This window comes from Abramis brama (genome assembly GCF_963993115.1).
Source record: "Abramis brama genome assembly, chromosome: 11".
In the NCBI taxonomy this organism is placed as follows: Eukaryota; Metazoa; Chordata; class Actinopteri; order Cypriniformes; family Leuciscidae; genus Abramis; species Abramis brama.
Window position 1 is genome coordinate 4,649,994 of NC_139973.1, and position 63,004 is coordinate 4,712,997.

Genomic DNA, 63,004 nt, shown 5'->3' on the forward strand with positions numbered 1-63,004 from the left:
TACATACAACAATGCAACAATAATAAAACAATGCATTGACATTTACTTTTTACTTTTGATACTTAAGTACTTTTAAAAACAAGTTCTTCTGTACTTTTACTTAAGTAAAAATCGGCCTTTGTAACTTTTACTTGTAACGGAGTAATATTTGACCAGTAGTATCTGTACTTTCACTCAAGTAAGGAAGTTGTGTACTTTGTCCACCTCTGGTAAAGATATTAAAATGAATGTGGATATCAGCGCAGATAATTTAGTCTTGGAAGAATTTGACGAGAAATGTTTGAGTTTTCGGACTTCTGATTGTAGACTTGGTCTGATCATTTCTGGGAAGTGTCCAAATACATTTAGGGGCTACTCTATCTGGCAGAAACTAGATGTTAGATGCCATTTGTGATTTTCCTTTCCTGTGGGTTGAAATGAGATTTCAAGGGAGAAACATCTATAAGTCCAGAGCAGAACCTCATCTCTCAGCATGGCTCTCCTTTCCTTGTACCTCCTCTTTGCGGCAGTATGCTGGTATTCCTGTGGGAATCTCTTTCCTCTCAGAAAGCAGGTTTCCTTTCAGAGTCAATAAGCCTTTCTGCTCAGACCCCAGCCCAGCGTGTGCACTCACATGTACAGCAGTGTGTACGCGTAGGTCTGACCGGCAGCTGTGGGTGTGTGGGCTCTTAGGAGCCACTTGTTTGAAGGGTTGGAGGACATTCCACCATCAACTGCTTTGTTCACTAGCACAGAATAGTGAAAATACTCCATTATTTAAACTATAGATTAATGTAGCCATCAAACATAAAGCAAGCATCTATTGCTCCTACAAAAGATAGGGTTTGATATTTTGTCTGTTTTTTGTTATTGTAGTAATATAAAACTACTACTGCTTCTGTCTTGATAATAGCACATAACTTTGATTTTATCAAATGCAGCAAAATATTAAACTAGTATGATTTAAACTTGTTGCAGCAAGACACATAAAACCCAATTATTGACGGCAAGCACTACATTTTAAATGTTTTTTATAGCTATTGCATAGGGCAAGATTTTCGGTTAATAATGAATTATTGTCTTTTTGCTTAAACAAGAGGACGCAGACACAACATTACAACATCAAGACAAAAAAAAAACACACATGGAGGATAATAAAATAATAAATACTGCTGTCAAACTGATTAATCGTGATTAATCACATAACAAAAGTTTGTAAATATAATATATGTGTTTATAGAAATATAAATATATGCATATTTACATCCATACATACACACACACATTATACAGTCTTTTATGTTAGAGGCGATTAATTGATTTGACAGCACTAATAAATACATAAACAGGGTGGTTAATTATATATGTATACACAGTATATATATGTATATATACACACACACACATGGATTGGCGACTCTCAGAAATGCATAAAGCAACTTTTTCCACGAACCACCGTAGGCCACAATATGGATCTCAAGCTTCAGAGGATGGACCAAGAGTGAATATTTTCCCATTCCTGTTATCTGAAAAGCATGACCATCAATATTATTCACTTTGGAACCAAGAATAAAGAGTCACAAATGAATTGTGACTATGCCCAGGACATGCTTGTAAAACGTAATCTTTCATTTATTGTTTATTTGCCATACTCCCTTATAGCCCAAAATAATATGACTGAATATTCCAGCTAGTGCAGAACGTTTGCACTGAAATTGTCCATTTAAGGCAGTTAAGTCGCAATTTTACTTTGGTGTTTTCTTAGTAACCTTCCTCAGCTATTATTCTAAAATTATTCTAGCTATTATTTAGGTATGCAGAAACTGAGAATCATCAGACACCCAGATAAAAGATGGAAACCTCATACTAACCCAGTGTCTGGGGGTTACATTTCATTTCATTAGTGGTGCTTGCTAAAGCAAACATCACTATACTGTTGCTCATACGTAAGCTTAGGGAACTTGGCACATTGGAATTGAATGATATTGTTGAAGGAGAGGTGTGCTACTTTTTTGATTGTTTTACTTTTACAAACAATCAAAATTATGTTTTTCTACTGTCAGTCAGACAAAAAAAAAAAAAAAAAAACAGGTGAAAAATGTAGACTTACAATGAAGGAGGGACATGAGCTCTATGAAATGGGCTTGAAGTTCGGTTCTTTTGACAACCACTCAGAATACCCTATACCCATACCACCCAATCACCTAGCAACGTCGTGACAAATCCCCAGAACACTCTAGAAACACCCTAGCAACCACCCAGAACACCTTAGCAATTACCCCACAGCAAGACTCTTAAAGGGATAGTTCAGCCAAAAACGAAAAAATTTGGTCATTAATTACTTACTCTCACGTTGTTCCAAACCCATAAGACTTTCAATCATTATTGGAATACAAATGAAGATCTTTTTGATGAAATCTGGTTAATTCTCGTGTGTTACGCAGCACATTTGAGCTTCCACAAGAACCAATGAGGTTCATTCTCGTGTTACGCAGCACGTTTGAGCTTCTGCAAGAACCAATGAGGTTCATTCTCGTGTTACGCAGCACGTTTGAGCTTCAGCAAGAACCAATGAGGTTTGTTCTCACGAGTCAAGCAGGTTTGGTTGAGCTTCTGTTTGTTCGCTGATCAATGTTTAAATGTAAATGATGAACAGATTTAATTTAGGGTTTTATTCAAAGTGATTGAGTCTCTAAACCGCTCAATTCATATGGATTAGTTTTACGATCTCTTCATGAACTTTTTGAAGAGTCAAAGTGGTAGTCGCATAGCTGTCAACGGAGTGACAGAAAGCTCTCAGATTTCATCAAAAAGATTTTCATTTGTGTTTCTAAGATGAACGAAAGTCATACAGGTTTGGAACAACATGATTGTTGAGTGAGTAATTAATGACAGAATTTTCATTTGAACTATTGAACTATCTCTAAAAGTCTTTAAGCAGCACAACAATCTCAAATCTACAGTATGTGGGCAGGAAAGCCTTTACGTTCAGCACACAACCTCAACATCCATAAAAACCTCATGAGGGAGCTGAAATCTGATGATTTTAAAAAAAGCGGCGTAAAATCCCTCCTCCATTGCAAGCCCATCACACGGGCGCCAGAGTGAAAGCGCTGGAAGAAAAGGCTGCCATTGTGTTAATGAATAGAGGCCTGTAATATGCACCATGCTTTGACATTTCTATAAATTGAGAAATGATGGTTTATAAAGCTTATACGTTTGTTTTCACAAGCATCTGGTTTAGAATGAAGGCTCCTCCGAGAACCTCAAGAGCTCAACAATGCAGCGTTTGTCTTTGCCTGGCCTAGTGGAAATGACTAAACAGAAAGATAACCTCTAAACACTTCATTATTACCCATCACTGTGCTTTCAGTGCTACCGTTTGGGCTTCAATCTTTCAAGCTAGGATAAACTGTCCTCCATCAGCTGTAATTGTGAAGCTCAGAATTCCTCTTTGTATTTAACAGTGTAATGTGATATATGGGGTAAAATTCAATAAGATGAGGAATATTTTTTTTTTTTTTTTTTTTTTTTGATTGGGAGGAACCTCATTCCTGATCACTGCAGAGAACAGATAATCTTTTCAACACATGACAGATTGCCCTTTATTTAAACATTGCTCTTCACAAGCACAAACATGCACTACAGCACCACCTGCAGGCGATAGCCAGAAACTGCAACATTGTCCAAAATCCAAATGGACAAGGCCATTATATTAATGGCAGAGTCAACAAGAAAGCAAATAATCATATTGTATCAATCACGGCTGCGTTTCTCAAAAGCATATTGAGCTAAGTTGAGACCATAGAGACCATTGGAGCCAGTGGTTCTACAATCTACTTAGGCTTACATGCTTTTGAGAAACGCAGTCCAGTTCTTTCAAAGTCTAGCACTAATATTAACCATAGTGTTGGGTAAGTTACTCTAAAAAAGTCATTAATTACTAGCTACTACTTACATCTTCAACCGTGTAATTAGACACTTGTATAAATCCCATATCAACCTCCACCAGTTGAACAATAGAAGCATAGACATTAACCTGGTCTTTAAATGCTTTCAAATAAACAATATAAAATTGCACCCTCTTTTTTATGACATGTTTATAAAAGCTTCTGAAATGTCCTAATTGTACTACAGTAAGTAGTAATCCTGGCTTAAGACCTGTCTGTGAAACCATGCCTAAAAGTCTTGGCATTTCCCAGAATTACAATTTAAATGCTTAAACATGCTGGGAATTTCACAGCTCATTTCCCTTCAGATTTTATGTTTTCTGCAAGATCAAACCCAATCATGAATAGAAGGATGAGGAAAGTGGACGATAAAATGCTTTTTTTTTTTTTTTACGTAAAGTATTTGTGCCACAAGCGCAACAGTTGGTCTGCATGTGAGATCCTGCCCACACCCGACACGTTTAGCAGACATTGGGGTTTTAGGGCTTCCTATGGCTTTCTCCGAACATAAACTCATGCACATGTGTGGAAAAGAGTAAACAAGAGATCACCAAACTTTTTCCATTCCCCAGGGATCTGGCTTTAATGTGCTTTGCATCTGTTAATGTTTTTTTTTTTTTTTTTTGTACAGTAGTACAAGTGGTTCTTCCATGGCAGCCTTGCTATAAATTCCAGCTTCATGATACACTTTGTGTCTGGCTTATTTACAACTCAAAGCTTCCTGTTTTCAACTGCAAGCAGGCTTTGCAAGGAGCGCATAGGCCTTGAGACAATTCACTTGATCACCACAAGAGGACACCAGTCAGCAATGCGCACTGCTTCTGATTATAGAAACACAATAATGGCTGAGATAGCAGTGTGGCTAGCTTTATAAAAAATATCTTTATATTATTGCACAAATATATTTTATTATTGCACGTTATATATTCTATATATTATTGCATCCTTCAAAAAAAAAATTAAAAAAAATTACAAATTAAAAGGCACAACCCGAGAAGCTTCTATGAGCATTTTCGTAATCTGCTGACGTTTGTGCGTACGTGTACTACGTCATCAAGATCTGCGTTGTTGCAGAGTCACTCTTGAGTGGTTGAGTGTAAACAAGAGACTAGCGAGAGAAAAATCTAGAATATTGTGTATGCTTTATTGATTACTTCTAATAATTGTGAGTAGTTACTACATTTACGTAGTATCTAGGTCAAGTTATGCCCGACGACAGCCTGTTATCGGTCGATTTAAAGCGAGTTTTTTTCACAGATATCGTTTGTGCATGCTAACTGGCTAACGTTAGCTTTGCGAGCACACAGACCCTCATAACAGGAGAAACAAGCTCCTATATGTCTAGGCTTTACACGGGGTTTGGTCCTTTGGCCGTGAGTATATTTCTCTAATGGTCCATTGTTGTTGATGTATTTTGGTCAAGCAAAATTGACAATGTAAACCGCGCCACCTTGATGGACTCGATGCTAAGCTAAACGTCATTATGCGAATTGTGTATGTGATCAGAGTTTCATAACATGAGACAAAACTTGTCAACTACTGCAGTGTGATAAAAAATATTAGTGTTAAAGGAAATTACAATGTTGGAGTGTATTTGAAAAAAGCATTTAAACAAGTCAATATTTTATAATATAGTTTTTTATAACCTTCAGGGGGAAATTACAATATGTCTGTTATTTTGAGTATATATTCCGCCATTGCAGTCTTTCTTCTTTTACTAGGCTATATTCTCCTGATTGTTTGAAACCTTTGTTAATGGTTAAAAGTAACTGAGTGCGTTAAAATAGGGAGTTAATGTTATTGAGATCTGTAGTTAGTAACTTGCTATAAATATATGGGTTTGTCATAACTGCTCACTTGTATTATTCTCTATGGTTTTGGTTTCAGTTTTAAGGCTGTCTAACGTTATGGCTGCTGTGGAGAAAGTAGAAAAGGAGTGTGAGGAGGAGACCCTGCAGACCGCTTTTAAGAAACTGCGTGTGGATGCTGAAAGGTTTGTTGCCTTTTCATTTGATTCAGCTCCAGATTGTCCGACAAGTGAAGTGGATGCTCACTATTTTGGCAGAGAGGGTTTTTGTACTCTGCGAATAATTGCACGTTTTTCTTTCCAGTTCCACAAACACAGTCCGCGTCTCTGAGTCTTTGGCTTCCAGATTGGTTGTTCGAGGCAGTCCGGAGGGAGCCAAATCCAAGATGACCTCCTCGAAAGATAACTGGCTTGGGTAGGAACCTCTTTAAGATTCCCTACTTAACCCTAAAAAGCCTGATATATGAATGATCAGTTTGAATTTAAAAAAAAAAAATAGAGATTATTGAACCTCAAATCTAAAGAAAAAGGTTTGGGTATCATATTTGATACTTCAGGCATTTATATGTCTCATATATAGTATTATATACTGAGAATACTGAACTCGTATTCAAGGCAGAAAAAACATAAATTTTACTGCGCATGCATATGCAATTTGGTGCAGATGTTATTAATATGTCCAAAAGTAAGATGAAATTCTGATAGCTTGTAATGTAGATCAATAAGATTTTTATAACTGCATTACAAATTACTTGCATAAAAAACATGCAAATATCCATTGTCTCTCTATATCTCCCAATAAAATGTCTTGGTAAGATGATATTTAAATGCTTAGTTTTATAATCAGAGCTCTGTAATTTTAATTGTGAACATATGTGGATATGTAGTGCAGTACAATGACGATTGAGAAATGAATGAAGAAACGTTCCTCAAATGTTTCATTCATTTTAAAATGATTTTTTTAATGATTTATGGATAATTATGTAAATCTACATAAGTGTTTATCTTGAAATATTGCTAACAATATAATAGGGTATTCTTGTGCTTACTTTATGAGAATATGTAAAGATTTCACAGCAGAAAGTCAAGTGAAACACGACCTTGAAGGATTTTTACAATTATACTAAAAGGCCTTTTACTTGCAAACAATAAACTATTAATCAAAGGGCGGAAGGCATGTAGTAGATCATGTGCAACAGTTTTTCAGCAATGTTATGATCATGATAATTATATAGACCTTAGAAATTAATGTATCGAATATGATACAGTAGGCTTTACACGGTTAAAGCAAAAAATATATCAGTAAATATATATGTTTTCACCTTTGTTTTTTGCTATAGATGCACGAGAAAGTCATCCAGAGGAATTGTGAGAAGCCAGCGACGCCGACGATCAAAATCTCCGATCCTTCATCCTCCGAAGTTTACCTACTGCAGCAAAATGTCTCCTCCTCCCGGACACCTGAAACACAAGACCCCGCCAGAGCCCGACGACACCAGCGGCGTCAAGAAAGAAGTGGCGTTCTCTGCCCCGTGCTCCACTGTATTTGGGGTCGTTGGGTATGAAACCCATCTCCCTTATCCTAAGGGTCAGGAATCGCCCCTCAGTCCGAGAAAGCCGTCGGGTGACGAGAGCGCTCCCGAAAACAGGCCCGCTTTAGGATGTGGGCCGGGATCTCAGGAGGCGGGCGAAGGTAAGGCTGTTCCGCCTGACTTTAAAACTCTGTCCAAGTTGCAGGAAGCCGGTCAGTGCCCGTGTGGGCAACGAGAATGCCAGTGTCCCGGTTGGCAGGGGGTCGAGGTTTACTCATTCACCGGCCTTCGTGACGTGATCTCCGAATGTGAACTTCCGAACAGCAGAACTTCCATTGGGAATAATAACGGAACTTCCAGCTCCCCTCGTTCTTGTTCCGAACAGGCCCGCGCCTACGTGGATGACATCACGATAGAGGACCTTTCCGGATACATGGAATATTACCTTTACATCCCCAAGAAGATGTCGCACATGGCCGAGATGATGTACACCTGAAAAATTTAATTTAACGAAGCAAATTGAAGCATTATTAAAGATGGAAAATGGGTACATGTAAGAAAAAACCATTGATTTATTTAAAAAGAATAATAAAAAATTGTAATGAAGATGTTATCTAAAAGCAGTTCTACTTGTATTGAGGATTTATGATGTTTGTTCTTTCTCCAGAACATGTGCTGACTAAGAATCATGGGAGCATGACTCATTCTGTGATTTACTGCTAACTTTCATTTGTTTTTTGTTTGATTTTTCTTGATAACTGTTATGTTTGGTTTACATTTTAAAGTTGCCAAAGGTCTATCCCAGAGACTGCAGGTTTGATTTCACTGATATATGCAAACTTCCACAATGCCATGTAATAATTCTGTTCACCATGACCGAGGCTGTGATGTCATCTTAACTCTCAATAAAACGGCATTTTGGGGATTGTTCATGACTTTGTTGTCTTGGACATCTTGCTTTGTATCTTACTGCTGCTTTTGTGACTGAGCTGATGAGATGTTTTATTTCTGTAGGAAAGAAATCAGTTATATTGCTGTATGTATTTTAAGTAATAAATTGCTTTTTAAAAAGTAAAAAATCTAATTTTAGTCAAAACAGTTTTAAGCCTTGGCACTACTTTGCTGTCTTCACACATAAATGACTTTAATTTTAAAAAGAATAAAAGTTCATCATAAAAATAACACGATGCATTATAAAAATTGAAAGGATATAATGTAGAAGTAGTTATACTTGCATGGGTTCATTATGCAAATAACCTTACGTTTTTATTTTTTACTATATATAGCTGTTACATGGAGAGGAGCTTCCTCTTTAAAACAAGTAAAGTTCTGAAGTAAACTGGAATGAAACGAAAACAAACAGCACTGCATTGAAATATAACATAAAAGGAAAAGGGAGAAAGAAAAAAACAATAGCGCCTCAATCAGAAAGAAAAAATATGATAATTTTTAAGAAACTTGTTATTCAATGGAGCTAGTTCTCCATGGTTGTGTAATCCTCAAAAAACAAGTCCTTTTCTGACGTAATTTTAATCATGTTCCTGTAATGGACACTAGGGGGAGACACTGGACCATTCATTCACTTTCACTCCACACACACAGGCTCTGCTTAACACGGTGAGTAAAGTAGGCCTAGTTGTTTTTAAACTTTATTTTGTGAGCCATTTGAGACCATACAGTGATTCCAAATATCAACAACATGCATATTAATAATGTATAATATGAAATGGCCTGTTTAGCAGCTGATATGAGCTCATTGTTTTACTCTTTGCCTTTTTGACACAAAATAAAATTGAAATAGCCTAGTTAATAGATATCTCATTTAATCACGTAAAGAAATCTCAAACATCACACAAACCACAACATCTGCATAACATTCCATGAACCGATTTTATTTATTTTTTTCTATTTTCTTAGTGTGGAGTTGCATGGAGTCTTGATCTTAAGACCACATAAATGTGCTTTTGTGCATGGAGTCTCGATCTGGATCTCAGCTTCTCCGTAGTCAATTTCAATTTGATTTGAAATTCTGCAATAAATGGAGCATTTTCTCTATTTTAGGTCTTTCTGGTTTTTGAATCGACAGGATTTGGTCTAGATGGGCCTTAAGTTTCGATGTAATCATATACTCAAGGATGGGCAGACCAAAGGTAGGGTAATTATATTAATATTCAACCATTCAAACCCCCTGTACAGTCACCTTTATTTCAGCAGAAGTCAGCTCAGTGTTGATTCAGTTCCATTGAAGATCATCAATTATTAAATTATGAAGCAGCAGAACTATAAAGCAGTTCTTCAGAAAACAGTGTCATAGTTCAGTTCAGTTCTCATCCAATAGTGTCAGTGCAGTCAAATCAGCAATAGCCTATTGTTGAATTATTAAGTGTCAAATTCTCAATTAAAGTCAAGTAATAATCTGCATATTCACTGTTTATGGTGGTTACGGGGTCACCAACTCAGATTTACACAATCTCCTTCTTTCTCTCATATGTAAACGTACAGAAAGCACAAGAGCGAGGGAATATAAATATCCATGTAAATAGATTGACTTGTTCCAGAATGGTCCCAGTGTTTACTTCCCCTAGCCCTGCACATGTGCCGGTCAGGTGACTCTGTCCCTGTCAGAGGGTGAGACACCCTAAAGGACATTCCAGTGAAGCATACCTTGTGTTTACAACCACGTCACAGATACTCCATATCATCACATGTGCTCAGTGTCACGGCAGAAGTCATCTCTCACTTATCTGTAATGTTTGCTTTGTATGTAGATGCAAGTCTAAATCTTATTCAACAATCCACATTTTTCTGCTTTACTGGTTTCAATTCTGTCTCTCTGCTCCTGTGAGAATGACTTGTAAGGTTGTATGGATTTTTACAAAGGGGAACCTCATCAAAGCATACCAAGAAAAGCTATGGAAACACACAAAAGAGTCTGTTGGATGTTGCCAGTCAACAAAAGCTGCCCAGCTAACCAGTTTGCCTAATAATCAAGCCTTTTGTGAACCAGATTGAAGAAACACAGGGAATTGTGCTGGGAGAACATGTGCCACTGCTTGTGTTGTGGTGTGGTGTGCTTGTTGTTGGTTTGTCTGGAATTGCTTGAGGTTGTCTCATTCAGAGCTCATCAACTTTGTCTCAGATGTTTCTATTAAAATGCTTAAAGAGAAATTAAAATAGAGACGAATGAAACGCTTGTTATTAAGAGTCCAGAGCTATAAAATGAGTGTGGATAGCAGCTCAGAGGATTTGGGAGAAATGTTTGAGTTCATTCTGTGGTCTCTGACTTTTGAGTCTCGGTAAAATAAAATTTGAGACAATTTTAGGCTCTGAAACGAACCTAATTTTTCGTTATTATTTTCATTATTATTATTTACACCAATTATTCTCATACTTATTTGAGGTCATTTTCTAAGGAAAACGTCTAAAAATCAGGTGGCTTTAACAAAGATTTCTGTATTTGCTCTCCATTCAATCTCATTGCTGTCTAGAAGAAACAAATTAGATATTATAGAGAGATTTCATTTCTTGTTCCTCGTTTACACAATAACATTTTTGTGGTTTGTTGGTGGACATTTCTGGCTCACACATCATGTATTTCAGTTATGCATGTTTTAACCCCGCAAAGTCTGACATTAAATAATAATCAGAATTTTTTTTAATGGAACAGTTTATTAAACCTTTAGAAAAAAAATATATAGGGGAAAAAAAAGCTTTGCATATATGTGTTTTTTTTTTTTTTTTTTTTGAGAAAATGGCTCATTCACTCCAAATAAATCTAAGCTTTTTTTTTTCTTTTTTTTTCATATTTAGGCATTTCAATTAATAGTAAAATCTATCAAATTGAATGGAATAATCCTTGCATATTATTCATATTAAGAATTTTAAATGAGTAAAAAAAAAACTAGAGTGTAATAAAACATTTTGTAACTTGGATTTAAACATATTTTTCATTTTATGAATACAAATCACATAAACTAAATGATTCATATTATGTAAGGATTATTCAATACAATTTGATGGAATTTTACTATTAATTGTAATGCGTAGATCTTAAATAATGGCGTAACATTTTTTTGAGTGAAGCAAGAATATGGAGCACAAACAAGCAAAAATATGCAATTTGGTGCAGATATTATTTATGAGATCTTTTATTCTCATTATTATTAATGAGATCTGTATAACATACTTTTATAAAATGCGTATAAACATCAGTTGTCACTCTATATCTCTCAATATGTCTTAGTAAGTCTTACTAACCATGACCTGAAGGTGGACATTTTTACAAAAGGCTTTATGAACTATCAGTCAGACGACAGAAAGCATGTAGTAGATTGTGTGCAACAGGTTTTCAGCAAAGTTTTGATCATGTTGATAATTTAGACCTTTGCGTATCAGATCTGATAGAGTAAGCTTTACGGGTTGAAAGTGCTGCTGTGCACGGACTGGTTCCTGCTGTGCTACTGTGCTGGTTTTGTCGAGACTTGTCTCCTCACCTGCGGTCCCTCATTCCCGGCCCTCCCGGCTCTGCTCCTTTTGTACGCTGGAATGTTTGTACTTGAATCCTCGGCTCATTCAATCACGGGCTCAGGAGAGGGAACGCCATTGTTCATCCTGGTGGGGTTGCGTCCCCTCGGGAGACTTATTTCATGTAATACAATATGTTCTTTTTTTTTAAGGTGGCTGCATAGATTGCCCGATGATGAGATTCTCACTATCTTCTAACTAACACATGCAGGCTAATTTTCAGACTTCCACTTTTATATATGGCAATGCTATGGAAACAGTTGATTGAAGTGTAGGGGAAAATATATGTCCGTGTGGAAAAGATTATGCACCAAAATTGAATACTTAGGGGTTTTGAATGAACTATGTAAGCACTAGTAACAGTGATGCTTTTCTTAGCAAGACCTACTAATAATATAAAGAGACATTTTACAATGTTTAGATGGACTTTTTGACCCGAGCTACTTTTTCCCATGGTGTAGGATGAACGGTCATATGGAAGTGTTTAGAACGGCACAGCTATAGCGCGGTTCTGTCGCCACTCAACCCACAGCCACCCTCACAGGGGCATGATCCTAGCAACTGGGGGTCAAAGGTCAGCAGAGTTGAGTGAGACTGGAAAGATCCAGATCTCACCCCTTCTAGATCGCTCTGATGAGTTGGTATGTGTTTCTGAAGGGTTCAACCACTTAGTTCTCATTTCTCTTCAGCTGGATCTTGGGAAATGTTCAATTTTAAAAAAAAATATATTTTTTAAGATGGATCACATGGCTTTTATATTTCTATGTATATAAAACACTCTACCCTGGCATGTTCATAATAATGTCATCGACAAATCTCATGATATTGCATAGATCTAAAATAACGTGTTAGATATTAACCATTTGCATTACAGCTGTTATGAAATGAAAATTCACATCTATTTTGTAAATGCAGCATGCATTGCATGATAGATCTTATTGATGAACAATTCATCTTTGCAAAAGATTCTTATTTTTACCTCATAATGTTTAATCGAAATAGACCTTTTGATGAAAATGACACTCTTCCTGTTTTATCACTGATTAAAGCAACAATTTGAGTATTTGAGTACTTCAAGTGTTTGAGTACTGTAAAAAAAAAAAAAAAAAAAATCTTAATCAGTAATTTTGTCTTTGAAATAAAATACTTTAATTGTCCAATCTTCATATTTCATTTGTAATATTAGAACAATATATAAAATATTTAATAGTAAATATGTTAAAACATAATGCCAACAAAACACTCACTAACCTATTTTGTTGTCTTTATATCTTTCAAATACATATATTTTGATCATATTTCCAATTTAGTTTCAACAGACACAAAAAGGGTGTAATTTTATGTAACATAAATCAATCCCTTATTTACTCCGTATGCCCTAAAACAAACATTAAACTCTGTTTGTCCTTTTAATACTTTCCATTTGAGCATGTGGCATCTTTAAACCCATTTTAAATAAATATGTAAAAAATGCATGATGTTCCTATATTAATTAGATGTATAAGACTCAATTACAGGTTTCATAAGCATATGAAATACAGATGAAAGCACTCGTTGACTTTGATCTTCAATCGAATGCATATTAAAAAGGTGAATCAACATATTGTGTTCTAATTAACAGCAATTCATTTGCAAATGAGAGTGCTGGCATTCATCTGGCTTATGATCAAAGATAAAGTTGTTCTGATTACTTTCTAAACTACCTTCTTCGTAATGTGAGAGGAAACGTGTAAAGTCAACTCAAATCTCTGTGTTCACTGACTGATGAGGTGAGACTTTCTATGCATTGAAGCTTAGCAGAACATTGATTGCATCAAGCACTTCATCATGATCATGACTGCAAGCTCAATGCTAGTAAATGCTGGCTCCTTCTTAAGTGTCATCATCGCTTATCTATTCTAGTTCTGCCTGGCAGACCAAAACATCAGTATCAACTTTTTCAAGGTCAGAAACACTGATTTGCAAAGACTCAGACCAGTTTTCAATGTCAAAAAACATTTCTCATTAAATACATTAAAAGCTCTTGACTCTGTTCTATTTGATTTAATTCAAAGGAAAAAATAGCAACATCTGAACAATTTCTTGTACCTCAGATGTCCACATTAACAAAGACTCAAACCCCCTAATTAGAAATACAAATGAAGAAGCATATCATATCCACCTTATTTTGCAATGCGGAACTGAGCTATTTTTATTGAATGTGCGAGACTTCCAATTAGCCTTTTTCACACTTCCTTGATTGTGGCTTCTGGATTAGCGTAACTAGAAGAATAACAAAGTGCCGTATATGGTAAAATTGGAACTTCATTGCATATGATATGCAGAAGTTCTACTACTTCACTTTCAGTTTTAGTAATTCTTAGAACTTAAACTTATGTTATTTCAGTTAGCTGCCAAGGCAACATTTCCCTCCAAAAAATAATCTAATATATATATATATATATATTTTTTTTTTTTCTCAGCTGGAGTTCAATGAAAACTATTTGTAATAGTTTTAGTTTTGATCAACAATCACAACACGTGAGGTTTTTCATATATCAGCAGCACAAACATTAGAGCACGAGTTACACATGGTGCTTGCTTTAGCAAAAACCTCTGACGAAAGCAAGAAACTTGAAAAAATGAAAAGTGCCTAATATTAGCAATAGAGTAATATTAATAGAACACACCAGAAACTCTTTTTATTTTTTCATGAAACCACAGAGAGCACCTGCCGTCTGCTCACTACCAAAAAGCAGAAGAGAAACTGACTCGGTTACATGCTGACGTTTTGCCAAAAAAACCCTGATTCATTGTAATAGTGGAGAGAGCACAGAGAATTATATTGTGTCCTCATCAGAATCATGTGGCTTGTAAAATAGAAACGCTCTTTGTGTTTTGAAATGTCACACCTGGCCCAGAGCAGAACCGCGGCAGCAGGTGAAACCGCGAGAGACGTGTTAAGTGTCTATATTGTCTCCTGGGCATATAAACACTCTGAAATGGTAAAATGATCCATGTCAGAGTTTTTGCCTAACAAAGGCAGTTGTGGATAATCCTCCAGTAAAATTTGGAGTAGTATGACTCTATTCATCCAAACTCCACACCCTGAAACACATACAGTACATGCATATGTGCAATTTAGATATGCATATTTCCCTCATTTAACTCAATGTTTCTGATACTTCAAAGCACTGCAACGCCATTTTTTTTATTACATATTATGAAGAAAACAAGTGGCTTTGACTCGGGTGTTTTATGTGGTTGCCAGGGTGTGTACAGGTCGTTGCTATAGTGTTGCTGGGAAGAATTTGGGGGTTTTTTTTCACCCATAGCAAATTATAACTCTCATTTAGAAAAATCTCAAAAGTTTGGGGTCAGTAAGATGTTTTTGAAAGAAGTCTCTTCTGCTCATTAAGGCTACATTTATTTGATCAAAAATACAGTCAGATTATCAATTTAATGCATCCTTGCTGAATAATTTGTCTTTTTTTATGTTACGGACCCCAAATGTTTGAACAGTATTTTACAAGTTTAATTTTTATGAGATGAAATGGTTTTGAAAAAGTAGAAGCACCTCTAACAATCTTTTACTGTGGATTTGAAGGTAAAAAAAAAAAAGTATGGTTGATGATAATCAATATGAATAACTTTATAAAATAACACTTTTAGAAGACACAATGATATACCCAGCTTACAGCTTTCTTCATACAGGCCCAACTATTGTCTAATAAATTCCTAAAGGAATTACACCACAAGATTTGGCAGAGCGCTGAGGTCAAATATCATTCCTGTGAAATCTTTTGACTCATCATTTATGGTTAGCTGTTTTCTCATCAGGCAGTAAACTGTGGCTGACCAGTGCAACACATGTGACGTTTTCAGCAGGAAATTCCAGTCATTCCAAACAATTCCCCATCACAGCTTTGCTCCGTTACCACATGGTGTTTCTCGTATCCTTTTCCATACTCAAACACACACACACACACACACACACACACACCCACACACACCCACACCCACACACACACACACACACACACACACACACACACACACACACACACACACACACACACACACACACACACACACACACACACACACACACACACACACACACACACACACACACACACACACACACAACATCTCCCGCTGTTTAACCCCCATGGGCTTCCTCTTAAATTCCATCTTCCTGCATATGGACAGGAAGCGCTGACGTCTCCGTGACTTTTAGCATGTGTTGGGAAAGGGAACATGTACTCTTCTATATATGGCTTGTGCGTGCGGTAGGCGGATGTGGGTGGAGGGGGAGAACTGGAGCTGTTGTGTGCCTGTTTTTATGGCTTATTGTCAACAGAGTGACCTTCTACAGCCTCTATCTCTTTCTCCATAAGGTGAAAGAGAGCGATACGAAAAGGGAAAGTTTAAAACAACAAAATTAAAATGAATTTGAGAGAGAGAAAATACAGATGGTGTGAGGGAGCTGGTTAGATTAGAAAGAGAAGGAGGATCCAGTCCAAAGTTCAATGGAAAATGGTTGGTGCTTTAGTGATACCATGGTAAAAAAAAAAGAAAAGAAAAGTGGGTGTGTATGTTTGTGTGCATTTCCAAAGAAGAGAAATTTACTGAAAAGGGAAAGCAAAATGCGTCATATTTGAGAAGTGAATATGAAAAATGCTTTGTCATATTTAAGAAATTAATATAAAAAACGAATTTCCACAGAATTACATTGAATATATATATATACATATACTGTAACAAAACTTTTTTTATACAAGTTATACAGGAGTAAACTCATTTTTTTAAGTCAGTGTAATGTAATTTAAGTTGAAATGTCTTGTACAGCCAAGTTGATTGTACTTTAAAATGTAAGTAAATTGCTTGCGTATAGAAACACCTTTAGCAGCAATAACTTGAAGTAATCATTTTCTGTATGACTTTATCAGTCTCTCACATTGTCCTGGACGAATTTGTACCCGCTCGTGGCACTTCTTTACAAAGTTGCTTCATTTCTTTAAGGTTTGTGGGCATTTGATTATCTTTTTATCTCTGATTATCTTTTCTGATTATCTATGATTATCTCTCTTTAGATCCCGCCACAGAATTTCAATCTGGTTGAGGTTTGGACTTTGACTGGGCCATGGAAACAGCTTAATTATTTTATTTTTCAGCCATTCTGGTATAGAGTTGCTGGTGTTCTTTGGATCATTGTCCCATTGCATGGCCCAATTGCGGCCGAGCTTTAGCTGTCGGACAGATGGCTTCACATTTGACAAAATATAGAGGAGTTCATGGTCGACTCAAAGACTGCAAGGTGCCCAGGTCCTGTGGCTGCAAAACAAGCCCAAATCTGTTTTTGAGTGGCTCCCCTCAGGGCGACGGCTTCGCTGTCCAGGCTGTAGGACACAGAGGAGGAAGGCAACCTTTGTTCCTAAAGTTGTGCAGCCCAACCATCTCTGACCCCTTGTTTAGCATGCCGTGACTTTCCCCCCTTTTATTTATATTTTAATTGCATACAGTTGTATATATGTATATATATAAGAATGCATATATAGTAATAATAATTAATAATAATAATTTTGTTACATTTATATAGCGCTTTTCTGGGTATAAGTGCTTTACATAGAAGGGGAGGAATCTCCTTAACCACACCAGTGTGCAGCATCACCTGGATGATGCGACGGCAGCCATACTCTGCCAGAACGCCCGCCACACACCAGTTTATTGGTGGAGAGGAGACAGTGATGAAGCTAATGAGTGAAGGATCCAAATTTAAGAATATGTTTAATTTATATTCATGTGAGGCATAGATGATGACAGTTTAATTTATGTTCATGTGAGTTGACAGTTCAAAGAAGATTAAGTCAAGCAACCCAGTCATCGGACATTAACCTTTGTATCTGTACACACCTCCTGAACAGTGACATGACTCCAAGGTAAACTATTATCATGTGAAGGTATGGGTGATGCTATCAGGCTGATTGGATCATTTGAATGATAGTGTTATGCTTATTCTTGATTGAATCAAGAATCATCCCTCTGCTTTGTTTGACTTGTCTCCACCTCCAAAAGTCCCACCTCCTTGTAAATGTATAAAGAAACCATGTAAAGTATGTTAGTCAGACTGATTTGGGAAGAACTGCAGCCGCGTCAACGCGAAGTCCTCAATAAAGAATAACTTTGTTTGAACGTGATCCCCAACGTCTCCTGGTCTCTTGCTTCGACGAAGAAAAAGTTTTCAACAATTTGGTGCCGTGACCCGGATGGAGAAACTGAAACTCAACAAAGAATGAACTTTCCAGACTGAATCTTTCCAGCTTCCTCCAGATTGAAAACTTCAAGCTCAAAGATCTCAACAAAGCTGACTGAGTTCCAGACGAAATTTTTCTGTACAACCAACGATTCGGTGAGTTTACACTCCATTCAAAGAACCAATGCAGACCAGTACAAATGTTTTCCTCTGCGCCGTTCAGAGAAGTAGTTAACAAACAGTTGTAGAGTTTGGTTAACTAAAGATAAGCCTCTAAAAAGTTTTCTTTTAGAGATGACATTTACCCTCTGTGTTGACAGGGAAGATTAACAGTTACATGTTAATATTGTGTGTATGCTCTTGCTAGAGAAGACCTATCTGTAAGCTAGAGAATTAGCTTTAGAATTAGATTTAGCCTCTTGTGCTAATAAAATTGTACCCTCTGTTTGCAAGACAGTAGAGAGAAGTTTTTTTTTTTTTAGTGTTTGTTTGTGGTAACAGAAATTCACAAAATGTTTAGGAAAAGTACTAGACAGATTACACCTTTTTGGTCAGATAGTGAATTCAAGTCTTTGTTATCAGAGCACATGGACTCCATCGTGACTGAGCCAGTCAGATTGAATTTAACAAAGAAATTTGGCATTGATCCAGAGAAAGTGTGGTCAATTGAAGATTGCAAGAAAGTGTTGAGTGCATGTATCAGGAAGAAAAATCTGAAAGGCATCATCTGTTGTCACCGAGAATTTAGCTTATCCATTGCAGAAGAACAAGCGCAGTGTATTGCTACTTTAAACGATCAGAACAAACAATTGCAGACTCACATGTCCTGTCTCAAAACAAAGGTGGGCCATAACAAAGCCTCAATCAAATGTGATTTAGAAGACCAACAGTCAGATGAAAGCTATCCTGATTTACAGTCTTTTGATAGTATAGAGGACAATGTCAATGCAGATGTAAATGCAGTTGAAGTGTGCGTAGCTAGACAAAAGCCTCAGGGAAAAGGTGTTGATACAGTTCCATTTGCAACCCCCATATTGCAGCCACAAGCAGTCAAAACGTCTTTACGTCCGAAAGATATTGAGAGAATTGCTGAAAGTTTGCCATCAGTGCAAAGAAATTTTTCTGAGTTTAGGAGAGCATTGTTCAGTAAAATGCATCTTTACGACATGTCGTTGCCGGAAGTTACACAGCTGATGTCACAAATTCTAACTGAATCTGAATTCAACAATTTTGAGTCTGCTGTTACTTCCGAACTGCAACCTGTCAGTAAAGGCGATTTGAGAGAAGGTGTTTTGAAAATCCTAAAGAATATCTTAGGACCGAAAATCAATTGGTCAAGAGTTACTAGCTGTGTACAAGAGAAAGAAGAAACTGTGAGTGAATATACTGAGAGGTTCTGTCAGGTAGCTGCAGTGTACAGTGGAATAGTGGATGATTCCGAAAGTGTGTTAGCTGACAAAGGAGCTCTAATCCGAATTTGGGCAGATGGTCTTGTAGCTGAGTACAGAACAGCATTGCCATTCCTAGATATTACGTGGGCTAAAAGAACTCTCAGAAGTAACCTAGAAAGTTTAGCTATTTGGGAAAGAGACTCTGATGTCAAAGAGAGAGTAAGAATTGCAGCAGTTTCTGTTAAGGTCAACTCAGAGAAACCAAAGAAACGCAAAAGTCCTAGAGAAGCCAGTTGTTCTTACTGTGGCAAGCATGGACATTTTGGAAAAGAATGTAGAAAAAACAAGAATAACTTAAGACAAGTTAACAATGTTATGCAGATTTTACTACATTTGTTTGCTACTTTGAAGCAACCCCTCCCCTCGTCAATGGACTCGTGGGTAAGCTTTTTGAGGTGCTAACCATTTGGGCTGTGATTGCTTAATCTCCCCAGTAACTTACAACAAAGATGAAAGACTTATTTTTGTTTAATAGAACAAAAGGAAAGTGACTGTCTCAGCTTTTGTTTGGGGGACATTAAATAAGACCCACAGCCTTAAATGTTATGCCATAAAATATTGCAGTCAGACAACCATCCTCTGTTAATGATGTTTATTAAGACTGATGTTTCACTGGAGAATGAAAATGTGCCAATTTTCTCACACACTGTACAGTGTGTACACAACACAGGGACAGAAAAGGACACGGTTCAGTGAGGGCCCTGGAAAGAACTGACGCAACAGGCGTTCGGGGGCCAAGCCAGGGTGAAGACAACCTCATAGGCCTTTCCCCATTTAGTCCATCCTTACCTCACTGGTCCATAGGTGTCAAATAAATTAAGAAATAGGGAAAGAATGAAACCACCGCAGCAGACGCTACAACCCTAGTGTTTAAACAAATACTGCTACAACCCTAGTGTTTGGACAAATACTGCTCTGTCGTCTTTTGTTTTCTTTCTTCCTCTGTGCAGATAAACACTTGATGGCTGTTCCAAAAATCCATATGCAACGACGTCTCACCTGCATATGAAGCCACAACCTCAAGAAGACAACTACACCCACTGCTGAACGAGCCAATCACAAAAGAAAAAAAAAAAAGAAATACACAACGCAGAAATACAAAACCTTCAGTCATCCATCGATATGATCAAGACTACAAGCCTGCACCATTATCTGAGTGCTGCACCTGGTTAATATGACTGAAGATAACTTTTCATGGTTCGGAAACCTGTTAGTATCAAGTGTGTCAACCAACAAATGACTCACGTCCAGCACACCCGTAAGATTTCACGGACCCTAAATGCATGTTTGTTTCTGTGTCAACATGCAATTACAGATGAACAACACAGAGCAAGTTATATGTGCCTGTAACTTACACAAGTTACAAGAATGAACATATGCGATGTGCCTGTAACTTACACCAGTTACAAGAATTAACTTTATGTGTTTAAATTTGTATTTTGTGAGAGTTTTTAAGAACTCTCAAACGGGGGACTGAAGGATCCAAATTTAAGAATATGTTTAATTTATATTCATGTGAGGCATAGATGATGACAGTTTAATTTATGTTCATGTGAGTTGACAGTTCAAAGAAGATTAAGTCAAGCAACCCAGTCATCGGACATTAACCTTTGTATCTGTACACACCTCCTGAACAGTGACATGACTCCAAGGTAAACTATTATCATGTGAAGGTATGGGTGATGCTATCAGGCTGATTGGATCATTTGAATGATAGTGTTATGCTTATTCTTGATTGAATCAAGAATCATCCCTCTGCTTTGTTTGACTTGTCTCCACCTCCAAAAGTCCCACCTCCTTGTAAATGTATAAAGAAACCATGTAAAGTATGTTAGTCAGACTGATTTGGGAAGAACTGCAGCCGCGTCAACGCGAAGTCCTCAATAAAGAATAACTTTGTTTGAACGTGATCCCCAACGTCTCCTGGTCTCTTGCTTCGACGAAGAAAAAGTTTTCAACATGAGTATATATGAGGATGATTAGGAGGCCATGATGGACAGGGGCCAATCGGAAAATTTGGCCAGATATACTACATATGTATATGAAAAAAAAGGAAAAAAAAAAATCTATATATATACTTGTGAGGTAACGCAGCACTGTTTCGCTTGGTCTACACTACAGGTGTCAAACTCAGTTCCTGGAGGGCCACAGCCCTACAGAGTTTTGTTCCAACCTTGCTTCAACACACACACACCTGCAGTTTTCAAATAAGCCTGAAGGACTTGATTAGCTGATCAGGTGTGTTTAATTAGGGTTGAAGCTAAACTCTGCAGGGCTGTGGCCCTCCAGGAACTGAGTTTGACTACACTGCATTTGAGTGTGTTGAAAGTTGTAATGTTATTCTATGTGTTAGTTTGTCTGTATGAGACTAGCAGTGAGTAGATCAACATTAGAATAACATGCTGATCACATTCTAACATTTCATCATGTTGAGCTATATAACATTGATTAGTTTTATGTACATTTGCTCACCTCTACATTTGCGCGTCAAGTCGAAGTTTGTCACGGACATGGAGCTCTCTGCATCTCGAAAACGCCACGCTGATATTGATCCTCGTTTTAGTTATCCTTTTGTCCCAAAGTCTGCTTGCCATCGTCCATAATGTTTGAACGAAACAACAAAAGCGTGAGCGCGCCGCTAGACGTAACGCAGTCGTCCACGTCTGTCGCCATGGTTACTATGGATACGGAAACCAGGGATAACGCGGATATTACGTCATTGACAGGCAACAAGTGAACAGGGACGAGCCATTATTTAAAACTGGAAATTCTCTGAAATTAAAAATCTTTGGGAACTTTTGGGATATTATAAGTACACAACTGCAGGAAATATATCACACTGTGCAAGTGATTTTTGGATATTTTATTATAAAATGTTTACATAATTGTACCTTTAATATGTACATTGTGCTCATGATGTTTTTTATTTAATGTATGATGCTTCTGATGTAATTTGTATTATGTTACTACGTGACGTTGTAAATTACCTCTTGGGGACAAATAAAGTGTTTGAATTGAATTGAGTTAAAATCATCCACACATCCACCACAGTGCTTGATGATGAGGTGTGTGTTGATATATATGCTGTGTTTGGTTTTCTGTGCATCATGGCCAAACATCTCCACTTTGGTTTCGTCTGTCCAAAGGACATTGTTCCAGAATTCTTGAGGTTTGTTCAGATGCAACTTTCCAAACCTAAGTCGTGCTGCCATGTTCTTTTTAGAGAGAAGAAGCGTCTCCATTTTGGCCTAGTTTTTGTTAAATAAATAATGACACGGTGTAATGTGTCATGTTTTGTTGTTCATCTGAGGTTGTTTTTACCTCATTTTAAGATGATTTATTTATTAGGTCCTGATACGTAAAGGGTGTCCTTAGTTTTTCACATGACTATATATATGATAACGACTGATCGTTCATCAGCACAGATAACAATTCCTTTCTATCAAGACCAATTAATATGTTAATTTTGTTAATGATAGAGGAATGTGGGTGCAGCCTTTGTAAACTGATGAAGGAAGATAAAGAAAAACAAACAAACAGGCCACCCTTAACAGCGTTAACCTAATTTATGTTGGCTGCTCAAGAGAGATTGCGTAGCTTTATTGTTCAAGTGTCTTCTGTGGCATGTGTTTTTGTGATGAGCTTATTTACTTCATAATGAGTAGTTTACAAAAGCAACGACAAGCACAAACATCATCTCAAGTGTAACAGCCCCTCAGGAGAAAGAGATTAGAAGGGATTGTGTGCGCTAAACACTTTAAAGATATCACTGAATACATTATAGTAACTTAACTTTCCTCAAAGAATGTCTCAATCTCCACACACCTGCTCCGACTACACACTAACCAGATCCCTCACAGGGACAGCAGAAGTACTCAAGTACTTGAAAATGTAGTTTTAAAGCTAAGAACAAAGAATATATTTTTTCTATAAATGGGGGTGGGGGGGTCACAAAAATTGAAAAATTGCTAAAAGAAACAAAAATAAGCAAAGAAAGACAACACAAACAAACACACACAGCACAGATAGATACCTATAGATAGATACTTTGTATATACAAATATGTATATATATACATATATCTATATAGATATATATATATATATTCTATATTTATATATACTTTTTCCAAGTGGAAGAAATTAAGACAGATAGAACACAAACAGATATATACAGTATATAAGAAGGAGAGAAAGAAAGAAAGGAGTCTAAAAGCGAATGGACCACACAGAACTGCATACTCTTTTTTTTTTCCTATCATAAATTCTTCTGCAATTGTGTTTTTTGTTATGGAGGGGAGTTGTGAGATCACACACATACCAGCAATATGGCTACAGAAAATGATTAAACTTTCTAGAACATCTAGAGTGTAATAAAAAAATGAAAAGCAAACACACACACACACACACAGCAGCGCAGGCACAAAGGCCTCCATTGTTGTGCTTGAGTTGGAATGTGTGTCAGACTATGTCAGAGGTTGGGTGGAATTTGCTTTTTACATGGAGACAAAAGACGGACTATGACTGAGTGAAAGTCGAGGCGGGGATGTGGAGAAGGCCAGCGTACAGCAGCACTGAGCCAGGCAATTCTCTCTAATGTACACCATGTGGATGTGATTGCCACAACGGCTTGAACGAGCTGACCCGAGCTGCAGTGTTTACTGCCTCTGCCTAAACTTTTCCATCGTTGTTCTTGGATCCGCAGCTGCTATAGAAGCAAATGATTATCAATTACGGCATAACAGCAACGCTGGCAACCCTTCTGTTCTGAGATGCACACATTCATGCACAAACCAGTATGTGTCGAAGAATATGTAGTGTAACTGGTCCGTTTGAAAAAAAAATAACTTTGATTGACGTGTATGTGAAAAGTCTGTGAAGGATTCACAACAAGCTTTCGGTTCATAACCATGACACACTGCGTAATGCTTAATGCATGCAATTTTGATTTGTGATTTTAGGACTTTCAGGTAATAATATGCATCTTTCTTGGAAATAATAAAGAACATAATGCAGCACTAAGTTATGTAATGTTAGATCATAGCCTTAATTGATTGCTATTTTTATTATCAAATGTCCCCTATGTCGCATTTCTCACATTGTATGCATTCAGTCTAGATGTATTTCACTCCACACTCTCAATCTTAAGGCGAATACCATCTCACTCTTAAGGCAAATACTCATCTCTTGCATTTTTCAGAACACTTCCATCAGGTTGTTTAAAATGTACTCTAGACCCAGACTAAACAAATCAAGGCTGAAATCAGGCCAGATTCTTCTCTCACTTCATAATAAAGGACAGTCTGAGACCTCATGAGCACCAGGTCAGACATGCAGCTGTTACTTTTTCCACTGTTTTACAAGCAACCTGAAGTTGCTGTCTAGTAAACATTGCTGTATGTGCAGAAGTGGAGAACATATACTATAATCATGCAAGAAATCTTAATACTGCAAGATTCCTCAGAGTTCGAACAAGATCATTTCAGTTGTTTCAACATTTACAATATATAGGGAATTGTTGTAGAAGTGCATGAATGTATATGCCTATATTTAGGTTGCATTAATAATGTCTGTTTAATAATGGCATTAATAATGTCTGTTTAATAGTATTAAAATGATACAGTGTATGTTATCTCTCTGAACTGGTGGTCAAGATTACAATACATAATGGCCAATTAAGTCAAATGATTTGCTTTGCTTTTTAAACAGAGGTGGACAAAGTACACAACTTCCTTACTTGAGTGAAAGTACAGATACTACTGGTCAAATATTACTCCGTTACAAGTAAAAGTTACAAAGGCCGATTTTTACTTAAGTAAAAGTACAGAAGAACTTGTTTTTAAAAGTACTTAAGTATCAAAAGTAAAAAGTAAATGTCAATGCATTGTTTTATTATTGTTGCATTGTTCTATGTAATACTTACAGTACCTTATGCCTCTTAATCTATGCCTACCTACCCTCATATCAATATCAAATTTATTTCTAGAGCACAGTTCCAGTAGTGGGATTGAATGTGAGATTAAATAAGTGCACTCAATAATGTCCACAATAGTTTCGGACACCCAAATGGCTGTTCCCTCAATATTGCCCTATTTAAAGTTTTTTGGCTTTTAGTATTATGTTCGCCTTACTGTTATCTATAAGCTAGTGTGCACCAAAACAAAATTCACATTTAGAAGATGAAGCTGAAAATGAAAATGAGGTCGATGTCAGAATCCAACGCCAGATTGACATTTTTCTCCAACGTTGGACAGACTTATTGTGGTTAAAAAATGAAAATTGGGTTGATGTCAGAAACCAACATCAGTCGGGTTCTGACGTAAAACCGACTTTCATTTCTGACCAAAATGCAACCCCAAAATCATCCCCTGACTGACATTACTACTTTCTACTCAAGGACCTTGACAGAATTGTAGTGGAGTAAAAAGTATGATATTTGTCTTTCAAATGTAGTGAAGTTAAAGTAAAAAGTTTGCAGAAAGAATTATACTCAAGTAAAGTACAGATACTCAAAAAGTGTACTTAAGTACAGTACTCAAGTAAATGTACTTTGTAACTGTCCAGCTCTGTTTTTAAACCACAGGGAATTAAAAGTGGTGCTGATAAAAATGCCTGATTCTAATCTTTGTGTATATTTCTGACTTAACAGAAATTAAAAGATTTAGGCTATAGATTAATAAAGTGGACTGGGAGTAGAGATCTCTTCACTGACGGTGGCATGTTGTGACATGCAAAAGTGGTTTCAAGTTCAAAGTCACGCTAGAATAAAAATGTTTAAATGAAAACGAGACATTTCCCGTTATTGTGGCTGGATGAGCAAACCGACACCTTTTAGTGGAAATGACAATTGTCAATTCTATGAGCAACACCACTTAATCCTGAATGTAACTGACATTTACGTAAAGAAAGTAAAAAGAAAACAACCCCCCTAATACCAAGATGGTTTGCTGGTTATAGATGGTCTCTCCAGCCTAGTCAGTTTGCTGAAGGTTTTCGGTCAACAGTGAGATTAGCATGATGAACAGTTAAATCTAAAAACCAAACTGAGAGACCATCAATCATCTAAAACTAGCTTAAAAGGGATAGTTCACCCAAAAATGTAAATTCTGTCATCATTTACTCACCCTCAAGTTGTTCTAAACCTGTAAGAATTTCTTTCTTCTGCTGAACACAAAATAATATATTTTGAAGAATGTCTGTAAGCAAGTTGATGGGCCCCATTGACTCCCATAGTATTTTTCCCCATACTATGGAAGTCAATGGGGCCCAGCAACGGTTTGGTTACCCATATTCTTCAAAATATCTTCTTTGTGTTCAGCAGAAGAAAGAAATTCATACAGGTTTGGAACAACTTGAAAGTGAATGATTACAGAATTTAAATGTTTGGGTGAACTATCCCTTTAAACCAACTAAGACCAGCTAGTTTAATAATTTCTGTCAGCAAGGGAGCGATAAAAGAAAGAAAAAAACTCTTATCATCAACAGCATCTAAATATCATTGTGTTTTTCGTTTTTCATTCTTCCCAGGGAAATGTGAAAGAGGAAGAACAACAATCAAAAAGTACGGTTTAAATTTTCCCCTGAAGTGTACGTCACTGAAACTTCCCCTAACGTCTGTATTTTTGCTTTCCGAGCTCCTCTTCCAAAAACTTCCTCAAAAATTCAACAACATTCTACAGTTTCATATTGGTCAATTAGTGGCAGAAATTTAGAAAATAAACCATATGAAATTGTGACAAGACGGAGGATTTTGTATTGTAAGAGATTAATAACTACATAGCCAAAAAAAACTATTCGAATAATCATATAATTTCGCTGTTTACATTGTCGACATGGATTTGAATGTATGGTGTTGTAAACTGTTGCGTCCGGAGTTTCCGAAAATTACGTCATGGACCGGTTACTCTGCCCTGGTTGGCTACGTGTTCGAAATGAGGCGGAGCTTAAGTTGGTGAATAAAACCAAAAGGGGATCAATCATTACACAGGAATACTGCGCAACAACACACAGGACGGCAGTAAGAATACGCGCTAAAATCTCTTCAAATCGACATAAAAAAGGACTAACAAAGCAAGGACCGCTTTATTTTGATTCATAAAAGTGAATCATATCGGAAACTGACAACTTTTATCACCGGGGTTCCTTATTTTGAAGAGAAGATGTTGAAAGTTTACCTCATGTTGGTTTTGTCAGCGGCTGCTGCTGTTTTCGCTGAATCGGTGAGTATCTTGTGAATTTTAACTAATTATTAACTTTATTTAAGATGCTAAGGGTATAATCGAGCCAAATCGTGTTTTATAATCACACTTGACCAATAAAAAAGTGGTTATATTTGTGTTTGCTAAAGCGTTAGCTTTCTGACAACACCTGTTGAAGCAACAAAGGCTTCTAAGTTACATGTTCAATAAAATTAACAATTTAGATGAATAATTTCAACTTTAGGTTACTTGTCAAACGTCTAGGCAAGTCTGCTTTTGACTTGTCGATTTTATCGATGGGTGCTTATCTGAAATAAACCTAATATTACAAATAAATTATATGAATAACGTTAGCCGAGTAACCATTAATCGTTGTGTTGTGGTATTTTGTTAGTCGTTTGTGTGCGTGTGTATGTATGTGTGTGATGTAATTTATATATTAACTTTATGGCATTTGGCATCAAACTAGTCTTGCTCATTTTTTGTTTGATGAGTAACCTAACGAGTAACGTTACTGGATTTTTCATGTGACAGTTTTTGCCTGCAGGGAATTTTTTTTTTTTTAGCTCAATTTGATTAGACTGATTCAGTTCATGAGGTTTACGTTTCCATCTATTCATTATGGAATCACCCACTGGAGCACCTGTGAATGGGATGCCACAGCTTTGTGTTGGCCAGTTCTTTCATAACTCAAAAGAATAGCTTGCTGTAGATGTCTTTGGAGCTGAAATAGAAGACAAATGCCACCCAGTGTGCTTGGTCAGTCAGACACACACACACACACACACACCCTCACACAAGTCAAAATGCAAATTCTTTGAGCCCAAAGCCTCCATTCTCACAGACCTTTGGAAAGGTGTTGTCGCAGATCTTTATCTACACTTCAACACCAACAGATGCAGCTTTTTTTCGTCTCGTCTTGACCTTGTCTGCTTAATGGTTTAGTGTGTCATGTTGTGTAATCCACTGGGAAATAAAGTAATAGAACAGTAAACTAGCTGTGCAGCAAGTAGTAAATTAGATGGTGTGATTTAATCTCGGGTGGGAATGTTGCAACAAGCTTGCACACTCCCAAAAGCCTTGTCCTTCGAGGCAGAGAAGGCCGCAGCATTCCTCAAAATTATGCTGAAGTGTCTGTGTTCCTTTCATCCCCCTCCCTCTCCATTCTTTTGCATTTTCCTGAGGAATTTGACCCCTCCTGACCTTGACCAGCCCTTCTTTTGGGATTTCACACACTTCGGCGGATTTAAATGGTCCACCTCTTTCATCCAGGTCCCTCCTCTTCAGCCACTGGACAAGTGTATGTGGCTTAAACTCAACACGGCACTGACACTTTAAATCTTAGAAATAGGCAAAGTAGGAGTGGATGTTCTTGATTTGGCTTTGAGGTTTATTATATTTGAATACTTGTGCAGCTTTCGCCTCCTTACCTGATGGGATGTTGCTACTGCCACTTTTTTTGTTTGCCCAATGTGTGTCTTTCTAACTAGATATTGAATAGATTATATATTATAAAGTTGTTTGTTTGTTTTGTTTTGTTTTTCACATTAAAAACCGAAACGTTATTTATTATTTTGCTGTTATTATTTTAAGTGTAATGGCCATGCTAGATGTCCTGGTAATGATAGTGTTATGAATTAGGCATGAGTTGATTTGCATATGAATAGGTTTGGTTTTATTTATTTTATTTACTCAGTTATTTGTGGGGTGCAAAGCTCATCTGAATGGCTGTTGAAAGGCAGAGCAGTGAACATGATAAATTCTTTCGCCAGGATATAATAATGATTTCTGCATTGCTGTCCACTGGCCTAATAAAGTGCTTCTGAGGGTGGAATGTTGGCACACAGCGAGAAGGTTTTATTTGCTGCTTGGGTGAAAGAAGGATTTTGGTAATTTACGTAATGCTTAGTGTATGTGTCTTTCAATATTTATTTCAACATATACAATGCCTTATGCTGTACCTTTTGTTTGCCAAGTCCAGAGAGGTATCTAGAGGCCATGTAAAGGGAACCTTGTGTGTACTAGAGTCATTTAGCAGACCACATCCTTCACCGTTCCAGTTCTGTTGCTTGTGGAGCTATTAACCATATGCCAGACAGGCTTTACTTGGAAACGCTGATAACCAGCCACCAGCTGTCCTTCATAATGACAGTTCCTCTTTCTTGAGTTGCCTTTTTTTGTTTTCCAGCTTAGTAGTGTGGATGATAACACTTTTGATGCTTTTATTTGTGCTTAAATAGTAATTGTGTGCTTGCATCAGAATTTGTTTTTTTGATATCTGTATTGATCTGAATCAACTTTACTGCCTACTCTAGTTAGGTTTCTTTGGACTATACCCTCCCCCTAAGCAATTTCCATCAAGCCTTTTGTCTTTTCCTGGCGTGTACATTTTTTGTGTACTTCTGAAAATACCCATTCTTCAAATAAACACCCGTCTGGGTGTTTCTCAGGTCTCCAGACTTAAGTTAAAGGAATCTAGTCTAATCGCCCCATTTATCACCCTAGAAACATGTGGTAGTTTTTCCCATATAATAACACATTTACTGCTAACTTGCAGTATCTTGAGTCTTTGTATTGTTCAGATGCAGGTCCTATGTGTAGTTATGGCGTTGTTTTGGAGGGAATTGTTTTCTTTCAGTCACAAGTTCATGTAAAGAAAATCTGACATAATTTGTTTGTTTTAATAACTGAGACTTAGCATTAATGATAATGTTTTGAGATCTAAATGGTCACACATTTATTGTTGTTTTTTTGGCCATGTCTGACCGTTAATCTTAATGCTTTTCGTTTCTCAAATAAATGGCTTTAAAAAGTTGAGTGATTATGCATAATAAGTAAATAAATAACTTCACCTGTGAACATCATTGTTTCCTCTTGAACTTGCATGTGTGTGTATTGGCATGGCATGGTGTTATTCTTTAGAGAGCCAACCAAATTATCTATGTCTAATGTGTATAGTTTATTGGTGAATCTCTTGACATCCATCAAGAACATATTTAGCTAATTTTTTATTACATAATCCATTCGCAGTCTCTATTAACTTCAGGTTTTAGCCAGCCAAGGAAGGTCTGTTGTCAGAAAGCTTAAAGAACTCCATGTTTTCAGGCCTAGACTACACAATACTGATTGTTTGGGCTATTCAGAACGGCTCATTGTGTATTAAACAGGCTTTGACTTAATGGTGAGAAGTTTCATTAATGAAAGCCACTACCAGATAGAAGCAAAGCGTGATCACACTTCCTGTGGGAGAGAATAGAGGCTGACGCCAGTGAGGCTGAATAGTCCTTTTTGTTTGGTTTAGTTGTAGATTTTGAAGTCCAATCTTGTTTCCTTCACATACCTTAATGCTTCAAGGGCTTTGAACAGGTGTTGGGGTGAGAATTTGGCGTGTGATTGAACAATTACGTATCGTTTACCAGGCAGGTGAGTCTTCCTGCCCCGCTGTGGAGATTCAGCTGGGGGTCTAGAAAGGGAAAATGCAGCTATAAATAGTTCCCACAAAGGTGGAAGTAATTCTTCTGACGTGCAAGTGTGTTTGTGTGTGCAAAGTAGGACATTCACTCTGTCCCGAGTGAGGAGTGTATCTCATGAGGAGATCAGATGACATGAATAAATCCGATTGGTGGGAGGGACAGACACCGTTTGTATTGACGACTGGGGCTGTAATTGGTTGTGACCTGAAAGGACAACAAGGAGAGTCTCAGTCTTCAAACCACAACAGATGATGGCGGATAATATTTGTAGCGTAGGTTTAATAGGTCATCACCAATGAATCTCAGACAGAATCTGTGGTCATTTTCTACATTTTTTTTTTTTTTTTTGTTGGAGAAAATCTGTGAAATGTCTTCCAACTCTTTGTTGACCTACCAATGACTTGTCATACACAGAAGTTGCTTTGTAAAACTCTGAAGCGAAACAGTCATGGTTCTTTAAAAATTGGCCTTTAAACTCAAACCGTGAATAATCACCTGATCACCAGAGAGTTTACCACACTATTGGATGAGTCACTGATTGTGGTATCTTCTCTTTACCTCTCCCATTGTGACTCACTGGAACAGATGCCAGACCATTTGTCAGCAGATGGCCGGATTTGCTCCAAGATTTGCTAGTCTTGACTGAGGCCTGGTTTACTAAGCTGGTTAATTTACACAGGCTTCTCTCTGGCATTACAGCTCACTCAAGAGCCTGGAGATTCAGTACTAGCATACTCATACTTGTAGACGTGTCATCATATTCATATCAGACATATTCATATCAGTCTCGACAGCTATCATAGAAGCTTTACTCACCACCCTCATGATCCTTTAAAGCTGTGTGACTTTCTTTTGATAACACTGATGCCAAATCAAAACACAAATTAGATAACGACGTGAATAACTTAAATTTCAGTTCAAGCTCTATGCACACCACTTTTCAGACTACTTTAATAGTGCGTTTTGTTCTCTTTGGAGCTCAACAACGCCTGACTCCAGCCATTGTATGGACAAAAGAAGCATGAACATTGATAAACCTCTCCTTTTGTGTGAAAGAAAGTCATACGGGTTTGGAATGACATGAGGGCGAGTAAATGATGACAGAATTTCATTTTGGGTTAAATAAATGAACTAGCTATTATTCCTTCTAGAGCTATTATCTCAAACATTTGGGGTTGTTTCTTTCAAATGAGGGGGGTTTTTGGTTATTGCTGAGAAATTTCGAGGGACTTTCTTTAGCAGTCCATCTTAGTCTAGATCTTTTAGTTTGCTCGGTGGCATTTCTTTTAAACTCTTTCAAGTGGCTTATATGTTTACTGAGAATTTAAGGGGTTGTTTATGGGAATTTAAGCATTGGTTTAATTGAACCACGGCCTTGCGCCTCTTCGCAGTCAGAGAGCATCCGCTGTACTTTCTTAGACAGCTTTTTTTCCCTCTGAGCTGAGTATTTCATAATGCCGGGGGATTTTGGTGTGGGGTTTCACAGCACTGTAAGGCTGAAAACCATAAAGTATGTCGGTCTCTCTCCCCACACCCTCTTGTGGTTTCTGTCATTCTCTGTTTCTCACTCTCCCTTTTTCTTTTATTATCCTCAAACAACAGAGCAGGCTAGAGCTGACTTGCAGTTTCATGTGACGTTTGCATGATCCTGGTTTTCCTGGAAAATGAGTTAGCCCCCTCCCCGATCTCCATTTTAAAAACACTTCCATTTAAAATCTAGAGCCATTTTAAGCATCAAGTTTGTTTTAAAGATGATGGATTGTCAGATAACCTAGAAGTCATTGTCGCCTCACTAAAATCCTCTTTAAAGTGTGTTTGAAATCTGTCTAAAGTGATTACACTAGGTTAGACGGCTTGAGAACACACCTGTACTGCATTATGAATGTTTTTGATTTCCCGGTATGTGAAACTTTTCAGTGAGTCATGTTTGATTGAATCTGTTTTTGACAGCGAGCAGGCGAGCGAGACTGATAAAGACCCTCGGCCCCTGTCCGATGAATTCTTTCATTGTTTTACACAATGGCGGCAAACCTGCGCTAACTTGTTCTTACCTCTCTGACTCACTTCAAGGTCAAGAGGGGTGTGAATGTAATACAGTATTGTGTAAATCACGGGTGTGTGTCGTTCAGAATAGAATTTAGAATCTTTTTTTAAACTACAATTAAAAAGAATGTTTTGATGTCTCGCAACCATAGCAACAGTGAAAATAAAAATGGCCACTTCTGTGGACGACTATTTAGAGAGAGACGAGGAAAAACATAAATCAGTATGCGTGTTCTACTTCTCCTGTTATGCTAATAGGCTTAGTCCATTAATTATTTAAAACCCATTCGCAGTGCTTGTCCAAATGGCTCTGCTAACGTGATTAAAAGTGTTGGCGTGTCTTAATTCAATTAAGTGTGCTCTCAGAACCATCATGATGCCATAGACAAAGGTTTAAGTATTAAAGGGATTTTTTTTTTTTTTTTTTTTTTCTTTGTAGGTACGAGAAACGGAAACATGGGTACCTCTGAAAAACGAGTCACCCCATGAGGATCTGGAGTCCTCCGGTGACACTCCGCATCAAGATTTTGGGTTTGCTGATTTAAACCCAATTGACGATGAGGATGTCTATGATGATGATGATGAAGATGAAGAGGATGATTATGATGACATATCAGGCTCAGGGTCTTCAGAGATCCCATCTTTGGAGGTAGCTATAAAACAAATTTAGTCATGATGTCAGATTGAGTAGCAATTATTTGGATACTGCAGAAATGTTTGGAAACAATGAATTTAATGAGGTTTTCATCTACAACATGTGAATCATTTAAAAAAAGAAAAGCTCTTTAAAGAATTATTTTAAATTTAAATAATAACTAGACAACACATCTTTCTATTGCGTTTTCCAGATGTTGTACGATAACAAACACACATTTCAGCTAGTGTCATTTGATTTGTCTCTCCTATTCTTAAATGAATGTCAAAGTGACTCTTAAATGAATCACGGATCATTAGTCTAAAATGACTCATTCATGGTTGCTTAATGATTGGTTAATGATTGCACTGATCCAAAAGTCTTTAGTTCGGGTCATATCTAACTTGGATTACTGATTGGTTGTTCATATGACAGAGCTTTATTGCATATTTTTGCAGCTGATTTGACTGCTGTATGAATTTTCTTATGACTGTTTCTTCCTCTCTCAGAATGATCTCTTCAATAACCGGATATCTGATCCTGTGGGTCCATTTGCCCCACGGCCAACTATAGATGAGAAGATTCTGGTTAAAAACAATGAGGTCGGCTTGCGTGAATCGCCAAACCTAGAAAATGGCCAACAGAGCAATGTGCTCATGACCGTGGCTGAAGAAGAGAGCTTGTTCAACAACACAGAAGTGCTTGCAGGTGAGGAGAATGGTGTTTGTTTAATATGCCAAGTAAATAGTTTAATACATATTATTGGACCAAAAATGTAAATATATAAAGAGTTATTTCACCCAAAAATGAAAATTCTATCATCATTTACTCACCCTCATGTCGTTCCAAACCCCACTCATATTCAGAACAAAAATGATCTTTTTGATTAAATCTTAGAGATTTCTGTCCCTCCATAAACGGCTACACAACTGATACTTTGACGTTTCAAGAAGTTCATAGAGAACGTGAAACTAATCCATATGAATTGAGCGGTTTAGTCCAAATTTTCTGATGAGCCACAATCGCTTTATATAATGAACAGATTGAATTTTAGGCTTTTATTCACATATAAACATTGATCTGTGAACATAAATAGAAGCTTGACTCGCGAGAACAAACCTCATTGGTTCTTGCTGAAGCTCAAACGTGATGCGTAACACGAGAATGAACCTCATTGGTTCTCATGCATCAAGCGAACATGCTTGAGCTTCCTTTTGCCACAGCTGATGTGTGCATTTATGAATGTTTATATGTGAATAAAAGCCTGAAAAAAATAAAAATAAAAATCTGTTCATCATATAAAGCGAAAGAAAATGTGACTAAACCACTCGATTCATACGGATTCGTTTTACGATCTCTTTATGAAGTTTTTGAAGCATCAAAGTGGTAGTTGTGTAGAATGTCAATGGAGGGACAGAAATCTCTCAGATTTTATCAAAAAGATCTTAATTTGTTTTCTGAAGATGAACGAAAGTCTTACGGGTCTGGAACGACATGAGGTTGAGTAAATGATAGAATTTTAATTTTTGGGTGATCTAGTCCTTTTTAATGTTATTTTAGTATTATTTGTGAATATTGTGAATTAGCTTTTATTTTGATATTTTCAAATTTAATTTAATTTTTTGGGGTTTTTAATATTAGTATAGCTTTAATTTATGTTCGTTTGTGAATGTGTGGTTTTATGTAATGGTTTTATGGCCGTGTTTGTAGGTTATGCCTCACATTTTCTATTTCTGTTTTATAGCTATTATTGCGGGAGGAGCAGTTGGTCTCGTCTTCGCCATCCTCCTCATCGTCCTCCTCGTTCACTTTGTTCTCCGCATCAAGAAGAAAGACGAAGGAAGTTACGACCTGGGCAAGACGCCCATCTACAAGAAAGCTCCCACCGCAGAAATCTACGCATGAGCATCCTCACCCACTCATACCTTCTCTCTCTCTCTCTCTCCCTCTCTCTCTCTCTCTTTTGAACTATAAGCTCACACGGTGCCTCGGCCCGACAGGCCGCCGCCAACCTCTCACGTACCACGAAAACCGCAGGAGAACCTCACAAATAATTTACTCTGACTGGACATTTGCATTGAAATCTGAGTGAATCGAAGAGGATCGCGTCTGTTGCCAAACTGCCCGATTCTTGTCTTTTTGTTCCCACACCCTGTCAGGTTTATTGCCTTTTTGTCACGTGGCGCATTGTCTCCATTTTTTTTCTTTTTTAATAAAACACTACAAGGTGCAATGGAGCTTCCACAGGTTAAAGGCTTTGGATTGACCATTTTATCCACCGTTATGATAAACAGTCAGTGTCATGATTGGTGCTACAGCGGGGGTGTTACTGTAGCCTTTTTACGTTATCAAATGTCTTTTGTTTTTAAGTCTGTGCTGTAAAACCTTTTAATTTTCATATTAAACATCAGAGGTGAAACCAAATTGAAGGCATGCTTATATATGTTCGAGACTAAATTCTGTGGGAGCAAAATCTGAAATCGGTGTACTAGACTGATGTATGCTCATTTCAGCCATGGTGTTATGGTACATTCCACATATCCGTATGTAATTGCTGTGGTGGTTTTTATACGTCGAGAGACTAGATCCACTACGTGCTGCTTGACTGTCAGCTAAGCTACTTTAACTGGTACAGATGCTGTTGATTGAGAATCAGTTCACTGCAAACAGACTTTGTACATCCAGGGATCTGTATATAGCCATTTGAATAAATGTAAAACTTTGGTACTTAGCCATTTCTTGACAGCCTTTTATTTACCAAATATTTAAATGCCAAAATCAGTTTTTATTGTTCTTATATCTCATCCCGGTATTTGCTTTTGGTGTAACCTGAAAGCAGATGGTTTGTGTCTGTATCTTTTGTTTGAGAACAATGACCAATGTTAGTACTAACTTTTTTTTATTTCAATGTTTTTGTAGATGTTCTTAATTCCTTTTTTAATTTTTTTTTTTTGGTATTAATTTAACTCATATTTTATTGCCTGCCTTCAGGTCGGGGGTCTTTCTTCCCCTTCTCAGCTGTTGTACATGTAATAATTTTTATTTTTTTGGTTGTTAGATTTGTTTTATATACAGTAGTGCAACAATTCAAAGGCTGTTAGTCTTTCAACAGATTTTAAGAGTTTCTATTTCTTTTAGACTTTTTAAGCCGAATATATTTATGTTTTTGTAGAAGGATGTTCTGGATTAGTAAAGGGGAACGTGAATAAGCTGTGCATTCCTGTGCATGGTGTAAAATGATAAATTTGCTGCTTTGTTTGGTCACATCCAGATAAAATCACTGATCTAATGTTGAAGTCAATGAATCATTGATTTCTGCATGCAATTTCTGATCTGTTGAAAATAAAGCTATTTTATGCACATAATCATTTGAACGGTCTTGAGCTTTTTTTCATGCTAAAAAGAAAGGTTGCCTTTCACAGGGCGTTTACACGGCAACGTTTTCAATTTCAAACTGAAAACTTTGTATGCCTTTTGGCTGTTCATTTACACGACAACTGCGTTTTGGGGGCCTGAAAATGCAAACTTATGAAAACTGGTCTCTGTGTAAACTACAAAAATGTGAATCACACGCATGCGTATTACGTGTTCAGTCTATAGGCGCGTAGTGTTTCTTTACGAAGTGACATCACCAACTACTGGCCTGACATAAATAATACAGAGCAGGGTTCCCACGGGTCCTTGAAATCCTTGTAAGTTTGTGAATCTGAAAAAAATAAAAATAAATCAAGGCCCTGGAAAGTTTTTGAAAATTAACATACATAGATACAGGTCCTTGAAAGTGCTTAAATTTATTTTGTGCAAGAAGTTTTCTGGGGAAAAAATTACATATTATTCCCTCCGGTCCACTAATGTGTTATTTCGTCAACACTTCGTGGCCTATGCACACTAGCTTGCTTGATTAACGTTATTTACTCGCATTTATTCGTTACGTTACGTGTTTAGCGTTACGCGCGCACAAAATACTACGATGTTTCACAGACACACCGTGAAGGTGTGGGAACCCTGACAGAGTTTTTAGCCATTTTCGTGGATCCGTGTGAAAGGGAATCGTTTTGACAATGTTGTCGTCTGTATTTGAAAAATGTAAAGAAAAAACTTTTCCATTTTTAGGACATCGTTGACGTGTAAACGTACCCTTCATAACGTCACTATATTTCTTGCTTTATGCACAGCTGCACTACTTCCTGAACTTCAGCCAGCTCCTTTGTTTCCTGTCTGCCATTATTGGACAAACTGATTCATCCAGGCTAGTCCTCCCTCTTGACCTAAAGCACACCTGAATCAAGTCAAGAATTAGTTTATTTAGGGTTCCTATGGTGCAGAAAGCCTCTGAAACAGGACAGTGAGTAGCAAAGGTGGATGTATGAGCCATTTCGACTTACAAATTAGATTGAATTGATGTTCGGGTTCAGAGAATGAGGATCACCGAGGACTAATGGAAAGAAGGTAGATGATGTTACACACTTTTTTTTATCATTGGAAATAATTTTTATTGGTCTGTTGGGTCCATCTATGTAGGCTACAAAGTTTTGTTATTTTTTAAGGAATCAGTTCAGCAAAAGTCATACCTGTAATCTTTTACTATGGTCCTTATCAGTAAAAATAGATACTTCAGCCACCATTGGTGAAACCCTCTATAGAGAACCCCATGGAGGCTTCAAAATCCTATTGTACAACCTCAATATATATTTTTCAAGCACCTCAAAAATGATAAAATGGGGTTACTAGAGGAATCATTGACAGTCTTTAGAGTTTCTCTGAGAACTGACCTTTCTGCCTAAAGTCTTTTCACCAGAGTGAGAATGTCACTTCACATAATGATGACTTTGCCTATGTTTTGTTACTATGGTTTTGCAACTTGATACCTTTGGAGAAACACTGTAAGTTCAATGGTTCTTTAGAAAACCATCTACACATTTGGGATCAGTAAAACATGGGATCGTTTTTTAAATACTTCTCAGCAAGGATGCATTCAATTGGTCAAAAGTGACAATAAAGATATTTATGAAAAAAGTTCAGAAAACAGTTCTTTTAAATTGTAATAATATCTCACAATATTACAGTTGTATTGTATTTTTGATCACATTAATGCAGCCTTGATAAGCATAAGGCATTTTTGAACAGTAGTCCAGGAGAGCTTCACCTTTCTTCTGTTAACAGATGAAAATCAAGATCTTTTTAATCACAACTTAAAATCCCTACAGTGAAAGTGATTTGTCATTTTGAAGGCACTTTGGTAAACCTCAAGTGTCGCAGAAGAACCTGAATGATTGGAGAGCTTTACGTAGGGTTTTCAAAAGCCTGTTTGAACTGAATAACACTCACAGATCATTAAGTGATTGTTTGAAAATTTCAGCTTTCTGATTCAGTTTGCATATTATTCATACATGAACCTGTTTGTGATGATGAAAGTTGAATAATAGGACAGTCTTTAAAGCGTAATCTAATTGGCTCAGTGTTAAATCGGGAATTTCCACCCTTAGAGAAATTTACTGTGTGTGTGTGTGTGTGTGTGTGTGTGTGTGTGTGTGTGTGTGTGTGTGTGTGTGTGTGTGTGTGTGTGTGTGTGTGTGTGTGTGTCCCATCATGCTGATGCCTGTCTGCCCTGCTACCAAAACAAATGAAATAGCATACCAGGAGAATAGAGTGAGTTTGTTTTCTTTTTGGTTTGAAGGATAAAAATAGAAATGTTTTGATTAAAAAGTGTTCTAAAAAGGGTGGCCTTGAACATTAGCCTAACTATTTTTGTTTCTTAAAAGGAGAAAGATTGACAGGATTTCTTTCTTTTAAAATAAATGCCATTTGGTTTAATATTTTGGTTTGCAAAGGTGAGCGCGAGTGTGTGTGTGTGTGTGGCCTAAAATTAACACTCGCCAAGCACCAAATGCGAGTAAAAAATTATAAAACCGTGTCAGTGGCCAACATTACACAATGGTAACATTTTTATGAATCCTAAAAATCGCCACAAAAGCGCAAGAATGTGTGTGTATGATGATGCAGCATTATAATTGTTAATGACAGGGTGTGTTGAACACATGCCCACTTTCAGTCTACTGAAAAAGCCATGAGAAATGACGTACATTCAGTACAAACAGATGGTTGAGACATATCGGAAAACCAATTGAAACCTGTTTGGTCAACAGCAGATTAATCACTCAATTTCACACAATTACATGACCTGCATGGGGAATTTATCTTATGGTTTATTATAGCCTATCTGGTGATGTTGTAGTGTAACCAAATCTCTTAATGCTCGTTGAAAATAAGATGCAAATTTTAATGTTTCCATGACGAGTTTCCCATTTATCTTTTATCTGTTGAGAAAAAACAGCAAGCCTGCGGTCACATATTGAATGGACAACTAGACAGGGAAGTTTTTTTTTTCTCTTCCTCATAGCACAAGGAACAGTTTCATCATTAACACACACACACACACGTTTTCTGCTATAGATATTTGAATGCGTATCAGAAAAACAAGTCTGTGGAACGTTCTGGAAAGTGTTCAAACTCTCAGGTAGGCCTATTACGCCATGCTATTGGAAGATGAATGGTGCCTTTTCACTTTCAACTACAGCCTGGGTTTGTTTACACAAGAGGTGGAGCAAAAGAAACAGCAGAAAACGGACGTTTGTGATGATCTCTTTAAAATAACCCTTACATTTACTGTGGATTGAACAGGGGTAGCCTAGTTGTCACTAAAATGTAAGTAGCTATAAGATTGTGAATCATAACTCACAACAAACAAACACACACACACACACACACACACACACACACACACACACACACTTTATTATACTATTTTGCAAATGCAAACCTGATCAAGTCTTTTAAAATAGCGGCATGTTCTGAGGATGCATTACAACCTGTGTATCAGAGAGGCGTGTATATGATAATATTCAGTTTCTGGTCTATATGAGGAACCAAGTCAGACAAGGAAAGTAAACAAGAAAAGCAAATAAAGAAAAAGGCTGAACCATTTCATCTTACAAGGATGTTGGTGCCATGTGCATCTTAAATGCAAGGCAGGCAAATCTCATAAAATAATGCATCTCTTTATTTTTGTAATATGTAGATGTAGATTTAAATGCTGAATTTATTTCGGAGAGGAAACATGGATACTGCTGAATTAAACACGATGATGAAAATTTAGCACATTACATAATACATAGGCTATTGCTTGACATGCATGTATACGGTATGTAGAAAGCAGTACGCTAGTATATTCAATTTACGCCTACTTAATAGTAGAGAAGTATGGGGTTTCGGACGTAGCCTGCCTAGGTGTGGAGAGCATTTGAAAAGCTCCAAACTACTGCCACCTGCTGATTTGTTTTAGACATTACAAATCTTTGTCCTTTTAGATCTTTTATGGGTTTGCTTCTTTTTTCAGAATATATCAATCATAAAAAGACTTTCTTAAAGGAGGTTTTTTCCTTTCTTTTAAAAAACGGTATATTCTTACATTATTTACAAATTCAGACCAAAAATATAGGCCTAGTCCAAGCTATTTTGTGCATGGTAGTTTTAGAGGATATTCAGTGAATGACAAACTGTCAGTCTGTTTCTCACAAAGTAATCACAAGGCTTCAGAAGACTGGAAATATTTTACATTAGTTACATAGATCACTTCGTACTTCTATAGATTTGTGTGCTTTTTTAATGAAACTATTATTTAACAATTAATGGAAAATGTAACTTTATCAACAAACAAAGGAACGGGTCCCAATCTGCCCCTGTTTTACCCATTCTGGATTATTTTATTGAAATTAATAAAAACAATATACATATATTATTTATTTTTTAAAAGCCTTTCAACAGAAAATGAATTTAAAATGTTCATGTAGCAACCTAGTTTGATCTGTTTTGTTTTTCTAAACGTATTACCCGGAATTGTCCAAAAGAGGGCAATGTTGCACTTTTTTTCAGGCTGTTATTGTGAAAAACTTTCCAGGCAGCAAACGTAGACTGTACAAGGCAGCAACTCGATTCTTCACGTGCTATCGGAAATTTCCCATTTCCTACTTCGTGATTACGAGTTCGTCGCGTTGAAAGTGCTTTTCTGTCTGAAAGAACACAAATCATGAGGGACACCAGGTTTATTCTTGCCTTTTTAAAGCCAAATGTATTGAAGATATTTAACTTAAAATATTAAATAAAATGTAGCATCTCTCATTCTTTGACTTCCATATTCATCGTGCTATCTAGATAGCCAGCTTTTTGACAATAATGTAATTTCAGTTGAATACATATTTTCGCGGTGTATAAAACATATAATATGTTTCAAATGGTTATTCAAATATGTAAATATGGACTACTTTACTGACAAAACAAGGCTGTTGTAGTAAAAAACTAATAAAGCATACCAGTCACAGCATCAATCGTTCTCCCCTCCGCCATGTTTAAAGATGATGGCATGCCCAACTCAGGAACTCGAGTATCAAAATTATCTCAGAGTTTCCCAGTAGTAAATACGACTTGAGGGCATTCATCGGTTCATGTCCAATTTCCGAATAGGAAACTCATATTCATGATCATTCCGATAGCATGTGAAGGCAGCATTGTATCACGCTCCGTGTGGCCCAAACCCTTTCAGGAACACAAGGTGAACAAGCTGCAGTGAAAACATGATAGATAGGCTATTATAGGCCTATAGGGTCCCTGAAGTCCATATAAGAGAACTTTTAAAGGACAACTCCGGTGAAAAATGAACCTAGGGGTAATTAACACATGGTTACCGAGTCGATCTTTCCCTGGGATGCGTTTTCATGAAAATCGAATGTAAAGAGTTTTATCTCTAAAAACAGTTTGGCTTATAACGCTAGTATATGGGGCACAGAGTAAGTAAAAGTAAATCGCTAGTTAATACCACTAACAAGGCTCAAAATAGCCTCACACTAACACGGTAGCATAATGAGGGTCCCTACATGCAAACCGAAGCATTGAGAACTTTGTAAGTGTACAGACAGTTTAATAAGAATATACTTTATAAAGACAGTACATTACGCGTTTACAGACAGGATCCATCTTGGAAAACAGTCTCAACTAATCGAGTCACGAACGCCGTGCTAAGTGAGCTTGTTGATAGGAATTACGTTTGTGAAATCTAACGTAGCACGGCGTTCGTGACTCGATTAGTTGAGCATGTAGGGACCTTCATTATGCTACCGTGTTAGTGTGAGGCTATTTTGAGCCTTGTTAGTGGTATTAACTAGCGATTTACTTTTACTTACTCTGTGCCCCATATACTAGTGTTATGAGCTAATCTGTTTTTAGAGATAAAACTCTTTACATTCGATTTTCATGAAAACGCATCCCAGGGAACGATCGACTCGGTAACCATGTGTTAATTACCCCTAGGATCATTTTTCACTGGAGTTGTCCTTTAAATTGTGATTACCTAGAAAAGTCATTGATGAAATGAATGAAATCTTTTTAAAAAAGAATGGAAAAGGGTTTGTTGATAGGCAAGCACAGGAGTTGAGACCACATGATTATTAGCAGAATGTCAGAACTCCTCCAGAACAAGAGCCCCTTTTATTTCGTTTGTCCACGACTGCACCTGAGACATTTCTGTGGTTTTGCAACGACTAACACCTCGACAGCACATTTCTCTGCACAAAGATACCAGCGTAGCATGGCAATTTGGGGGAATGTGAAGGGGGTCAAAGCCGTACGGTGGGGTCCCAGCCTTTTAAATTGCTTGTAAATCCCTCATTTTGCTATTTTATCACTATATATTGGGTTAAGTCTTTTTGTAAACTTGTTTTCTTTCAAATAGAACCGGTTTTGTATTTCTTTTTTTTGGAACTGATTTATTGTAAGCCTCATTGATCTGAACTTATGTAACTCAGTGTTTAAATAAAAAAAACAAAAAAATGATTTTAGTTTTTGGGGAAGTTGTTATACACTGTGTGATCAAAGTCAGTAAGTTTTAGCCCAATGCGATAACAATATAAGATTTTCAGGAAAAAGAAAATGGTCGGAACACAATGTGAGAGCTAAAGTGAAAGAGAAACAATCCAAATTATAAATGCATGCCCTTATTTTCAATTCAACTATATATAATTGTGTTTAACTGTATATAATTTTATGCTTTGTAATGAGAACATTTGTATTAAATAAGAAAAATGTACTATAGTCTTTAGACTGTATATTCACACAAAAGAAATGTTCCTGATGATCCATGCCACTGTGGTGTGGGGTAAACCACAGGCCATGTGTCCTCCGTCCTTCTGAAAACATCCTGAGACGCTGCACACACCTCGGACAGTTGGAAATGTGCTGAGTTCACTGTTATGAGCGGCAGTTTGCTGGCCAGCGCTGAGGTTTTCACCCCTGGATGAGCATGTTTATGTGTGTGTGTGTATCCTGAGCTTCACCTGCGTAATCCACAACACTCTTCATTCCCTCGTCTGTTTGTCTACGGAGGTGGGTTTTTGTGTGTGGTTTTTTTTTTTCAATGTTCAGAAAGGATTGGAATGGTCTGTGTGGGTGTCTAACATGGCGTTACCAATAGTCCATATATTTAACTTGAGGAAATAAACTGTTTCTCCAAAGTTCTCAAATACGAATGTATGGTCGAGGTTGAGAAGAAACCGAGTGCATTGCCAGTTTCTACCTCCCAAAACTTAAAATCTGTCTTGTGACCTCTGACCTTACACCACTGAGATATTTACATGATGTGGCAACTAAATCCGGTCACCTCATTTGATCTTTTAGTGGTTGATGAAAATTGCATTACTGGTGCATTACTCTGATCAGACAGTAGCTTAGTAGCTAACTCAAATCAATATTTACTTATTTATTTGAAATGTACTATAAAAGACAGAAACTATATTACATTTATAAATGTCATTTAATGTAATTAAATATGCAATATATAATATAAAGTTACAGTACATTTTACAGTACATTTAAAAAAAGTGAAAACATGCAACAATTTGATTGTTAAAAACCAGACTCCATTAACCTAATGTAGTAGCCAACGGCAGATTCTGTCATATTACATTTTTTGGTTACTTGACAAAACACGTTTTGATCACGTTCAATTCAATCAAAATCTATAATTTTTTTAGTAAGGATCCATGAAGTTTAATAGCATTTGCACATAAACTCTTGGTTTGCTTATCAAGTCATGTATAATGCATGGTCATTTGCATATCAATTCTGATCTATGGCTCATAAACTGAGGATTTATTCTGGTGACCTAATGCAAAGCTTTTGGTTTTATGTATTCAGTGACTCATGCTGTAAGAAGAAATATTGCACTTGAATAAATCTGGACAGCATGCATGACATCAGAGAGTAATTAAGCCAGTTTGCGTTGGAATTCCGTTTCCAATTCCTGCGCTCAGGTTTGCGCGCAACTTAAGCACCTGCAGGTTTCTGTGTGTGCGTGCTGTTTTCACTGGACCATTTTCAAACTCCGAGAAAGAAAGAGAGAGTGAGGGAGAGAGCGCATTACGCCATCCTTCCCTCTTGGAAAAAAATGGGATTTGAAACAAGTCTCTTACAAGATATCAAGCAGAACCGCTGGACTTCAACGAGAGACACTGCGCTTTTGCACCTACTCTTGGATCTCCACTCCGACAGAGCTGGATCACTATGGTTCTGAAGAGAGGGGCACATGGCAATGGTTTGCGCAGAGTAATCGATCAGACGTTTCCAAAGCTTCATTTTTACCTCTCCAAACCCGTTCATGGTAGTTCGCCAAGAGCTGTTGGTCATTTCTCCATCACCGAAACTCAGAGGAAGATCAGAGGATGAAAGTTCTGACTAGTCTCCCTCTTTTACTGGGCTTCTGGACTCTGTTATACCTGGTCTTCATCCCGCACGTGCTCTCCCTCGCCGGCGTGGCCGGTCACAGGGGCACCGGAGCGGCCAAACCCAATCCGCGGTTACCGGTGGCGCGCAACGGGACGACGCTCGTTAAGCCCTCTGACAACGCGAAGATCTCTCGCATCCGGGCTGGTCCACCTCTGATAAAGTCCGAGACTCGCGCCTCGGTACCTGTGAGTTTAGGGCGCAGGGAGGCCGCGCGCTCTTGGGTACCCAAGGATGCGGCGAGAGTCGCATCCTCTTCCAGCATCCAGCACCAAACGGGACACAATAAAGGAGTTTCTAAAGCGCCAGCTGCAATCAGGGCCGGTCAGCTCAATCCTGGCGTGATGAAAAGCATCGCGCCAGCACCAGCCCATCTGAGAGCGAATGGCGTAGTAAAACTGGAGGACAATGAGGAACCCAAACACCCTTTAGTGACGCCCCATGACTACATGCTGTCCCTGTACTGGTCACTGACCAGCGGAGAGGTCAATACTAGTCTCCTGCACGAGGCTGGGATGGCCAATACCATCACCAGCTTTGTAGATAGAGGACAAGGTATGGTATAACTTTTTAATCTGGTTTGCATTAGAGAGTTATTTTGAATGCACATTATAGACCGGGGCAAGTTGTCACATTGCTTAATTGACACAAATCTTAGTAAGGTATTGAATCAAAAGTCAAATTACAAAAATGAATCCCCCCCCCCCCCCCCCCCTCCTCTAGCAGTGCTTTTGCATGTTCAAATAATATTTAAAATATAACATTTCATAGTATACTGTAGTAGTTCTGCTATAGCTGTTAGGTAAACGAATGAACACAATGAAGTCACATTGGTTTATTGGAGAAGGTTGTTACCTTTCTGTTTTATTAATTGCAATTAAAGTGGCCCAAAACAATGATTTTTTTTCATGTGGTTTCATTAATTTTTTCATACTAATTTAACTATTTAAAATGAGCTGAAAAGCCCATAAAGTTATTTTATAGCAGCCTAGCAGGTTCCAAATGTGACAACTTACCCCATATACTGTGACGACATGGCCTGCTATTAGAGTCAATGTAATTATATATATAAAATGGTGACAAATGGTGAAATATTTCAGCTTTTTGTAGTCAACGCTTTTACTGTGTGTCTACAGAAACTGAAAAAAAAAAACATCCCCTAAAATATTTATTTGCGTAGGAAGCGTGACAACAAGCCCCGGTCAAGATTGTAAGTTAAAAGTTATTTGAATGCATAAAGGTATGTGTATATTAAAGGTTACTATACCATTTTAATTACTTTTTAGCTTTTGGAGTGCTATTAAATCATCTTGCAGTGTGAAAAAAGTGTATGTACGACAATGGCACAAAACATTAGAAAGGAAAATGTTTGATTTAGATGAATTGTAGCCTGTCAAATGGCAGGATACTGCTGTGACTGCTTGAAATGTCACGTCAACTACCCATCATAAGTCTACCGCATTTACGCTAAATTGTCCTTTTCTGTATATACAAAAGAAAAGTCATGGATATAATTTTTTAAAACGTCTTATTTCTGCTTAGTATCGCACTACACACTAAATCTACACAATCATTTTTTTTCTTTTCTTTTTTTTTATTTTATCTGGGTCTCTGACCCAAACCAACTGTGTCAATATGCATCTGGCATAAGACTTTTGATGGACCTCTGCTTAAAGTAAATAAACTCCTGGGCCGGTTACAAGTAGGTGGCCTCAATATGTTTTTATTTTTTCTAAGTAAATCTGTTTAAAACAGCATTTAAATGGCCCTGCTTTCTGTAGCTGCAAGGTTGACTCCTCAGAAGCTTTAAATGGTTTTAGTTTATGCTGTGTGAAATACCCTTTGCAGATTTATAGTTACCACATCCTCTGTAGACTTCGAGCAATAAATGCATGCATCTCTCTTCCTTTCTCACCTACAGGGAAAGTTTCCCTAAAAAAGATCATTTACTCACCCTCATGTTGTTTTAAACCTGTAAGACTTCTTCTGTGGAGCACAAAAGGAGATTTTTTTCATTGTATGGAAAAGAGCAGCCTGGAGCATTCTGCTAAACATCTCCTTTTGTGAAGAAAAAAAGTCATACAGGTTTGGATCGACATGAAGGTGAGTTAATTATGGCAGAAATTCCAGTTTTAAATTAACTATTTCTCTAAGTTTAAAAAGCCACAGCAAATCATGTCCTTCTACATCAGTGTAATTCTCACACACACACACACACACACACACACACACACACACACACACAGCACAGCACTAATCAGTTGCACTCTCTCTGCCCCTCTCTCCATGTGCTTCAGATGTGTGTTTTTTTCAGCCTATGTTAGTGAAAGCCATATGTCACGGTGGTAGGCACACTGGTAAATAGCTGCAGGTTGATAATAATGCTGTGTTTACAGTATGTTGTGGTCTCCAGGCCGAGTTCGTCTGGTTTTAATAGTCTTTTGAAAGCAAACTGTTCTTGGATAAAATGAAACCTTTTGATTTTTATTATGCACTGCGTTCATATTGCATTGCATGCAGAGAGAAAGTGAGCTTGCTCTCCCTCTACATATATCTCTCTCTTTCTCTCTCTCTCACACACACACACACACACACACACACACACACACACACACACACACACACACACACACACACACATTGGGTTTCCATGTTTTATGGGGACTTTCCATAGACATGTACAAACATTGTACAAATATTCTATCCCCTAACCCTAAACCTACCCGTCACAGAAAACTTTCTGCATTTTTACATTTTCAAAAAACATTACTTAGTATGATTTATAAGCTGTTTTCCTCATGGGGACCAAAAATGTTGTCCCAATAATGTAGGGTTTACCTGAAACACAAACACACACACACACACACAATCACAATATGTGAGCTTTGATAGTGGAGAAGCTTAACTGTGGTGTTCTTAGAAAAGCTCAAAGTGATTGATCATTTTACTACTTTATAAATGCATATCTTACACAATTCAGGTCCAATTCTCCATGCTATTACCATTAAATATTTCCACAAAACCACAGTATTACCTTGATTGTCATGTGCAAAAAAACATGGTATTACAATGGTAAATCATATAGTAAATGTAAAAAAAAACTATAAAAAACATGACATTGTGTCCAAAAATAATGGTAATGGCATTGTATGTCCAAATAAAAAAAATGTATCACTCTGACACTATGTGCAAAAACATGGTATTACCATGATAAATATCCCAAAACATGGAATTACCATTGTACATGTTAAAACGGTATAGTTGGTATGTGTTTGGCTTTTAATATGGATGTAATCAAGATAAACTGGAACTAATAAAGCAATGCAAAGGCTATTTTCATTGACTTATGACCTTAACTTTTGCAGACGAGCGAGCGCCCCTGCTGAGACGCCAGCGCTACCTCTTCAACATCAGCTCAATGGAGAAGGAGGGTCTGTTGGGCGCAGAGCTGCGCATCCTCCGAAAGAAACACATGGACTCTCGCAAGGCCACGTTTGAGCGCAAACCAGCTCTGAGACTGTACACCTGTGCGTCAGGTAAGCACAGAGGCCTACTGGTGCACACTCTTCTCGTCGACCCTCACAGCGCCCCTTACTGGGAAGTGTTTGACATCTGGAAACGGTTCAAAGACTTCAGAAACGCTCCTCAGCTTTGCTTTGAGCTGGAAGCCGTGGATCAAGGCCGACCGCTTGACTTGCGATTACTCGGCCTGGGCCGAGCGGGAAGGCAAACCACAGAGAAAGCCTTCTTTGTAGTGTTCGGCCGTACAAAAAAGCGAGGGCTCTTTTACAACGAGATCAAAGCCCGTTCAGGTCACGACAACAAGACGGTGTACGAGTACCTCTTCACCCAGCGTCGGACGCGTCGGGCACCGTTGCCACGTGGGAAAAAACCACCCAAGAACCAAACCAAACAGCGTTGCAACCGCAAGCAGTTGCACGTCAACTTTAAGGAAATGGGCTGGGATGAATGGATCATCGCTCCTCTGGAGTACGAGGCCTTCCACTGCGACGGTGTCTGCGACTTTCCCATACGCTCCCATTTAGAGCCTACCAATCACGCCATCATCCAGACTCTCATGAACTCCATGGATCCCAGGTCCACGCCACCGACCTGCTGCGTCCCCACCAGACTCAGCCCTATCAGCATTCTGTACATCGATTCCGCCAATAATGTGGTGTACAAGCAGTACGAGGACATGGTGGTGGAGAGCTGTGGTTGCAGGTAGCGAGATATGAAGAACCTTTTGGGTCTTCTTCAGGACTTCCAGACTTTCATTGACAAGAGCTTTATTTTATTGCCAAAATCAAGAGTACGACTTCCGTTTGTTGATCAGCTTTAGAAACAGGGAACAGGGTTGTGCACCATTCAGAATTGCATTGAGATTGTCTTTTAAATTCCAGTTTAATTCTTGAATTAGAATTATGGCAGCAAACAGGGTGCAGGATTGCAATTTGAAGGTTAATGAAAGGAAGTATAACTGGAATTCAAAAGAAATCAAAAAACCTGTAATTATAACCAAAAAAAAGCTAATGTTGGCAAGATTACTGGATTGAATAGGCTTTGTTTGAAAGTTTTGAGGGGGGAAAAAGCTTTAAAAGAAGTGATATTTAAAGGTTTAACTTTAATAACATGCTATATTCCAGTAACCTTTAAGGATATTTAACAAAATTACCTGAAACAAAAATGTTACAGTCAAAAAACTGTATCAATCCAGTCTTGCATTTCTAAAATGTATGCTCATTGCAGGAAATTACATCACTATCATTAAGTAATATTATTACTTAACTTTAATTTCAAAGCAATTTTCGGCAACATTTACACATTATATTACACTTTAATCACAGTTATTAGATCCACACATAGATAGATAGATAGATAGATAGATAACAAAAAATTCTATATTACATCATATTTAATAGAAAAACATTTGTGTACCAATGTGGAAAAATCCCAGAATGCATAACTTGTGATGGATTTCTTTGAATTGCAATTCAGCAAATTCATCTTCCTGTCACTGCATTTCAACTTCCTGTGGATTGTGGCCAATTTGATTCAAATTCACACTCCAAAATGGAAAGGGATGCAGTTCTTCTACTTTGAATTTTGCACAACCCTGACATGTAGAGATCATTATTAACATCTGGAGGGTGACATAGAGGATTCAGAACAAACAAACACTGTTGCCTTTACATCTTGTTCTTCTTTGTTAACACAAACCTGTGTCCATGTGCCAATAAAACGCCTCGGATTCCCTCATCAAATGCAGGTGTATTCTTCAAAATTACCTGAGGGCTTCACTGCTAATACATAAGTCTGGTTAGCATTAGCAATGCAGTCAGCCCCTGCTGGTATATGTCATAACTACACCATCTGGCTGCTAAAAACATCTTTCTCCACTGATTCAGTAAGTCTCCAAAAATTCAATAGTTTTTATTAGTGTATTCTGATGGAATACATTTAATTGCAAGCAACACATATTTAATTATATTATACACTAGCGCAGAGACTATATCTTTAGATTTGTGAATGTTGCTGGTGAAAATCCCCCACTACTCACCAGAGGCATTTAAACAGGTTGATGGTTTTGTTCTCACATTAATAGCTGCACAACAGAAGGACATTTTAAAGTATTTTTTATAATCATTAATGAAACTTGATTAAATGTCTAGTTGTTATATAAAACGTGTTGTTTTTGAGCTAAATGTCATGTAGTTCAATACAAAGTAAATAGTTTACATGTTTTACAAAAGAAAAATGTTGCTATTGCTTTTAAAGTGCTTTAACTAAAGGGATAATAAACATGTGTATTATTATTTTTTCTTTTTTGATTATCCAGTTCAAGGTTACTCCCCAAAGTAACAGCATGTAACGCATATTGTGATGTAAACCATTTAGAAACAAAATAATGGTTTAAAAACTTTTTGTACAAATATAGAAAGGTCTATAATTCTATTTGAACATGGCATTTAAATTTAATTCAACAACCATAGCACAGATAGTTTGTCTGCACTTTTTTTTTTTTTTTTGTATATAAATGGAAACTTTAAACTAAGATTTTTAAGATGCAGCAGATATTCATAATAAACAAAAATTCAGACCCAGAAAAAAGTTTCAAGTGATTTTCTTTGCAGGCATTTTCTATTCAAGGTATATAAAAAAAGTTTTTGCTAGTGAGACAGGCACAATGTTTTCAGTAAAAAATAATTTGCCTGTCCAAGCTAAAAGGAAAAATGCTGAGGATTGTTAGAACAAACATTCAGAACATACAAAATGACAATGGCACAATTTCTATGGTAGCCTACTGCTCATTAGACCAAAACTGATCCACATATAGCTTTGTTGTTGATGATGCTTCATGACAATAATAAAACTATGCGCCAGAGAAAGCGCACATGCAGCATCTTTAGAATTTTGTCTTTGAACTGCCATTATTGCGGTAGCTCTTTATATTTCTATGGCATCGCTGGTGAAGTGGATTTACTTATTGTAGAGTTAATTAAAGTTATCATGAGCATAATGTTTGAAGCGGATGACATAAAAAACTTGCAGGAGATCAGGAAGATTTTAAAACGAGTGGTTTAGCCTGTTCATAAATCCATAAGATCTTTTCATGCTGTGCAAATACAAACCAGAAGACAGAATACAACAAGCGCAGTGTAGAAAAGCTGTTAAATGCTTGAATCTGATGTATTCAAACGCACGGCTAAAGTAGTTCCAGGCAGGTCTTGGCCGCATTACAGTTACAAATCACTTCGCCAAATGATTTCAGTTATTTCAAAGGTCCTTACAGACTACAACAACAAAAGCACCAAAACCCACAACGACACTGACCAAGCAAATACATATAGTAAACAATAGGATTAAAATGACAAATTATTTACATGGTTTTTGCCACTAAATTATGCTTTATTATGTACGGAAAGCACATACTCTCTTTCTCCCGCTCTCTCACCCGCTCAAACGCACACACATACGGTAGCCTCCAGACACACACTCACTCAGAAATGTGTTGTCACGCTAAATCTCTCTCTCTCTCTCTCTCTCTCTCTCTCTCTCTCTCTCTCTGTTCAACTCATTCAACTCATATTTTAAGTCAGTTTAATGTAATTTAGGTTGAAATGACTTAAATTGTTAAGTTCAATCAACTTCAATGTTTAAGGCAGCAACTTTTGTTTTTCTTTTCTTTTTTTACAGTGTAATAACATTATGCATTAATAACTGCATTACTTTGCTCTAAGTGGCTGAAGCCTAAAATTATGTTTTGGAATTAGCAATCGAAGCTTGGGAATAAATCCATGAGAAATTAGTCCAACACACAAGAGTTTTTAAGGACAAAAAATAAATACATCATTTGAACAATGTTTTGAGGTGTGGTAAGCGAAGTAGAAGCGGAATAATTTACTCCAGGCCGTTGCATTATTGAAAAATAATGCACATCCGAGGAGTAACGTTTGGCCGCATTACCACCTCGGGTGTGCATTATTTTTCTAATAATTCAATGGCCCGGAGTCAATTGTTCCTTCCATTATTCTCTGTGCAGCACATTGCTATTCACTGAACTGCTTAGTCTGGTTATAGAATATTCAATGACAAAATAAGCAAAATATCTGAAAATTCAAAAGTGTAAAACATTTTCACTAATAAAAATATACAGACCTCTAAAATTCTGCTTCAGTCTAGTTTAATGTGGATGATGCATTTGAATGTTAAACATTCATCTCCTGTATCAACAAGCAACATTTATTGTACATTCGCCTCTTATTTTTTAAAGCATGAAATTTCGTAGAAGTGTCTAAGCAGAAACATGACTTGTTTGTAGGATCAAGTTTTGGTTGTTGCAGTACGTGGGCCTAGATTGTGGCATAGTGTCAAACTAAATCAGATTGTACAGTATCACATAGTCTTCCAGAGACGTGTTCTGTTTCCACATATAAGCAGAAACACCTGCTCGCTTGGATTGGAGGGTAGTTTTAACCCGTGGAGCTAATTGAATACAACTTTAATTGCCCGTCCATTAGCCTGTGCAGATTTCACAATGATACTTTGGGAAAGCTGACAAAAACACGTCTACATTAACGTTGGCCAATGGACACTCGCTACTCCAGAGTCTTTACATGCTCTCACTTTTATAGAGTTCCTGAGGCTTTGAGCGGAGAGTGTGTTTCCTAAACCTTAATCTCTCCCTTTCCCTCCATCTCCGTCTTTCAAGCTTAACATTTTTGTTGGCTTGTTATCGGCTCTGGCAGGGAAACCTTGACCGATGTTTAACATTTTTCCAACGCAATCTTATATTTCCTTGACAGATGCCTGTACAATTCTATTATATAGCAGGATACCACGTATTGGAAAACGAATTAAAGATGTAAGCAAGCAGTGATCAAGAAAAAAACAATGTTTTAGGAAGAATTTTTTTTCCTTTTAGATGGGGAAAAGGATAAAGTTTAACAAGGTTATAAAACTCAAGAGAGAAAACGTAACACCCAAACACTCCAGTAGAGCCTATGAACTCCACGCTCGGAGTTATATATTATGCACTTATGTCAAATACACTACTTCATTTAAATACCAAAAATCATATATATATATATACTGTATATATTTTCTCAGCAAGTTCATGACCCAAACTTCTTCTTGGCCTTTCCAAAGTGTATCTATGAGGAAATATTTCTCTATTAGTTATACTATTAGTAACTCTATATCACTGCGTCCAAAAGCATGGGCAGCTGACTTATTGCCTCGCTGTCTTATCAGGCAGCATTTGTGCACATGGTACCTCACAAAACTGATCTCGGACAGACAATGATCTACAACAAAAGAGAGAGAGAGCTTTGGTCATGACTAAGCAAATATTTCATTACTACAGTAGTAATTTCTTGCTAGAAATGACATCAAAAGTGGAAAACATTGGTAAAAAAAAAAATACATTTACATACAAACTGACCACCAACTACAACCTTAGTTTTTAGCTCAACTGCACAGAATGGTACGCATAGGATTGTGGGATATCAAAGGCAGCGAAGGATACATCTGTTTCCTTCAAAAATCGATCAGATGAAGGGATCGATCAGGAAGTGAAGCTAACATTGGTTTCGGACGTGCCTTGATGCCTTCCAACCTTGGAATGTTTCCTCTGAAGGCATGCAGCATTTATAAGCTTTCGGTCTTTACAGGACCTGACTGAACACATGCAGTTGCACCACTTTAGTACAGCATTTCAGCACAAACAAAATTGAATCATTTCCGCATAAAAGTTACGTGACAATCATTTCTCACCAATTTAAAGGGAAAAAGACAGATTATGGCAAAGATTTAACTGCGAAATATAGAGTTCATAACATAAAAGTAATGATTGGTTTATCAATATTGTCTAGAGTTTAATATTGGACACCTAAAAAAAACATCACTGTAAAACATTATATGATCAGTAAGTCATGGCAGCACACTCAACTTTTATACAAAATTCAACTTGATTTTTTTAAGTCATTTTAATCTATTTAATTTGAAATGGCTCATACTGACAATTTAATTGTGGAATTGAATTTTTTTTTTTTACAGCGAGTGCAAGCAAGTGAACAACACTATACAGCAGATATATTCATTTTTTATTGAATTTCCCTTTGGTATGTGCCGTGCTTTGGAAAAAAAAACAGAGGCCAACTGTAGCATCAGCAATCCGAGCCAGACAAACTTTGATAACCCAGCCAATACAATGTCATTTGGTCAGGCAAAAGACCACCTTTGTCGTTCATGCATAACCTTCCCAGCTTGCCTGGACCTCCTGGTTTTGGCCGCCATGCTGACATTCTGCAGATTATTCCACCCTAGCTTTGAGATCTGCTGTTGAGAAAACACGGGAGAGCCTGATGGATCAATGGCATGCATACTTTCATGACTTCCGTCACTGGATTTGGCAGCTGCTTACATGCATCAAGGCATTCCAATGGAGGCAGATAATTTTATCTGCCTCCTCCTATTTTCTATCACTAAACATCATCAGAACACCATGTAGAGATCTTTCACGGCTAGACGAATTAGCAGTGACTTACTTTGAGCTTTAGTACTAAATCCACATTGCACATCTGCTCGTGGAACAAGAGTGAGAGGGGGTGTTTAAACTAATGGGAACGGGAGGGTCGCAGGTCTGTTCTGTTATATGGGGGAAAATAACGAATCAATGCAAATAAAAAAATCCAATTATAATCATGCATAGTTAGGACAAATATTAAATCATGAGTAGTGAAAAAAAACTTTTTACAATTGCAGTTTTTCATAATTGTGACTTTTTTTTCCTCACAATTGTGAAATAATTGTCTTTTTGATTATTTTAAACTTTCTCACATTAAGGTGGAAACTGGCTTCCATAGAAAACAAGGTACACTTTACTATTAACTAACAATGAAAATACTTCTAAAGCTTTATTAAAGTTTACAATATTAAAGGGGCTAAATGTAAGAATTTTCATGCATTAATCACATTTTATTGCCAATGCGTGAACAGCTTATAATGAATCTTACAAAAACAAGACCTTCCCTGACTTCCTATATTGCCTATGAAAGCCTGTAGACTGATTTTTATGTGAAGGAATCGGGACATTTTTGCAAGGAAAATCAAAAGGATGTGACGTTTAAGCGAGCTCCCGACCCGAGAGCCTCTCTTCCGTTCATTGACACAAGAAATGAATGCTTATATTCAATGTCCTTTAATGTCATTGTGTCATGCAAAGAAAAGGGATTAATTCATATAGTCTCACATAGATCTATATAGTCTATAGACTATATAGATCTATGTGAGACTATATTAATTAATCCCTTTTATTTAATAGTATATAGTGTCATTCTAATTAGGCGACCTCATCTGTCAACATGATGCTGGTGAATTGCAGAGCTTGTGCAAACATATCCATATCGCTACGATCCGATGCTTTCTTAACTGCTGTTTTCTCACCGCTGTAATTTTTGTTGTGTGTTATTTTGTTATTGAGAGGAAAGCGCTCACATGAAATATTAATCTAAGTGTCGCTCAGTCTCAGCAGCGTGGACAGCGTGTGGATGTTCGTTTACAGTATATTGAGGCAAAGGTAGGCTATTTCCAACTTCTTTTACTTCTAAGCGAAGAATGAAAAAGAACTTTGTTGTGGACCTTGAATCACGTTCAGTCTCTTGTGTGCACGAGTACGAGCACGAGCAATAAGTTGCTGGCTGCAGTTCACTTAATGGCCACCGGTGTCGCTAATAACAAGGGTTTCTGAATTCTTACCCCTATCTGTTAATATTATTTAATGGACATGAGCTAACATGAACAATGAACAGTTGTATTTTTGTTAACCAACAAATGTATTGCTGCTTAGTTAGTGCATTAACTAATGGGACCTTTTTGTAAAGTGTTACCGAAAACATTTTGGGTGTACAATCACCTTTCATGTGGTAGAAGCTATATGCTGATTTCACGCAGCCGCCATTTTGAAATCGAAAGTGAGGCTCTGGTGGGAAGAACCCCGGAAGTAAAGATAAACAACAATGCCTTTGGACTACCAACCTGAAGCTGATGCCGCGATTTACACTATTGGATGTTAATATCCAATATGTATATAGTTCATTCCTGCTTCTTTTTTTACTTTCTGAATTATATAAAAAAAAGATATTTTATTTATAAATGAATTTCACTGTATATAGTCTAAAGTATGAATGAAATGTATGTACAGTTTTAGAATTGACACAACATCATTAAACACAACAATACGCCATCGCATTCACGACTCTCCTGTGATTAAAGGCGACACTTCCGGTTTTCTTCCCACCGGAGCCTTGCTTTCGATTTCAAAATAACGGCTGCGTGAAATCAGCGTATAGCCAAATAAGACAGATTCTCATGGACATGTTGTGTGGCATTCTCTCATTTTCAAAAATCATAAACAATCGCGCAAAATAAAATAAAAATACGACTCCAATGACATCAAATAGGCTACAGGTTAAAATCTGGATCCTGAAGCAAAACCAGTTGAAAACCACTGATTTAAACAACTTGTAACATGACACGCTGTGGTCTGTCTGTCTTTTCCTTCGCTTTGACGTTGATTTTGTTCTATTCTTTCCAATGTGGCCAACACCTGCAGTACTACAAGCACATTTCCAGTTGTCACTGAAACTGGAGTCTCTCAAAACATTGGCAGCTAGGCCACCTTGTGGGAATATTTATTTTGTCCTTTACATCGTGTTTTATTGTGTTTATTGTAGTATGCCAGGCGTGCCCTCTCCTCACAGCAGACTAAAATAGGGGAGCTGAGGAGGCGGAATTTACATTAGAGCTTATAGTTTGTTGAAAGATGAGTACTGCATCCCGTAACACTGATGTATAGCACATTGTAAGAGCAGACGGGAATATTTCAGGCCCGGATCTACTTTGCGCACCCCCGTTCTTTCAGTGGTGGTTTATTTGGTTGATGGAGTGGCAAATCACACAAGTCATGCTTCATGCAATAAACGTTATTTATTATTGTTCAATTGCACATTTCGCTGGAAGCCTTCTGGGGCCCAAGAATAGAAGAGAAGTGGATTTCCAACAAGAAAACAGGTTCCGCTGGGAATAACATGGCTTAGTATCAGCTGTCAAATGAAACCGAGTGCTGCTTGTTTTGGGATTTCTTGAGAATACAGGTATGTTTTGTTATAACTTTTATTGCATTTGGCCAAAGTATGAAACCTAAGCCTGGTGGGTAAACACAGAGTTATGCCATTTAAAACAATGCTGCAGCATTAGGCATCGAACCACCTGATGCTCATGTACACAGTGATGTCATTTCCCGTGTAAAAATGTGCACCCCCTGTAGCATATGAAGTTAAATTATTAATGAGTTTTACATTATAAAATCCTGCTTTAAAATGTGAAGGGGTAAAAAAAAAAAGAGAGTAGTTCACCTTAAAAATGAAAACTCTCACCCTCGTGTTGTTCCAAACCTGTATGACTTTCTTTCTTTCTCGTTGAAAACACGTAATTTTGAGTTCAATTTTGGAATTTTGAGGAAAAGTCCTGTGCATGTATAGTCAATATAATGAAAGTATGTGAACAAAGGCTTCAAAACTGACACAAAACACCATAAAAAATTAATAAAACTAGTTCATATGACTTGTGCATGAAATTCTTTAGTCTTGAAGTTAGACTTGTAATATAGTGAACATGTTGTACAGACTACTTTAAGATTAAAATCCAGGATGGAAAAATAGGCTCCCTTTCAACTCATGAGTGTGGATTTTAAATAAATGGTCACACGCCACAGGAAGTTGAGTTTGAATTTGAATCGGAATGACAGGAAGAGGAATTTACGGAATTCAACACACACAGTGCATTCTAGGAAATTATGTGTTCTTTCACCCTGCTCCGCAAATCAATCAATCAATCAATCAATCAATCAATCAATCAGGCCTATAAACCTTTAAACTTCAAAGCTTTTGAAACTTTTTACCCAAAGCTTTCAAACAAGGTTTGTATATCCAACATTCAAAATGTTGCTTTTCTAATTCAAATTCCACTTTCTAATGGTTAAATTCAAACTCTGCATCCTGCTTGCCACCACCATTAAATTCAATTCAAATTCAGAAATAGAACTATAATTTAAATTCCCAATTCAAAAAATGGTCAGCAACCCTGTTAATGTTGCTTTTTTATTTGTAGAGCCTAACAGCCATCCACATTCACTTTCATTGAAGAGCAGCTTTTGTATTACACAGAAGAAAGCTCATCAAACTTATTTGGAATGGCATGAGATGAGTAAATGATGACTGAATTTTTATTTGTGGGTAAAATATCCCTTTAAATCACCATATGATTTACCTGTGTTTTTTTGACTGAACGTATTTTAGGAATATTACAGTGGAGTGAAACAGGTCAGATTCATTTTCCATAAGTGTACAGGGCACCAAAAGTCCTTTGGAAGCTTTCCAGTCTTAAAATCATGGATAAACTAATGGATGGCTACAGAATAGAGAGGGAGTTTGGACAAATGTCCGGCACAAACATAGAGGCGCTTCTGTTCGGCAGATTGATGAATCATAATGACATCTGCATGCGCACAGTTTTGATTTGGAATCAGCCAGGGCTCATTATTCAGGTCTTCAGAAAATGCTCAGGTGTTGAAAAATAATATTTGCAGGACGGTTCAGGGTCTCGGCCTCCACAGACTGTGTCTTTATACCTGCACATCCTTCTCCTGCCTCCCTGCCCAGCATCTGTTCAAACAGCCGTAATCAGAGCTTTCAGTAAGCAAAGGCTATTCCCACCGAGAGATTTCCAGTGCTTACACAAACACGTCCTTAAGTCCTCGTGTTATGATTGGCCGTCATATTCCTACCAGACACACACAGGTATACGAGCACTGTGTACGCACACACACTTAACTGTGACGCACAAGCTCGGTACCGGCGTGCTGTCATCTTAATACCCTAAAACACACAAAAAGAGCTTTCATCAGGGAAGGTTTTTTTTTTTCAGATGGGAGCTCTTAAAACCCAAGAGGATCTCGAAAACCAAAATGAGACTGTTTATGATGTGCTTCATTACTTCACACATCTACAAAGTGTTGTAGCTCATCAGTCTGCCTGGCTGATAAATTAAATATTCACATTACATTCCCTGACGATATAAAAACAACATCATAAATATTGCTATAATATCATTAATTAATAATTAATTAAATACATTATAAATTTATAACATTTATAAAATAAAGTTGCCTTGAAACGGAAGTTGCGATTGTCTTTTCTTTCCTATTGTGACATATGTCTGAGTGAAACGGCTTCTCGAACAAGAACAAATGTAGGGCGGGGCTTAATTTTGTCCACAAGGAATCGATTGGATGGTTGTGGTTTGCTATTGGTGGATCTCATGTGAGTGACAGGTTTCCCCGCCCTGAGAAAAGATGTCGCTGCAAGAGAGAGGGGAAGTGATTTTGGTTAAAGATTATGAGGGCACATGCATAATAAAAAAAATAACACGCACAGATAATTTATAATAAACACTGCAATTTTCCATAAAAAAATACAAGAAATGTCCATTTTGATTTCATTGTGACTAATATTTTTTTGGGAAAAATATTTTTAGTGAATATTTGAACTATTGACTGATTCTGAAGAGAGGTCATGTGGAAGATGGCTACATGCTTAGATCAACTGTAAGTTAGAGATGTTTTAATAGTATTTAATAGAATGTAAAATTCTGTGGCAAAGACACCATTAGAATTGGTGTCACTCAAAAATGTTCCTAGAAGTCTCTGTGTGGTATTTTGCATGTGAAAATGTCTTATAAAAACATGGAGTTTGCAGATAAATATTGCTGTTTGTTAGTGCAAATAAATATGATTATGATTATGGATATGATTAGGCCTACATATCATATGTCCTTGTGTGGAAAACCTGTCTTGATTAGATTTTTATCTAGAAAAACTACATTTTTGCTGTATTTTACTGATTAAAATAAAAATGTTATGGCATTTCAAAGCAAATGAATATCGTCCAGACTTACCCATCACAGACTCTATGCCTTGACTTTGCGAGCTGAGCGTGTTCAGTGTCAGAGACTGAGTCACTCCCGTTCTTGACGTTTCGGGGCATTTCTGCATTTTCCTGCTTTCTTTTAGCTTGTATCAGAAACAGGTGGCACCCGTAGAGCCGCTCTCTGATGAATGAGTTGAGTGAGGGATCTTGTTAAGTGTATTTTTATCGGCTTCATCTGAACCCGGCCTTGAACTGCTGTTTCCTGGGGGAACAAGTCATGTAAGAACCGACTTTTGTTCATCGTGGTTTTGTGCAACGTGGCTTCGACTAACATGCTGACAGTTTCTGCATCTGGCACCGAATGTTAACTTTACTCATGGTGGAGCGGGGCCCCAAACTGCACGCACACACACACACACACAAGTACAAGATTCCCTGACATTCTCACCTATTACCCGTCATTTAGAAAACAGCGCACTCTCGCTCTCTCTGCAAGGTGCTAGGCAAACATACCGGCCCTGAAATATGAAAATATCGGCACTCTCCAAAGCAATTTCCTTCAGCAAGGCTTTGCTCTGAGGAGAGACAGAGAGATTGAGTAGCCCAAGATGAGAAATATGCTTCACTTTTAAATCTTTTAGGGTGTGTTCACTCTTGGCAGGTTTAGCTCCATTAAAACGAACCCTGGTGCGATTGCTCTGTTAGTGCAGTTCATTTGAAAAAGTGTGAATGCTGCCATCTGAACCCTGGTGACACCAAACAAGCAAACCGACAACACTGAAAAGATGGGTCTCGAAAGTAAACGAACTCTGGTGCGGTTCAAATGAAATAAAACATGTAAACGAATGAAAAAAGGCACATAATGTCACAAGATGGGACACTAAAAAGGACAGAATGCTCAGGTACACCTGTTTATTCTCGTGATGTCGCCCATCACAGTTCAGTGCAGACATCAGAACCGTGTCTCCTCACTGCAGATCTGTGTTTGTGTGTGTGACGGAGGGATTCCTGACACAGTTTTGACTCCTTTACACATTTTATAATCTCTTCACGAGTTCTCAGCTGGTCAGAATACCGTCATATGCAGGCAACACACATATGAGAGCATTTAGCCAAGAACAGGGTTCAGGATCTTAGGCTCAGGATCTTTAGGTAAAGTGTTAAAATGCCAATGTGAACGCTAAGCGAACCAGAACTAAATGTGTTTTTTTTGTTCGTTTTTTTTTGGTCCGGACCAAACAAACCAAGCGAACTGAACAACAAGTGTGAACAAACCCTTACAGAACTATATTCCAAGTCTTCTGAAGGTGTGTAACAACTTTGTGTGAGAAAGATCAAAATTTACGTTTGTTCTTTTAAGTCTCTTCAGATAATCATCAGAGCAGTAAAATGTTCTTCAGAATTTGATTAGATATTTGAATGTGAACTCTTTTGGCTCATTAGAGTATAGAGTATAACATTATTTCTGTGAGGATCACAACCACATATCTGGTGGAAGACAATCCTGTTTGTAGCTTTTAATATACAGGGTTGTAGAGTGAATAACAGTCTCAAGCTGTTGAGAGTTTAATCAAAATCTCAAACTTTGAGATTACTGGGGTGTTTAAGAGAAAAATCAGGGCTCTTTGCTCTTGACTGGTTTCATTTTAAGATTTCATCAGAGATCATTTAGGAATCCTGAACTGTCTCACGCACTATCAAAGGCAAAGATCACAGACTTGCACTTATTAGCTGACTCGTGTTTGTATTGATCACAGAAGTGAAATGACTCAAACCTGATACCTGAAAACACATTTTAGGCCCTTGTGCTGGTCGTCCGTCGCCACATGCACAACACATAAACACTTTTTCTATGCAGCCAC

At 37.4% G+C, this 63,004-nt stretch overlaps 3 protein-coding genes across 4 annotated transcripts; all 3 read left to right on the forward strand.

The window, feature by feature from the left end:
• Positions 1-4,967: 4,967 nt before the first annotated feature.
• On the forward strand, positions 4,968-8,203 carry oser1 (oxidative stress responsive serine-rich 1). 2 transcript variants are annotated; one of them, XM_084128892.1, is made up of 5 exons: positions 4,990-5,094; positions 5,187-5,302; positions 5,817-5,922; positions 6,041-6,151; positions 7,077-8,203. In XM_084128892.1, the coding sequence occupies exons 3-5, from the start codon at positions 5,837-5,839 to the stop codon at positions 7,762-7,764; spliced, it is 885 nt and encodes a 294-aa protein (XP_083985018.1). In that variant the 5' UTR covers positions 4,990-5,094; positions 5,187-5,302; positions 5,817-5,836; the 3' UTR covers positions 7,765-8,203. The 2 variants fall into 2 exon arrangements, with proteins under 2 accessions (XP_083985017.1, XP_083985018.1); XM_084128891.1 differs by having other exon boundaries at positions 4,968-5,302.
• Positions 8,204-27,458: 19,255 nt separating this feature from the next.
• On the forward strand, positions 27,459-37,190 carry sdc4 (syndecan 4). The gene is made up of 4 exons (XM_084129802.1): positions 27,459-27,696; positions 33,631-33,840; positions 34,335-34,533; positions 35,570-37,190. The coding sequence occupies exons 1-4, from the start codon at positions 27,637-27,639 to the stop codon at positions 35,728-35,730; spliced, it is 630 nt and encodes a 209-aa protein (XP_083985928.1). The 5' UTR covers positions 27,459-27,636; the 3' UTR covers positions 35,731-37,190.
• Positions 37,191-45,352: 8,162 nt separating this feature from the next.
• gdf5 (growth differentiation factor 5) lies at positions 45,353-51,759 on the forward strand. The gene is made up of 2 exons (XM_084129588.1): positions 45,353-46,209; positions 49,020-51,759. Exons 1-2 carry the CDS (start codon positions 45,594-45,596, stop codon positions 49,880-49,882), a joined length of 1,479 nt encoding a protein of 492 aa, XP_083985714.1. The 5' UTR covers positions 45,353-45,593; the 3' UTR covers positions 49,883-51,759.
• Positions 51,760-63,004: the final 11,245 nt, after the last annotated feature.

Bases quoted from the DNA above. Each gene is read 5' to 3' on its own strand.
- sdc4 (XM_084129802.1), top strand. From the start codon at position 27,637: ATGTTGAAAGTTTACCTCATGTTGGTTTTGTCAGCGGCTGCTGCTGTT. The intron at 33,841-34,334 runs GTAGCTATAAAA...TTCCTCTCTCAG, and splicing joins CAGAGATCCCATCTTTGGAG to AATGATCTCTTCAATAACCG. The intron at 34,534-35,569 runs GTGAGGAGAATG...TCTGTTTTATAG, and splicing joins CAACACAGAAGTGCTTGCAG to CTATTATTGCGGGAGGAGCA.
- oser1 (XM_084128891.1), top strand. From the start codon at position 5,837: ATGGCTGCTGTGGAGAAAGTAGAAAAGGAGTGTGAGGAGGAGACCCTG. The intron at 5,923-6,040 runs GTTTGTTGCCTT...TTTTCTTTCCAG, and splicing joins CTGCGTGTGGATGCTGAAAG to TTCCACAAACACAGTCCGCG. The intron at 6,152-7,076 runs GTAGGAACCTCT...TTTTTGCTATAG, and splicing joins TCGAAAGATAACTGGCTTGG to ATGCACGAGAAAGTCATCCA.
- gdf5 (XM_084129588.1), top strand. From the start codon at position 45,594: ATGAAAGTTCTGACTAGTCTCCCTCTTTTACTGGGCTTCTGGACTCTG. The intron at 46,210-49,019 runs GTATGGTATAAC...TAACTTTTGCAG, and splicing joins CTTTGTAGATAGAGGACAAG to ACGAGCGAGCGCCCCTGCTG.